General features: G+C 39.6%; 1 protein-coding gene and 1 pseudogene across 1 annotated transcript; both read left to right on the top strand.

The window, feature by feature from the left end:
• The first annotated feature begins 36,185 nt into the window (after window positions 1–36,185).
• On the top strand, window positions 36,186–45,518 carry LOC116521657 (annotated as a pseudogene).
• A 9,106-nt stretch (window positions 45,519–54,624) lies between these two features.
• Window positions 54,625–61,779, top strand: LOC116521656 (vomeronasal type-2 receptor 26-like). Its single transcript, XM_032236315.1, has 4 exons — window positions 54,625–54,855; window positions 58,156–58,383; window positions 60,190–60,316; window positions 60,857–61,779. Exons 1-4 carry the CDS (start codon window positions 54,625–54,627, stop codon window positions 61,777–61,779), a joined length of 1,509 nt encoding a protein of 502 aa, XP_032092206.1.
• Window positions 61,780–72,089: the final 10,310 nt, after the last annotated feature.

The following is a 72,089-nucleotide window of genomic DNA, read 5'->3' as shown; positions in this document are numbered from 1 at the left end:
GTGTTTTGCTCCTTTGGAATTTGCCCAAAATGAACAGTCAAATATAGTCCACCAGAATCTCCTCATGAAAGAAGAGGAGTTTGAAAACGTTATTCTCCCATGAAGAATTTCATGAAAACTGGTGCTGTTTTTGTGTGCAAAGCAAAGTATAAGGACCCATTGAAAGTTTGGGCTGGGAATCTCCCTGGTTTGAATACCATAAAAATGTAATCCCACTGAGAGGTCATGATCCATACTGTGATATATTTTGGTTTTCTTGGATCTTTCCGAAACATGTAGAATGTATTGAAAAGCTTCCATAGATTGGATGGTTCCAGAGGCAAGGAACACATTGATTTCCTTCACTAAGATAGTGCTTTGTATGTTGGATAGATGTGATAAAAAGAGCTCCCACAGCTAAATCTCCACCTTTGAAAGCTGGGATCAATTGCTTCCAAACAATACAAATATCATTCTGGAAGAGCTTTGGCTGGATACTTTGAAGAAAGGCTTCCCCATTCTCATCCTCTGATGCTAGGAGGCCAACCCAGTTCCATCCAAAATGTTACAGTAAATGAATAATGCCCTCATATTGGACATTATCATTGGGAACCATACTGAAGAAATAAGGGAACTGCTCTGGTTCAAACTGACCAAAACCGAGCTGTTTGGAAGAAAGAAGCATAGAAAATTAAATGGAGAAACTTTTTGGGATCTTGAAGAACATGGAGCTTTTCCATTCTACCTATAATTTTGGATTCTAGTGCATCAGCATGGCAGAATCAGAAACCCTCCAAGTTTCCCATCAAGATCTTCTTTGAGCACTTTTGCTAAAGAAGCTGCTCTGTGAAAAATGGCCATACCTGTGGAAACTTGTAGCTGTTCAAAATGTGGGCCATCTGGGGAGAGTTTTGAGAGTAGATGCCTCCAATGATGGGCAAGAAGTCTGTCTTCTTCCTTCCAGCACAGTTGAAATTGATAGGACTCCCTTGATCCAGAAACAGATGACCTAGAACATGTTTACTGGCCTGCCTGACACTAAAACTTTTTTCATATAATCTCAGAAGTACTGTAGTGTTGGGAACTTTCTGTTGATCTCATGAACAGCAAAAGACATAGAAAACCAGTGCTGGAAGTTTTTGAGTATTATGCTAGAATACAAGTGCATAAATTCATATAATTATGTCATCAAATGAATTACATGCAGTTGTAAACTATGTGCATCAGTTCATCAATTATTGCAGAGGCGATTAAATTTAGATTTCAGTGAAAAACACTTTCTCTTATTTTTTACATTATCCTCAAATCCACTAATATATAAGCCAAAGAATAGGAGCCATGCATTTCAGTCATTTGTAAGATAGTATGAATTATTTCTGTCCATATCAGCACATATTGAATTGTGTGCCTTTCCCTTTATGTGACTGAGTTGGAACTCTTAGAGCTAAGAAGCTCTACATGCCACATTTTTGACACATATGAAAAGCAATTGCCTTTCCCATTATGTGACTGAGTTGGAACTCTTAGAGCTAAGAAGCTCTACATGCCACATTTTTGACACATATGAAAAGCAATTGCTTTTTCATCCTGGAACAAAAGTTTGGGTGCATTTGTAAATTAATTTCTCTAAACTCTTTGATTAGTATTAATCTTACAATGTAAAAACTATTCAAACTTTTTAGGGAGAAACTTTCAGCAAGGCAAATGGTTTGGAGAGGATGATTGGAAGTCCTTTTCCATACAGATACAAAGATCACTTTGTACCTTTATCTACTTAAGAGATCCTGCCTAGGGACACCAGCATATAAAATCATTAATCAACGTTGGGTGGATCTACATTATTCTTGGTCCATAAATTATACTGCCAGTTATAAGAATTAAACATGTAGGTCACATTTTGCAGCTTCCTTTTCTGCATACTTGTGGAATAATCTTCCCCAGAACATTGTATGAAATGAATTAGTTTCTCTAGTTCTTTCTAGAATTGCTGTAAAAGTTAATTTGTAACTAGATACTTCAATCAATAATTTGATTATTATAATTTGTAATAATAAACAATTTATTGGGAATGATATGAGATCTTGGAATTGTGTTCCTTTAAAATTCTGGTGACTAGAAATAGTTGTGATTGCCTGAACTTCAGTTTGTGAATTCTGATCCTTATTAGATCAATGTTATAAATGTGCCCAGTATTTATTATACTGAAAAAGAAAGAGAATTAAATGACCAATTTTTTCATCAATTCTCTGGTACCTTTGTTGTTGAGATGAAGAGGAGAACAGCATTAGAGAATTGTTTCAAAATTCAATTTTTTTCACAGCTTATGTTAAAATGTATTTTCTTTATTTCTTGATCTGTAAGATGATCAATTTTAACATGCACAGAATCCCACTTTATGTTTTATAAGGGCCACCTCTCAGTTTAGCAGATAAAATGTTTAAGATCAATACATATGACAGTTGAGAGCATGATGCCACATTTGATGCAAAATTATCTACCTCCATCCTACATTCTATCACCTTTTTCTGAAGTTGTATTGCTCTTCATTTACAGATGAAAGAAGTACTTACTATCTATATCTAGAAGAGTATGGACCTTTTCTAAAATTCTCAATGACTTCATTAGTATATAGAAGGGAAATAAATCCCCCAAGTATAAGGTGACCAGATTTTAACATTGGTAAAGCAGGACATCATTGACTGTGGGGGGTGTCTTGATTAAAAATTCAGTCTATATGGTCCAATCCTTTAGGGAAAAAAACCCAGGGGTCTTCAAACCTGACAGCTTTAAGACTTGTGGACTTCAACTCCCAGAATTCCTCTTCCAGTCATGTTGTGGCGACGTCATCTGCATGGAACTGCTCCATCTTCGTTTTTTTCACTGGGGGCAGGGCTGCCGCTGAAGATGCCAACGGGCCCCCGCCACCACCAGAATAACTGCTGCCGCCTCCTCCTTCCCCTCCAACAGCACCACCACTTTTGCTGCCTGGCACTGCGGCTGAAGTGAAGCTGCCACTCATAGATAGATACACTCATGTGTATCTACCTCCCGCTGGTGCCCCTGCCCATGGCAGCAGTGGTGGTGCCTCCCCCTCCACTCGGAGCACCTGAGCTGGGCTCCGGGTTACGCTTGCCGCCTCTTCCTCCTCCTTTGCCATGCTTTTGAGAAGCCATGAGGCCTTTTTTTCCTGCTCCTACCCCCTCCGCCACCTTCCTACTGGCTCCTGTGGCCTCATGGATCCTCAAAAGCATGGTGGAGGAGGATGGAGGAGGGGTAATGTGGGGCCCAGCTTAGGTGCTCCACACGGAGGGGGAGGCACCACTGCCACAGGCGGGGGTGCCGGCGGGAGCTTTGGTGGCTTTACCTCAGCCCAGCATTGGGCGGCAAATCCGGCAGTGCTGTTGGAGGAGGAGGCGGCAGCAGATATTCCGGTGATGGCAGGGGCTTTGGGGTTCACTTCAGCCACAGCGCTTCGCACAAGTGGCTAGGATTAGTCGCCCACAAAGGACAAAAAAAAAGGCACTCATAGATAGATACACTCATGTAAGTGAATGAAACTCAAAGACCGGATATTATATTGCATGCATTTCCCAGCCAAAGCTCAGAAGAATAAAAATGATTTGATTGTATGGTTATAGCTGAATATATTGAATAATCAAATTGACCCTATGGACATTCTGGGTCATCAGGGTAATTTTGAAAAATAAAAATAGATTCAAATTAGATTTGACCATTAAATTATCTTCTGGCCAGATATTGTTTTGTGTTAAGATGTGGATTCAAGATTATGATGTAGCACTTGGGGAGAAATATGCAACCCAAAAGACCTGCAGTGGAAGCCAAGATGGAGAAGATCTCCACAGCCACCATATATTTCCCTTTTGTGCTCAGATAGGCTGGGATGAAGGACACCCAAATGCTGCAAAACACCAGAATGCTGAAGGTGATCAATTTAGCTTCATTGAATGTATCAGGCAACTTCCTTGCAAAGAATGCCACAGTAAAACTGATGGTGGCCAGCAGCCCCAAGTAGCCGAGGACAATATAGAAGAGCATATCTGAACCTTCATTACATTGCACAATAATTTCATTATTTTGTGAATTCATGTCCAACTCTGGGAAGGGAGGAGATATGATCATCCATACCACACAGATAACAACTTCTGTGAAGGAACCAAGGAGAATGGTTGAGCCTGCCAATCTTTTTCCTATCCACTTCCTCATTGTATATCCTGGCTTGGTGGCCAGAAATGCTAGAACAACTGTGATTGTTTTGGCCAAGATACAAGAAACTGAGATGGAGAAAATGATACTAAAGATGGTTTGCCTGAGAAGGCAAGTCACTTTCCCAGGCCAACCAATGAACAAAAAGGAGCAGAGAAAGCAAAGGAGGAGGGAGGAAAGAAGGACACCTGTGATGTCTCTATTATTGGCTTTGACAATGGGGGTATCCCAGTGCAGAAAGAAAGTCAAGGCCACCAAAATTAGAGTAGCTGAAAAGAAAATAATCAAGGAGGTCAGAATGATTCCTAAGGGTTCACTAAAAGATAAGTAGCTGAACGTTTTGGGAAGGCACTGGTCTCTTTCTGTATTTGAATACTGATCTTCTGGGCATTTCTCACATTGATCTGCATCTGAAATAAATGAAAAGGGTTTTGTCATTTCCAAATATAAGGAAAAGTAACAGAGGTAACATAGAGAAATCATACATGGTGAGTCCATTCACATAACCCTTTCCACTTACAGATAGTCCTCAACTTGCAACCACAATTGGGACTAGTTGCTAAACAAAGTGATTGTTAAGTCATTTTTACCAACTAATCCATTTTTACCAAGATTGTTGCTATGAAAATCAATTCACAAGGTTTTCCTTATCAAAAGCCAGCAGATAAGGTCTCAAACAGTGATCACACAACTCAGGAAATCTGCAACCACTGTAAATACATGCCATTGCCACATGCCCATCTTTTGATCAGAAGAACCTGGGTATGCTGGGACAACCTTAAGTGTGAGGCCCAGTCACAAGTCCATGTTTTCAGTATTATTTTTTACTTTGAATGGTTGCTAAACAAATGGTTGTTAAGTCAAAGACTATTTGTATAAAAATAAAGCTTTCGTAATTCTAAACATTTTTTTTGCCTTATCCAATGTACACAGTTTACTTTCCATGCTACTTTCTCTTCTCTGAAATCCACTGCATCTCTCAGCATAATGAAGGATAATATAAAAATGCATACAAGTATTTAAATAACCTCCTTTTAAAAGTAATAAAAAAGCTACATTACCACCCTTTGCCTTATTTCAGAGTAACTGAGAATAAATATATTCTTCTACATACAATAACACATTTGGAAAAAAAAATTGAAAATTTATAGGTTTGAAACAGAAGTGGGTTGCTGCCGGTTCACCCTTGATTGGGCAAACCGATGGTGGCAGTGGCAAGAGGCTCTGCCCCCCCCCGATGCTTCTGCACATGTATAGAAACATCACACGATTGCGTGATTGCATGTGCATACATGCACGAACTGATAGCAAAATAAATTGCAACCCACCCCTGATTTGAAAGTTTTTGAATTTCCACATATATCATTTATTTTTAACTTGCCTGTTTGGACTGAAATTCTTCCTTCAGCGCATTTTCTGCAATTGTAGCAACAAATAGGTTTCCCCTCCTCAACAATCCTGCTGTAGCCTTGATGGCAGCTCTCCACACATCTGGCCTTAGGAGGGACCTAAAAATAAGGGTCAGGAAAGTTTATGAATAGAATTCACCAACCACTTCTTCAAACACTTCACTTTTGGGGAGAAGTTAGGAAGGGAACTGGTTATAAATTTTCACTCTACAAAACCTTTTGAGATTGAGATGTCACAAGTTTCTCTTGGTTGTGAAGAGGGTTCCATATTTCCAGCATGATCATAATGTAATCACCTTGAAATGACTATTTTAAAAAACTGATTAATGTATTGAGAAATTGGTATTTCAATGTTTCCCTTTTCAGTAGTAATCAATGTATAGAACAAATGCAGATAAAGATCTCATAATATTTTGATTTGAATTCAGAAACATCAAGTGCCTGAATTTTTAAATGAGAAGCATACAAAGCACATATCCAAGGTAGATCTATTGCTTATCCATCATATAAAAACAAGATTCAAAATAAAAGGGATAATTGAAAGATGACAGAAACATTTATGCAACTCAGCATAGGAAAACAAATTCATGTAGATATTTCCATAAAGACCAATCTAAATATACAGCAAAACCACAAACTCCATAATATCATCCCTGTCCTTCACTTGTGCACTTTCAGGTCATCAGAGAAGACTGTCTTCTCCAAAAATAGTCTACTTATTTGTGTTATCTCTAAATGTCCCACCTGTTGAAACTTGTGATTCCACACAATGGCACTTTCATTGAGAGTGAACTTTTTCCCATCAGGAGCTCTTGAGTCCATCCTACCAACACGGACTCTTTGAAAAGATTGATTCCAAAAGACGACCAAATTGAAGATGTCATAGCCGGGATCAAAATCCCCCTTCTCATCAAAAAAGATTTCATCTCCTGCACTGTTATTAAAACGGACGTTTCTTAAAAAGTAGTGAAGCTGAATTGAAAGGAGAGATAAAGGAAGATCAAACCAGACCTATCTCAATCTTCCTCCAAATTTGGCAACATTCACAATCCCAACAGAGTTTCTGTAATGAAGCTTATCAGAGTTGTAACTGAAATCCATTCTGCATAGATTCAGATATCACTTCAACCCATATACTACAGCCCATTTGACAATTTGGAATATTTTAACATCCTTTGTAAAAGACAAAGGCTTCAAACTATTATCTCTTTTTCCAACTTTTGCCTAAATAAACAATAGGAAGAAAGAGGCCATCCCATATAAATATGGGAAAATACTGTATCTCTATTCCCCTATGGTAGTACTGTATCTCTATTCCCCTATGGTAAAGAAAAGGAAGCACGAGGGACTATATTTCTACAGCTCTCTTCTTCCTGAATTACAACCTTGCAGAATTTATTTCAACTTTAGTCGATAAGTTTCTTCAATAAATATTACTTAAATATTTTGATATCTCAAAAACTTAATTTAGCCTTTCTAATCCTTTTTATCCCATATGTTTGGACTGATACAATTGTATTCTGCACCTAATGCAAAGGAAGGACTCACTAGAGAAGAGCCTAATGCTGGGAAAGATTGAGGGGAAAAGAAGGAGATAGCAATAGCAATAGCAGTTAGACTTATATACTGCTTCATAGAGCTTTCAGCCCTCTCTAAGCGGTTTACAGAGTCAGCATATCGCCCCCACAGTCTGGGTCCTCATTTTACCCACCTCGGAAGGATGGAAGGCTGAGTCAACCCTGAGCCGGTGAGATTTGAACAGCCGAACTGCAGAACTGCAGTCAGCTGAAGTAGCCTGCAGTGCTGCATTTAACCACTGCGCCACCTCGGCTCATGACGGAGAATGAGGTGGCTGGATGGAGTCACTGAAGCAGTCAGCATGAACTTAAATGGACTCCAGGGGATGGTAGAGAAGAGCCTAATGCGGGGAAAGATTGAGGGGAAAAGAAGAAGGAGATGACGGAGAATGAGGTGGCTGGATGGAGTCACTGAAGCAGTCAGCATGACTCCAGGGGATGGTAGAGGACAGGAAGACCTAGAGGAACTTTGTCCATGGGGGTCACAATGGGTTGAACACGACTTCGCAACTAACAACAACAAAATTGTATCCAGAGTGAGAGGTCCTCTGAGCTGGGTTGTTTTCTTGCAAAGACAACTAAAGCCCTTCAAAGCATCCTAATCCAAGAATGCCAGGGGATTTCTAGAAGTCTTGCCACTCTGACAAATCAGCCTTCTATAGATACATAGACATTTACAATATCTATAGGCTATGCAAAAGAGATAGTCAAGCACCCAAAAGAGAAAAGGATTCCAGCACCTCTCCACCAGTAATCAACACAACCTTGAGTCCAAGGTTAATGTCAGACCACAATCAAGTAAGCAATACCCCAATCAAGAAATTACCAAAGAGCCATTAGTAAACAGCCAAACCAAAGGATCTCTAAGATCATCCCCACCCACACAGACAGACACCAGAATATAAACTGAAAGCAAACAGCACTCCTTACTAGCTCTGATGACGTTACCTAGTTAGGATAATGAAACATTGCCCCCCCCCAAAAAAAAAAACCCGAAACCAACAAGCTCAAAAAGCACCAAGAACCCATCATTTCAATCATGAGCTACAAATATTCTCCTTTATCGATATGCAGTGTGTTACAATGACATGAGATTCTCTCAACTGGGAGAGGAATTCTTGTTATGAAAGCACAATCCAGTTAGAATTATGTCCTGGAGATTTCAGAACCATGTAGGTTTCTTTTCAACAGGGAAGAAATGGCTTCTTAGTGCTTCATCTCAAGATTTATTTTTTTAAATTCCTAGGCACATGAAGAGAATGTGGTCTTAGTTCATGATCTGTCTTCAATTTATATTCCAGGTCGAAACCTGATTGATTTCTGAGCCCAGATAAACCTGACCAGGTGCTTATTTAGCTAAGAATAGGTAATTTAAAATTGGGGAAATTTCACTCTTAGAAAGGGGGAATGCATAAAATCATTTAAAATTAAATTGCACACCACCTCAATTAATCAATCACTGCAAACTCCCAGGACAACTACTAAAACACTTGCTGAATCAGAATTTTGTATACTGTGGTTCTTCAAAGTTTGTAAATGCATCTGAATTTTCAATATTTCTGCAAAAATGTGGTGGAATCGCCTGCTGAAGAAGAGGAGGCCTCCCAGTTTGGAGGAAATGACTCAAGTAGCAATAGCAATAGCAGTTAGACTTATATAGCAATAGCAATAGCAGTTAGACTTATATACCGCTTTATAGGGCTTTCAGCCCTCTCTAAGCGGTTTACAGAGTCAGCATATCGCCCCCAACAACAATCCGGGTCCTCATTTTACCCACCTCGGAAGGATGGAAGGCTGAGTCAACCCTGAGCTGGTGAGATTTGAACTGCTGAACTGCAGAACTGCAGTCAGCTGAAGTAGCCTGCAGTGCTGCATTTAACCACTGCGCCACCTTGGCTCTAAGTCAAAGCCTTAGCCCCATACCTTCCATTTTCCAAGGGAAAGCAGATAGTCTAGCAAGATTCTTATAATATTAACAATAAATATCCACTTTGGCCAAGTAGATAAAGACCTCCAAAAATTATTGTTGATGCTCAACAAGCTGGAAAATTTTAATGAAATATTTTCATAGAGATTTTATTCTGTCAATCCGTGGTCAGGCAATTGTGTACAAGTGGAGGTACAGTAACCCAACTCCATTGTTGCCATCCACAGAAGTGGCCAATTAGCCAAGATCTTAACAAGAGCAAGGTGTGTAATACTTAGATAAAGAAAATAGAACAACAATTACATTCAAGACTGAATTGCAAGGAGAAAGCCATTGCTATCTAGATGGGCACTGGTGCCCATCTACATTTTGTAAAAAAAAAAAAAAAACAATTAAAAACTAATCCCACCAGCAGTCAGTGAGAAAAATATTCCAAGAAAGAACTTCTTTATGAGCTGATTTGAATTGGAAGATGTCTCTCTGACTCTGTGACATGAGCTGCATTAGTAGCAGAATTGCAGACAATTCTTAACAGTTAATTAGTTGTTGCAGAGAAACAAATCCAAAAACTTGGATTCTCCTTATCTAGTTTTGGACTCCTGTGAAGAATAGATCATGTTTGAGATCATTTTTTTGTAGACATATTGAAAATTTATAAGGATTCACAAAGATTTAAGAATTCTTTGTAAGGATTTGCAAACATTTGAGAATTATTTGTAAGTGTTTGCAAACATTTAAGAAAAATTGTAAGGATCCGCAAACATTTAAGAATTATTTGTAAGGATTCTCAAACATTGAAGAAAAAATTGTAAGGATTTGCAAACATTTAATAATTATTTGTAAGGATTTGCAAACATTGAAGAAAAAATTGTAAGGATTCACAAACATTTAATAATTATTTGTAAGGATTCGTAAACATTTAAGAATTTAAACATTTAAAGTGTCTAAAACATATTTTGTCTTATGTCTAAAAGATATTCATAGACATGTTTGTATAAATAGACCCAGTGACAGTAACTGGGTAACAGGTGAATATAAATTGTTTATTAGAAAGAAATGCGGGGAACTCTTGTATTGAAGATTGTAGACGTAAATTACAATTTTAGTTTTATCGCTCAAAATTTTTAGAGGGAAGTGGGTATGAGTGTTTGCACAGTTAGGGATAATATGAAGATACAGCACTAAATCACGAGTCTCCAGAAAAGAGCTCCTTCTGGAGCTAGTTTCAATTATGGGATGACTCTTTGACATGAGCTTCATGACCAACTGAATTGCAGATGCATAATAACTAACAGTTCATTCATTTCTGCAGATGAACAAATCTAGAGCTTTTATATTCCTCATTCCCTTCCCATTCCGTTCCTTATATAAATATATTTGAGAAGAGTGATGACATACTTTCCATGGCTGAAAATTTGAAAGTTTTGCTAGTCTATTCTGATTCCTCAGGGAAGCTGGCTTTTCTCTGCTTGAATACATTGCTTGCAGAGCATGTGCTGCAGAATTAACTGCATTGTAGATATTGTAGCTCTCTCCAGACATGGTCATTTCAAACACAGAGTTGGGGACTCTCGCTAGTTCTTCCTTCCCAGTGCAATGTTTTGCTCCTTTGGGATATGGAGGGAAAGAACAGGAAAATACAGACTCCCAGAACCAATCGATGTAAAATGAGGAGTGTAAATAAGAGCTTATATTCCCAAGAAATTCCTGAAAATGTGGCACCGTATTAGTGTGGAGTGAGAAGTATAAAGAACCATTGAAAGTCTGGGTTGGAAAACTCTTGACTGGGATTGTCATAACAGTGAAATCCCATTGAGACGTCACGATCCACACTCTGTGGTATAATGACTTTTTATTGTGTTTTTCAGATAAATACAAAGCCCATTGTAAAGCCTCCATAGATTGGACAGTCCCAGAGGCAAGGAACACGCTGATTTTCTTTACTAATAAAGTGTCTTTTATATAAGATATACGTGCAGTAAGGACACCCGCATTTAAGGTTCGATCTCTGAAAAGTGGGATCAACAACATCCAAGCAATGCAAATATCATTCTGGAAGAGCTTTGGCTGGATACTTTGAAGAAAGGCTTCCCCACTCTCATCCTCTGATGCTAGGAGGCCAATCCAGTTCCATTCAAAATGTTTCAGTAAATGAATAATGCCCTCATATTGTATATTTTCATTAGGAACCATACTGAAGAAAAAAGGGAACTGCCTTTTATCACTTAGGATTGGGTCAAAGGACCCATAACCAATCTGTTTGGAGAAAAAATGCATAGAAAATTAAATAGAGTAGAATAACAGAGCTGGAAAGGACATTGGAGGTCTCTTAGTCCAACCCTCTGCTTAGGCAGGAAACCCTACACCACTTCGGACAAATGGTTATCTAACATCTTTAAAACTTCCAGCATTGGAGCATTCACAACTTCTGGAGGCAAGTTGTTCCACTGATTAATTGTTCTAACTGTCAGGGAATCTGTCCTTAGTTCTAAGTTGCTTCTCTCCTTGATTAGTTTCCACCCATTGCTTCTTGTCCTGCCTCAGGTGATTTGGAGAATAGTTTGACTCCCTCTTCTTTGTGGCAACCCCTGAGACATCGGAACACTGCTATCATCCATGAAGAGTCATTTTATGAACCCAAAGAGATTTTAGAAGTTTTCCATTCTCCCAGAATATTAGTTGCTACTGTGACACTGGGGTTGAAATAGAAAAACCCAAAGGTTCCAATCAAGATTTTCATGCAAGAAAAAAATCATAAATTTCTCAACAGAGAACTCCAAGAACTCAGAATTGGAAAATGTCCCTCACTGGCTAAAACAGATTGAAAACTAATGTTTACAAAAAAAAAAAAAAAAAATCCATCACTGGCTAAAACGGATGAAAACTAATGTTTACTAAAAAAAAAAAAACAAAAAAAAAACCCACCAACAACAGCAACAGAGATGTTCTTTGAACACTTTCGCTAAAGAAACTGAAAAATGGTCATACCTACGTAAACTTAGAGTTGTTCAATTACAAAAACCCCAAACTTACCATGAAAATTGTTATGGAAGAAGGAAATCATAAGCTTACAATGAGGGACTTGGAAAACTAAAAACTGGGAAATGTGGTAGATTTCATTGCCAATCTTTTCTCATCACTGGATACCGTAGCTGATACTGAGCATTGGCCTTGTTGCCCTTTTTGCTAAAGAAGCTGATCTGTGAAAAAGGCTCCTACCTGTGGAAACTTATAGGTATTCAAAATGTGGGCCATCTGGATAGAGTTTGGGGAAGGAAGGTCACCAATGACAGGCAAGAAGTCTGTTTTGCTCCTCTGGACACAATTGAAGTTGATAGGACTCCCTCGATTCTGAAAAAGAAGATCTAAGATATGCTTACTGGCCTCCCTGACACTGAAACTGTTCTCGTAAGTATCCAGGACTAGTGTGGTGTTAAGGAATGTCTTGATGTTCTTGTTGATCTCATAAATGGTAAAATACATAGAAAGAGCATGCTGGAAGATTTTGGGTATCAGGCTGAAATAAAAGTGCACAAGGACACATAATTATAACAAGAACTGCATCCAATTGTAAACCATATAGGCAATTTCAGCAATTTGTGTAGAGAGGAATAATTCTAGATTTCAGTGAAAGTGCTTTTTTATTTTATTTTAATTTATTTTTGAAAGACTAGGAACACCAGCTTATTAACTTTATCAGTCAACCTTGGCTGGATATATGTTAATCTTGGGAAGTACTGTAAATTTTATGATCAGGAATATAAAATAAACTTTTGGTTCACATTTTGCTGACATTTTCAAGTTCCTTCTTTCAATCACTGTTGTAGAAAGGTTTTCTTAAGGCTATTGCTTGAAAGTTATCACCTATCTTGCTTCTTCAGCAACTGCTGTAAAGATTTATATGCAACCACACACTTCAATCAATAAATGGTAAAATTTAAGATGAAAATAAATCTTCACATCGTTCTTTCAAATCTACAAATTTTACCTATTATTTTTTCATCCACTGGCATCAGAAAATAAACTAAGATGCTAAGAACTCCAATTTTTTCTTAGGGGAATCTCTTGGAATTGTAGTCCCTTTGAAATTCTTCTCTTATAGAGTTTCTAAACACAATTATACTTTCAGTTTGTGATAATCAGATAAATGCTTTGAAAGTCCCCAGTATTAGCTACAGCAGTACCTTGCTACTCAATTGCTTTGAAACTCATCAAAATTGGAACTCACTGCATTTTGATGGGAAACCTTTGTCCCAGTATTCATCATTTGTTTGGATGCACAAGCTAGAACTTGTGTGTATTTGGCTGCCTTGTGATTCACAACATTATCCTTATGATTTTCAAAGTATTCATTGTTTTTAGTATTCATTATGCTTCCTGGAATGAATTAATGATGAGGAACAAGGTACCACTGAATATAGAAAAAGATTAGTAGCTTAATGACCTACTAAATCATTTTCCATGATTTCTATGGTACTTCAATTCTTTACGTAGAGAGGGACGCTCTTGTTTTTCACACAAAAAAAATCAGTTTTCTGGAGATTTATGTTAAAATGCATTTTCAGATTATTTCATCCCTAAGGTAGTTCATTATAATACAGGAAGAACTAACATTTATGTTTTCATAAGGGCCACCTCTCAGTGAAAGAAATGCTCAAAATATCTAATATCCCTAAATGGAGCAGCAAAGGGACCGGTGCCACATTTAAACCAGAATAATCTATTCCTTTCCTTCATTCTGTCATCTTTCTCTGAAGATTGCCCTTCATTCAAAAATGAAGCAGGCACTTACTTTCCAGATGTAGATACTTTTGGCTGTTTGTTGAAAGTCTGTATCCGTTCATGAATATTTATAAAGGAAATAAGTCCCCCAAGTATCAATTCAGATCTGAAGTTGTGAAATTTCCCAGGAATATTGGAGGGCTGGATGCAGATGGATTTCAAACTCTCATGAACACTCTCAGGAAGGAAAAAGAAGAGCAGAATAATTTTAAAAGAGAGGAATCTTGGTTCACCATCCCATCTTTTTAAGTGCATGTTCAGCAAAATATAGCTGTCACCTTTGCAAGGAACTATTGCCTTGACTAGAACTAAACTGAAAGGCTGTTTTTTTAAAAAAAGCAAATATATATATATAAAAAAGTTGGATGGTAAAATCTCCCAGTTAGAACTCTTTATCTTATTCTGCTAGTCAGAATCTCAGATTTCAGTGGCAGAAAGTTGCCATATTGGCATTTTTTTCAAAAGATGGCACATCAGACCTGTTTTCACCTATCAGTTCTTGTGCAGTTATGATATACTGCCAAACAAACAGAACTGGAACACACTCAGACTGATAATTAGAAGGTAAGTAACAATCTTCTCCAAGTTCTCTATTCCCTAGTAAATGGCTAATGGAATCCCTGTGGATTTTATTCTGCTAGTAGTGCCGACTATAGAGAGTAGTGCTCAACTCCAATTCAAAGCCATTGAGCCACTGTCCAAAGACATTTCTGCAGCCATGTGGCCAGCCTGATGTCGCAGAGCTCTGTTAACCTTATTCCCTAGTGATTTAGAGAAACTTTGCTTATGTGTCTATGGAGACTCTCACATTCAGGTCATGGTTGTCCCAAAAGTACCTTGTCAAGAGGCAACTGGACTTTCTGGTTCTTCTTTGAAGATGTTTCACTTCTTTATCCAAGAAGTTTCTTCAGCTCTAACTGGATGGTGGGGAATGGAAGGTTTTATACTCCTTGCAGACAGCTAGTCATTTGCATTCCTTTGGAGGGTTGTTTGGGCCACTTGGAGGTTTATCTGTGTCCTCAGGGTCACCTGAGTACTGCAAATGGATGTGGAGCCTTCTTGGTTGCGTGATGTTTTCTGCCTTGTGTGTGTCTTCACTGTTGAAGATAGGTACAGGCTGTTGGGGATGAGTCTGTGTTGTCTGCATCTGGTGCAAATACCTGTATTTTTCAGAGTATAAGACGCACCTTCCCCCCAAAAAAGAGAGTGAAAATCTGGGTGCATCTTATACACTGAATACAGTATTTTTCTAGCCTTTAGCCAGTATTTTTTGCCCCCTTTTCAAAAATGGATGTGCAGAGGATTTGGGAGGCTTGCTTCTGGGAGCTGGAGAAGACAAAAACAAATGAAAAATGGGTTGGTTTTGCTCATTTTTGCCCCCCCCAGCCCCCAGAAGCACTTTGGAGGCTTCTCAAAGTCTCTGCATCTCATTTTTTCACAAAAAATGAGGTGTGCAGAGAGTTTGAGAGGCCTGCAAAATGCAGAAACTTCTTTTTAATTTACCTCTTCAAAAACTTGGTGCGTCTTATACTCTGGTGCGTTTTGTAGTCTGAAAAATACAGTAGTTCAAATGGCTCTTTTAAAGAAGAGAAATAAGTGCTATTTCTATTGCTATCTAAGGGTACTATCAGTGAATTAACTGGACATGTATCAACATGACAATGTGTATATTGGAAATGTGCTCTACACTTTCCAATATCAGGCAGGGGGTCAAAGTCTCTCCAAAATTCAAATATGGATGAAGGAGATTCTGCTATCATTCAATATGAAACTTAATACCGAGTGGTGTTACAACAGGCAACACAAGAAGAAACTTGGACTTTGTGATCCTGGGCAGCTGACAAAATGGAATAAAGAGTAAGAGGTTTTTTTATACTTTAGTTGGGCTTTATATTTGAGCTTCCTGTTCCTGTGTAAGAAAATGTCATTTAATATTCTATTGGCTGCTGTCAGATTCCGATGGGATCATGTAGGGGTTATGTAGGGGTCATAGCTGGCTCTATAGGCAAAAGAAAAAATGCAAATCCTAGATGTCTGCCTGAGCTAATTTTGTCAACTTTTGTTTGTGCCGTATCTGAGTTTCTGTCTTGACCCAATCTTTCTGAATGAACCAAATCTGCATTTCTAAAAGCTGGTCTCCTCAGTTTTTGCTTGTGCAGGGAAAGTTTCCAACTCTATTATTCTGTATATCTGATTCTGAGATACTTCCTGGGCTGTCTCTGTAGTTTTCTTGGTGAATTGTTTTTAAGAGAGGGTTGGAACTGGATCCTTCCTAGGGGTGAGATAAAGTGACTGGCTCAAGGCCATCCAGCTGATTTCTAGCCCTGTTTAACTGTTTAATAAATTTATAGGCTGCCCAATCCCGAAGGACTCTGGGAGCCCTGTGCCTTTGTGTGTGTGTGTGTGGCGGGGTATGTGTGATCAAAACATTTCTAGTCTAGTGTCCTAACCATGGCATGTTTGTGTGTCTGTCTGTCTGTCTGTCTGTCTGTCTGTCTGTCTGTCTCTCTCTCTCTCTCTCTCTCTCTCTCTGTGTGTGTGTGTAAAATCAAAACATGGAACTCAAGACACACATACTCTTTAATGCAATTATTTCCATGAAGAACATCAAGCCAAACCATGAAGCTGCAGAATATAATCACAGGGCATCATTTGCATCAAATAAAAAACTCAAACAAGAATTATTGCTACTCAAAAAATAAGGTTCTGCAAAAATTCCACCTCCTAACCTTGAAATTAAACACAATGCCAAATGTCTATGGAGATTCTCAGTCATCCAGGTCATGGTTGCTCAAAGGTGTTTTTTCAAGAGGCAATTGGACTTTCTGGCTTTTCTTTGAAAATGTTTCACCACTCATCCAAGAAGCTTCTTCAGCTCTGATTGGATGGTGGTGGTGGAGGAATACAATATCATCTATCTCAAGTCTACAACACAGTCCTTTCAATGGTTCCAAGAACCATTGAACTATCTGCATTACTCAGGTGACCCAGATGACACAGATAAACCTCAAGGTGGCCTTAACAACCTGCTAAAAGAATGCAAATGACCAACTGTCTTCAGGGAATATAAACCCTTCCATTCCCCACCATCCAGTTAGAGTTGAAGAAGCTTCTTGAATGAAAGATCAACCAACTTCAAAAAAAACCCTAGGAAGTCCAGGTACCTCTTGAAAAAGCACCTTTAGCACAAAACCCAATGCCACTTTCCTTGGGAGTGGACTTTTTTGCGTCAGGACCTTTAGAATTCATCCTTTCATTTTTGCTTTTGAGCAATTGGAAGCCAGTCAACAGAACACAATCTATCTGTCTGCATTGACACTGATAGCATAGTACCAATTATCACTCATAAATCAGAACCCCGGCACTGCAACACATAGGAAAATATCACAAAAGGGGAAAGTGTTTGAATTCAGGGTTATGACTGCATATCTCAAATATTCAGATTGATCACAGGGGCACAATAGGTTATCAGGAAAATACTGAAAAATAGAAAGGGGTTCAAATTGGATTCAACCAATAAATCATCTTCTAGTCAGATGTTGTTTTGTTTAAGATGTGGCTTCAGGATTATGATGTAGCACTTGGGGAGAAAGATACAACTCAAAAGACCTGCAGCAGAGCCCAAGATGGAGAAGACCTCCACAGCCACCATGTATTTCCTCTTGGTGCTCAGATAGGCTGGGACGAAGGATACCTAAATGCTGCAAAACACCAGCATGCTGAAGGTGATCAACTTGGCTTCATTGAAAGTATCTGGTAAGTTCCTTGCAAAAAATGCCACAATGAAACTGATGGTGGCCAGCAATCCCAAGTAGCCCAGGACAATATAGAAAATGTTATCTGAACCTTCATTACATTACACAATAATTTCATCACTTTGAGAACTCATGTCCAACTCTGGAAAGTGAGGAGATATGGCCAACCACACGATAAATATAACAGCTTGCATAAAGGAACTGAGGACAATAGTGATCCTGCCATTCTTTTCCCTATTCACTTCCCCATTGTGTTTCCTGGCTTGGTGGCCAGAAAGGCTAGAATTACTGTGATGGTTTTGGCCAAGACACAGGAAACTGAGATGGAGAAAATGGTACTAAAGATTATTTGCCTGAGTATGCAGGTCACTTCTCCAGGCCAACCAATGAACAAAAAAGAGCAGAGAAAGCAAAGGAGGAGAGAGGAGAGAAGGATGCATGTGATGTTTCTGTTGTTGGCTTTGACAATAGGAGTGTTCCTGTGCAGAAAGAAGATCAATGCCACCAAAATGAGGGTTGAAGAAAAGAAAAGAATCAAGGAAGTCAGAACTACTCCTAAGGGTTCACTAAATGATAAGTAGTTGAAAGTTTTCAGAAGACACTGTTCTCTTGCTGCATTTGAATACTGATCTTCTAGGCATCTCTCACATTGATCTGCATCTGAAATACATGAAGAAAGCCTTGTCTTTTTCAAATCAAGAAAAATATTGAAGTAACACTGAATGTAATGTAGAGATATCACACTAACTTACAGAATTAATGTAGAGCGAATGTTAAATCTGCCATGACCAATCTTACAGCCTTTTTTAAGTGAATCACAGCAGTTGTTAAGTGGTTATTAATATATCCCATTGATTTTGCTAGTCAGAAGCTGTCTGGGAAGGTTGCAAATGGTGATCAACTGACATCAGAATATTGTAACCACCATAAATACATGCCAGTTTCTGGCAAATTTAATTTCTATAAAATTTGAAAGCTGTTTTCCATTTTCTCCCCACTGAATATCATTGTATTTCTCGGGATAGTGATAGAAATGTCATATAAAGCTGCATACAAGTATTTAAATTAACTTTAAATTTTTTTAAAAAAAACTATTCTGGCATTAACTACCCCTATGCCAGATTAGACATTACTACATACTACAACATATCTGGAAATAATGAAAAAAAATATAAGCCTGAAAGCTTTTGAATTTTTATTGCTGCTATACTTCCCCCAAAATACGACTTACTCAGAAAGTAAATTCTAGCTTGATTTATACACATGGGCCCAATATAAGCCCTAACCCCAAAATGAGCCCTAATTAAGACGCTGTCCATCCCAAGATACACAGGTAAAAATTAAGCTAGAGTGGGGATGAGGGAAGTTGGAGCTGCCCTATTGCTTGCCATATTTTTCAGAGTATCACCTTTCCCCCTTTAAAAGAGCGTAGAAATGTTGGTGCATCTTATACACTGTATACGGCCATTGTTGGCCTCCTGAAGAGCCCACACACATCCCATTTTTGCAAAAAACAGACCATTTTTCACAAAAATTGAAGCATTTTAGCCTTTCACCAGCCCCCAGAAGTACCCTGCAGGCTTCAGCAAGGCTGGGAGAAGGCAGAAATGCCCACATTTGTTTGCAAAACACGGCCCATTTTCTGCCCATTTTTTACAAAAATGGGGGCGGTTTTGCCTTCCCCCAGCCCTGGGAGGACAAAAACTTTTTTTCCTTATCTCTTCAAAATCTTTGTGCGCCTTATATACCAGTGCATCTTATAGCCTGAAAAATATGGTACCATTAGACAATTGCAGTAAGGGCTCACACACCTCGGCCCATTTCTTCTGCAGCCAACAAGACTTTTGTGAAGGCATTTAGCCGATAACAGAGCTTGAGATTGACCCAGGGCTCTGTTATCAGCTGCAGAAGTCTTCGGGAAAGCCTTGCTGGCCGAAGAAGTTCCTGAAGGCCTCTGATAGTGAAAAAGAGGCCGGGCATGATGTGCGCAAGTGAGGTAAATCAGTGGATGACATCCCCTGGAAAGTAAGACCTGGTGCCTTTTTTGGAGGCAAAAAAAGGAATAAGACAGGGTCTTATTTTCAGGGAAATGTGTATAATTGTATTTTTTTTACTTGCCTGTTTGGATTGAAATTCTTCCTTCAGGGCATTTTTTGCAATTGTAGCAACAAGTATGTTTCCCCTCCTGAACAACTCTTCTATAGCCTTGATGGCAGCTCTCCACACATCTGTTACATGGAGGTACCTAGAAATAAGTGAAACGAACATTTATGAATAGAATTAACCAAATGGAGATAGAAAAGAGATATATTATAAATTCAAGGAGAGTGAATTTTATTTTCAAAATCAGGAAGGTTCAGGTTCCAAACATCTGTAGGTTGTGGAGAGTTTTCCACATTTTAAAAACAATTTAAAAATGTAACACATGGGAAAAAATATCCCTCACAGCCATATATAAATGTACCTACATGATTTCTGTTATGGAACTCAACAACCTCATATTGCCTTTTTGAATACGAAGCCTGTTATTTAATTTCTACTGTAAGAAGAGGGATGAAGTCACCATCCCTTTACGAAGTTTTCAAAATTCTTATTTCTCATTACTCATTTTTTTTCTTTTGGTATTCTTTTCCATCTCTTCAAAAATGTAACTTGTTTTTTTAAACAAATTATGCACATAATTAGGGTTTTTTTCTTCTTTTAAAGATAAATACTACAGTATATATACATCTTCCACCCAAAATAATAGTCTGCTTCAGAGATGGCTAACCTTTTTGCCATCGTGTGCCAAAACTGGGGGGAGCACAGGGGGGTTGTTCATGGGCATGCCCACACCTATAATTTTATGTATGCGAATCCCGTGCATGCACGTGTAACCCCCCCTGCACATGGGCGCATGACCGCTGCCCTCACCCCAGATTTTGGTATGCGATAGACCCATTTTTCACTCTTCCCAGACCCCAGAGGCTTTCTAGAAACCTGGGGAGGGTGAAAACAGCCTCCCACCTCCCCTGGAGGCCCTCCAGAGGCTTCAGAAGGCTTCCAACACCTTCCACTTGCACCCACAGCAGCAGTGTCTGCTGCTCCAGCCATCTTCGACTATGTTCATGCTGTCCTGGACCGAAGCCTCATGACACACACACACACTCATCCAAGCACGTCTCACCTGTGCCGGGAGGCACCTGATATTGCCAGCTTTCTCCCTGGCGGCAGGCAGACGTCTGTAGGTGCTCCACCAGCCCAGGCGCAGTTGGAGCCACTTGTACCATTCCGGGAGCTCCAAAGCCTTGGCTTGAAGGCATGAGCCCAGACTAGAGGAGTGCCCGCAACTGACCACCCATTGCCAGGGAGACCTAGGGAGGCCTCCCAGTGCAGGGTCATGAGGCTTCGGGCCAGGGCTACACGAGCACAACTACCCCACTAAGATGAGCAGTTGCTTCCATTGCATCTGTGGCATGCATGCCATAGGTTCCCCCATCATGTGTCTACTTAATTAGTGTATCCCAACATATCCCACCTGCTCAAATGCAGGGTTCCACACAATGGCTCTTCTATCAAGGGTGAACTTTTTTCCTTTAGGAGCTTTGGAGTCCAGCCTTCCAATCCAGATTCTCTGGAAAGATTCATTGTGGAAAGTGACCAAGTTGGAGATGTCATATCCAGGGTCAAAGTCTCCATTGTTGTCAAAAAATATTTCATCTCCCACACCGTTATTAAAACAGATGTTTCTCAGAAAGTAGTGAAGCTGGATTTGAGGGAGAGGAAACATAATTTCAGGCCAATATTATCCTAGTCTTCCCCTAAATTTATCTATTTCCAGAATCCCAACAGAGTTTCTCTAGTAAACACATCAGAGTTCTGAGGATCTTTAAATTTATGGAATTCATTCAGATCTTCAAACTATATAACACATTTATTTCCAATTTCAGTAATTATTGCATAGTTACCAGGGGTGGACCGCTATGGGTTCCGCCGGGTTCGGGAGAACCAGTAGCTAATGTTATGGCTGGTTTGGAGAACCTCCAAATCCCACTGCTGGTTGGCCCTGCCCACCCCACCCTGCCCCTCCAAGGAGTCTCCATGCGGTCTATTTTGAATGTGAGGTAAGTACAGGCCCACATGGAGGCTCAGGAAGAGGGAAAAAATGGGCTTCTTTGAAGTTCCAGAAGGCTGGAAACTAGCCCATTTCCCGCCTCTGGAGCCCATGGCAGCAGTTTTTGCCCTCCCAGAGGCTCAAGAAAGGCATCCAAAGCCTGGGGAAGGCAAAAAAATGTCTCTCCCCCCCACCATAGTTCAGGAGGCCGACTAGGCCATGGCCACCATTGCCAGGCCCACCCAACAACTGAGCAGAGAACCCATTGCTGAAATTTTTGAAACCTACCTCTGATAATTACCCTATACTTACCTGAAATATTCAAAAGATATATTCAGTTCTTGTTATAAACATTCTAACACTATCAACCATTTTTTCATCTATTGTAGAAATCAGAAATAGGAGAAAAAGGCCATCCTACATAAATAGGGAGTATATATTATATACTATGAGAAGGAAAAGGAAGCACAAAGGAGTGCATTTCTATACACAGCTCATATTCTTGAGTCACAGTAAGTATACAACTAGACTCCCAATTCTTGCTCAAAGAGTAGGTGGTATAGTAGGGCTTTTGCACAGCCATGCTGTGCACCAGTTATGCCCTTACTTGGATCCTGAGGTCCTGAACAGAGTCATTCATGCTCTAGTTAGCTCTCGGCTGGATTAATCTACATGGGGCTCTCCTTGAAGATATTCAGAAGCTGCAGCTAGAGTAGAATGCAGTGCTGTGGACAATCCAGGCAGCTCTTAGGGCTGCACTTATAACACCCTTATTGTGTGAGCTGCATTGGATACCAAGTCTTTGGTTGTTACATTAAAGCCCCACATGACATGTTCCTCCAATGGAACAAGCTGGCCCCAATCGTGCCAGCGGAAGAGGCCTACTATGGATCCCATCTGCTAAGGAATTGAAGCAGGCAGGGTCAAAGAGGAGAGTTATTTCTGTTGTGGCCCCATCCCTAAGGCATGATCTACCACCAGAGGTGATTTTTGCTTTCCAGAATGGTATCAAAGCCTCGTTTGTCAGCAGGCTTTGGGCTCCAAGGGATTGCTTAAACTGTAGCTGGTTGACAGGATAAGACCACCTCATCCCCATGCCATGTAGCTCAGTTTTAGTATAGTTCTTAGTAAAAAATTAATGCTGTGCTGTTTTATTCTTTTAATATTTTACCTATTTTTTCTTGTTTTATAACCAGTAAACCACCTAAAGTCAATTTCTAGGGGAAATGAGTGGCATAAAAATTTAATAAATAAACAATATAAATAAATAATATAAAAAGGGGAAGGAAGGAAGGAAGGAAGGAAGGAAGGAAGGAAGGAAGGAAGGAAGGAAGGAAGGAAGGAAGGGGTTTTCTAGAAAGAGATTGGGTGTGATCCCAGATTGAAGATTGTAGAAAAAACTACAAGCTTTTGTCTCAAACAGAATGTTTTTCACATGCTTTCCAAATTGAATATCATCTACCTTTTTGAGGTATTGATCTGCCATAAGTGGGATTAACAGCACCCAAGAAAAACAAATATCATTCTGGGAAAGCTTTGGTTGTAGATTTTGAACAAAATGGGCATACCTGTGGAAACCTATAGGTGTTCAAAATGTGCTCGAGTGATCATAAAGTCAGACGAGATGAGGTACCTTCATTCTCCTGCCGCCCCCTGTAGAGGGCACTTTTTTAGAGGCTTTTTTAAACAGTTAAGCACTAAGCAGAGTCATCCATGGTGACTCTGGCAGCAACTAGCTCAGCCTTTTTCCTTTTACATTTTTTTCTTTTCATGATGACATTGCTGAGGCTCTGCTTCCCCTGTCTCCCCTGACTACACGTCCCTGCAGTGATGCCAATCAATCAGCCATTTACTTATCTACATTGACCCCTAGAAAAACCCCTACCAGTGATGCCAATCAATCAGCCATTTTTTCTGTTGTCCATCCAGTTTTCTAATCTATCAAGAATGTTGGGACTTCCGGGGCGGGACCTTGCTGATGGCGGCAGCTTAACTTAGCTGTCCCCGGGTTTCTGGTCCCGTTATCTGCCTAAATACCTGGTAGATACCTCATTCTTCAGGCAAAGAAGAGTGAGAGAGAGATCCAGCTGGTAAGAGCTTTTTCTTTGAAGTTTGCAGCTTTTTTTTGCTGCGAATAGAAAGGGGGGGCCAACCGAGGCTGAATCATATCTCCGTGCCAGAAATCCCTGCTGTTTTTATTACAAAGTAAGGAACCTCCACTTAGGACAATATTTGAGATATTTATCTGAAATTAATACAATCAGAGTCCGTACCTGAGAACCTTATCTGCTTTTTTTTTTTAAAAAAAAATCCTAGCTTCATTTTTACAAGAGCTTCCTTCGTGCACTTGGTTTTTTTTTCCTTAAAAAATAAGCTCCTAAAATGGTGATTGTGCATTCTCTGTAACTGTAACAATGCCACATTCCTAACTCTTCGGCAAAGAACAGTGATAAAAAAGATCAAAGGAACAGCCAGCCAGCAGTTTCTTACTAATTAGTTTCACTTCTCTGAAGAGCTTACAAGACTTTTTTCTTATCAACTTTTAAAAGTTTTAAAAGACTCTTTGCTAATATAGAGACATTCCAAACAGAGGTGAATATGCTGAACAGTTTTGTTACAATGCTAATCTTTTGAAACCTTCTGCAAACTTTCTACAAAAAGGGAGGAACAGTTGGCTAGCAGTATCTTATTAATTAGTTTCACTTCTCTGAAGAGTTTACAAGACTTTCCTCTTATTAACTTTGCTAATGTATATTTTTGATATAGAGTCCAAAATGGCGCTGAATATGCCGAGCTGCTTTGTTACAATGCCCTTTTCTAAAACCTTTTGAAAAACCCCTAAGAACAAATAAAGGGGTGACCTAATACTTTTTTCTCGTAAGCTGCACAGCAGGCCAGTAGAGTTTGATTAATTGCTTGAAGAAAAGATATAATGGCATCAAAATTAAATCCTGGGAAACTTCCTCCTAGGAGCACATCCCCCATACCTGGCACAAAGTTGCAGCTTCCACCCTCTATGCCCCCTACTGGAGATTTGCTAACAAAAGAACTTTTTTTGGAAACTTTTAGAGAATTTAGAGAGCAGAATTTAGAAACTTTCAGAGAATTCAGAGAAGAGATAAAGAACAAGGTGAAAGAGTTTAAGGCAGACTTATATGATAAACTTGATACTAGGATTGCCAAACTAAATGATGATATGTTGGGACTTGTAACTGTATTGACAGAATATGTTTCTGGAATGGAAGATAAGCTAGAGGTTCTTAATGAAGCCAACACTAATTTGACATCCAAAACCGAAGTGGTGCAACAAAAAGTTGAAAACGCTGAAAAACAAATTATTATGATACAGTACAGACAGATGGAGCTTGCATTAAGAGTCAGGGGGCTGCGCGAAGACAAACAGAAGAACTTGATGCAGATTTTTTCAGAGGCTTTTGACCATCTGGTGGAAAGACCGGGGTCCATCTTTGACTGGCAGATCGATAAAATTTATCGCGTTAATTCTTGGGTGGCAAAACAGAAGCAACTCCCCCAAGATGTAGTTATATACTTTGCTACAAGAGAGTTCAGAAACATGATACTACAAGAGTGCTATAACACCAGGCTTCAAATTGGCGGACAGGATTTGATTGTCTTGAAAGAAATACCACCTCAAATGCTAAGAGCCAGGAGAGATTATGCTTTTCTAGTGGAAGAACTCAGAAACCGTCAGATACAGTATAGATGGGATGTGCCATTTGGTATTATAATTACATTTGACAAGCAAAAATATCGTCTCAACTCTGTATGGAAAGCCCGAGATTTCTATCACAATATTTTGAAGGTGGGACACCCTGCACTATCTGGATCTGGAGAAAGACCACAAGAAGGACAAGATAGACGGCAAACTACACAACTACCAGACAAAACGCACCATTTCCTCCTCCCAGAAGGACAAGGGGTCATGGAACAAAGACCTAGCCATATGACCACCAGACGAATGGAAAAACAAGCTACAATGCAACAACCTCAACAATCACTGACCATTGATCAAGGAGTTACAGCAACAAGCTCAGAAGCAATGGGAGGAGCTAGGCCAAAGGTTAAACAGGCCATGCAGGAGGCTCTAAAAAAGCTTCAGGCAACCAAAAATGACAACTAAGATTTTGACATGGAATGTCAATGGACTGAACTCTCTACAGAAGAGAAAGAAAATATTTCACTATCTCAAATAGTTCAAGAATGATATAATTTGTCTGCAAGAAACTCATATCAAATCAACTGATCAAAAATATTTGTTTAACCCCAAACTTGGTCAACATTTTGTGACCTCTGCTACGGAAAAGAAAAAGGTTCCTCAAATATCCTCAACCACTTTACTCAAATGACTAGGATTTCATCCCTACTCTTACAGATGGACCACAAAAAACTCTGACAAATTTTTAAAGAGATGGGAGTACCAGACCTGATTTAGCAACTGAACAACCAAAGGGCATCTTTCACATTGATTTGTATCTGAAATGTACAAGATCTTTTCATTTCCAAATATTTATAAAATTTTATTAATTTAGACAAATCATTCCTGTTGATAACATCCCCTTCAACTTATACAATAATGTTTTCTTAATCCTTAGCAAAGACATTTATTTTATGCATAAAATAAAAATATTTACACAAACAGTATCACTTTCTAAGAAGTGAAAAGAAGCAAAAGCCATGAACAGATGAAAAGGAATTTAACAAAAGATTTCAGTGAGCTGTTAGAAGAGACAAGAAGCAATGTGGCTTCTGAAAAGATATGAAAGATGGAAACAGGAATTAAAATTCTTTGCAAAGATTTTCAAAATGTTAAACAAAATTCCAACCTTGAACTGTTGAGCTAAATGACATAAATGGACAGATAGTAAATGGATTTAGGGAAGATATTGTTTTCATGGGAGGATATCTTATAAAACATATCAATGAACTTAACAAAGAATCTAGATAAAACTCAAGCAGTCTTAGATGAGAGAAAAAGAAAAGAAGAACAATTAAAGAAGGTTTTAGAGAAGAAATCACTTTTTTCAACAAATTAAGCTTCCACCACAACAATTATTTATAAATGTGAATTACACAAAACAAAACAAAATTTCAATTTTGCAAACATTGCAATGGCTGGCATACAAATTAGGGATGAGAGAAAAGATACAAGGGGAAGAAAAGAGGAAAAAATTGTAATAACAGATAATGTGAATAGGCAAAAAGTTTTCATTTTGCGAGCAATACTAGTAGATGCAACATTATTATTCAATGAATCCCTCAGTGAATAAATGGGATGTAATCTATACATACAGTACTCTATTGTTACGCATGATATGTTTCTGTAAATGTGAAGATATACTTAGTATTTACCTTGTCATTATTTAGTGAAAGACCATTATTTAGAGGAGGTGAGAGGTATCCAACTACCCTTCCCAAATGGGAGTTTGTTGAGGAAATAGAGGATGAAGATGGATAGTGCTTTTCTCTTCATATTTCCTCACCAACTGCCTGGTAAGTGGACTAGAATGTATGTATGAGAGGATTGGGAATACAGCCTGGTGCCTCCTCCACTGAGTGCTATTGCAGAAGTGGTAGGGGGCCCAGGCCTACCTCCCGCCCTAGAATGACCGATATAAATTGCCTGCCGGAAGGAGCGGAGGCTGTGAGAGGGGAAATGGGGTCTATGGGTACGGGAGTGGGCCGGAGCATTATGGTCACTATGGGGAGAGGCAGTACGATGGGAACTTCAGGGCTAGCCATTACTGGGGACGGAGGGTTCGCTACGTCACAGTGATCCCTCCTTCCGGCCCTGTTAGTTCCACTCCAGGGCCAGATGGCGAGAGTTGTCAGTGCCCTGGTCTCAGGCTTTTATTGCTAAATGCCAGGTCTGTGGTTCACAAATCTCCCTCATCCGGGACCTAATTTTAGACAAGGGGGCAGACCTGGCATATATTACTGAAACCTGGCTGGGCCTGGAGGGAGGAGTCCCCCTCACTGAAATGTGCCCAGAAGGGTTTCAGGTGCTTCATCAGCCGTGACCCCAGAGAAAGGGGTGGGGGAGTGGCTGTCATCATCCGAGGGTCATTAGTTCCTCGTAGGATCCCTGCTCCAGAGCTTGTCGGGTGTGAGTCCTGCTGGTGAAGTTGGACCTTGTGGGTCAAGTGGGCTTGTTGTTAATGTACCTACCTCCCAACAGCATTGCAACAGCCCTCCACTCGCTCCTCGAGTCAGTAGCTGAGCTGGCGGTAGAGTTCCCCAGGCTTATGGTGCTGGGGGATTTCAACCTGCCTTCGCTCGGCGAGCACGCTGATGGGGCGCAGGAGTTCATGGCTTCCATGACCCAAGTAATTCGATGTCCGACTCACTCAGCGGGTCACACTCTTGACCTCCTATTCCTCTCGGAGCAGTGGAGATGTGATCTAGATTTGAAGTGCATTGAGATCTTGCCCTTGTCATGGTCTGATCACTCCCTATTGAGGCTTGACTTTTGGAAACCAATCCTCCACTGTAGGGAGGGGGAACCAATTAGGTGGTTCCACCCCAGATGCCTGATATACCCTATGGGATTTCAGATGGCGCTTGGAGAAATACCTGACGCTCTCATCCACAGTCCGGCGGAGTCCTTAGTCGCTGCCTGGAATACAACGGCAGCGGGGGCTCTAAACTGGATTACGCCTTTGTGGCCTCTCCGAGGTTGCGGATCCAGGAGGGCTCCTTGGTTTACCGAGGAACTCCGGGAAATGAAGCGCCAAAAGAGTTGCCGAGAGCACCGCTGGAGGGCCAGTAACTCTGAGTCAGCCTGAGCACTGATGAGAGCCTATAACAGGACCTATCTCGTGGCAATATGGGCGGCGAAATTTGCAAATTTTGCTGCCCCTATTGCATCCGCTGAATCGTGCCCAGCCACCTTGTTTAGAATAACCCGTGCCCTCCTGAAAGGGAGGGAGGCGGGCGACCCTTTACAAGGTAGAGCTGAGGAATTTGTTCAGTTTCTAATGGATAAAGTTGCTCGGATTCGGACAGATCTGGACTCCAATTGCACAGTACCAGGCAAGGTACCGAGGGAAGGTCTTGAGCGGATTTTATAGAACAAGTTTCAACTTGTTGCTCCTGAGGAAGTGGACAAGGCCATGGGAGCGGTGAGTGCCTCCACATGTATACTGGACTCATGCCCCTCCTGGCTGGTCTCGACCATCAGGGAGGTGACACGTGGCTGGACCCAGAGGATAGTTAATACCTCTCTCCAGGAAGGATCCTTCCTGCTCCTCCTAAAGGATGCGGTGGTGAGACCCCTCCTGAAGAAGCCCTCTCTGGACCCAGCCATTTTAAGTAACTATCGTCCAGTCTCCAACCTCCCCTTCATAGGGAAGGTTGTTGAGAAAGTGGTGGCTTTTCAACTCCAGCGGTCCTTGGATGAAACCAATTAGCTGGATTCCTTTCAGTCCCGTTTCAGGCCTAGTTACAGCACTGAAACTGCTTTGGTCGCACTGATCGATGATCTCTGGTGAGCCAGGGATAGGGGTCACTCCTCTATCCTAGTGCTCCTTGACCTCTCAGCGGCCTTCGATACCATCGACCATGATATCCTTCTGTGATGGTTATGTGAGGTGGGAGTGGGAGGCACCATCCTAGGGTGGTTCTCCTACCTCTCGGACAGGTTGCAGTCGGTGTTGGTCGGAGGGCAAATGTCGACCCCTAGGCCCCTCAACTATGGGGTGCCGCAGGGTTCGCTCCTGTCCCCCCTCCTATTTAACATCTACATGAAGCCCCTGGGTGAGATCATATGACAGCATGGGATTAAATACCACCATTATGCAGACAACACACAGCTGTATCTGTCTGCCCCGTGCCAACTCAGTGAAGTGGTAGAAGTGATGTGCCAGTGCCTGGAGGCTGTTAGGGTCTGGATGGGAATGAACAAGCTCGCACTCAATCCCAACAAGACCGAGTGGCTATTGATGCTCCCTCCCAAAAATGGTCCAGCTATTTCATCCCTTAGTCTGGGGGGTGAAATCATACGACCCTCAGAGAGGGTCCGCCATTTGGGAGTCCTCCTGGATCCACAGCTGACGTTAGAACATCATTTGTCAGCTGTGACCAGGGGAAACTTTGCCCAGGTTCGCCTGGTGCACCAATTGCAACCCTACCTGGACCGGGAGGCCCTTTGGATAGTCATCCATGCCCTCATCACCTCAAGACTGGATTACTGTAACGTGCTCCACATGGGTCTGCTCTTGAAGAGTGTTCGAAGACTTCAGTTAGACCAGAATGCAGCCGCGTGAGCGATTGTGGGTGCACCTAGGTACACCCACGTTACACCTATCCTCCGCGAGCTTCACTTGCTGCCCATTGGTCTCTGGACACGCTTCAAGGTGCTAGTCGTTACTTTTAAAGCCCTGCATGGCATCGGACCTGGGCACATAAGAGACCGCCTCCTGCCAATTACCTCCCAAAGACTGATTCGATCGCACAGACTTGGCCTCCTCTGGATTCCATCTGCCAGCCAATGCTGGCTGGCGACCCCCCAGGGAAGGGCCTTCTCTATTGCAGCTCCAGCCCTCTGGAACGACCTCCCCGTTGAAATCCGGACCCTTACTATCCTTCCGGCCTTCCGTAAAGCTACTAAGTTCTGGCTGTTCCGGCAGGCCTGGGGCTGTTGAAGTATCCAGCCCCACTTTAATTGTGAATGTTGTTGTATTTTAAATTTTGTATTGTCTTATTTATTCCCCTTTCCCTTTTATTGTAAACCGCCCGGAGTCCTTAGGGAGTGGGCGGCATACAAAACCAATAAACTCAAACTCAACTCAACTAGAATGTCTACAATAATAGTCTAAACAAGTAAAACATGCAGTGGTGGGTTTCAAAAGGTTTCACTACCACTCCATTGGCTGGGTGGGGGGCAGATAACTGAGTGGGTATGGCGAACTTGACATTACTCACGCTCATGCCCACTCAGTCACAGGACACCCCCACTACCAAGCCATGCCCACAGGAAAAGGTAGAATTCTTTTTTTAAATTTCTACCTATCTTCCCTTCGACAGTCACCCTTGTTTCCCCTCCTTTAATGGCCCTGGCCCTAGCCCTACTTCCTCCTCTATCACTGCCTCTTTGTTTGGGCTGCTTACCTTCCGTGATGGCTGGTCCACAGCCACAAAGCAGCTCTCAAAGAGGCGATGGCTGGCCACAGGTCGCCAAGAAGTACCAGAGTTTGCTGAAAAAGCTGCTGCCATTGCTGCCATGTTCTTTGTGCACATGCATCTTATTGCCTTGGAAGTCTGGCTTGTGGTGCCTTAGCTAGGAATACAACATTTAGTGTTATAATAATAATTATAGGTATTACAATTGCCAACAAAAAAAACATTCCCAAGAAGTAGAAGAAGAGTAAAAGCCAATAAAAGAAGCAGAAACAATTTCCAGAGGTCAGATGGGAAAGTGTTATCTGTGTTAAGTTCTTCCAGGGGAAACAATATAATAATGGGTGTTGCCTACCCAAAAAAGCCTTTCTTTTTTTTCTTTTTTTCCCCCACATAATATTTTTATTTCCATTTCATTCTATACAATCACATGTTTACTGTGCATAACCGGAGCATATAACATTGAGTAATAAACACAGCCTTCACTTATATAAAAAATGCCCCCTACAATACAAACCCAATATACCACCTTGGCCCACCATACACCCTCTTTCAACCCCCTCCAACTTTCATTCTTCCTTCTTACATACCCCTCTACTATCTACTTCCCCTCCCCCTCTATCACTCCCTCTCTTCATCCATTCCCTCCCTTCCTTCTCCTCCTCCTCTCTCTCACCCTCTCCACCCTCCTTCTTCTTTCGCTCAACTCCTCCCTTCGGTTTACTTCTATTACCTTCCAATATATTCAGCTTGTTCTATTTTAACACTAACATTAAAAAGCCACAGTACACAAGTGCAATCATGTACTTTAGAATTTAACACATATTATATTTCCCCCCTCCCCGCTCCCCATAGAACCCCACCTCCTTTCCCTCCCCCCGACTTCCCAGAGCCCATACACGGTATAACTTTTTAACAATCACAGTCTAAAATGTCTCTACATTGAGCTCAGCTTCTTACTGATGCCCAAATTTTAAACAATTTCAGTTATTACTAATGTTAAGCATAAGCTATCTGGAGTTTCTTAGTCCCATATTTACTTTGTGTATAATCAATCCATTTTTTCCAGTCTCGTTTATATCTCTCGTTTGAATGTTCTTTGAGATATGCTGAAATTTTGCCATTTCGGCTAAGTTTATAACTTTCAGAGTCCATTCTTGAATTGTAGGCAAGTCTTTCTTCTTCCAGTATTGCGCCACCAAGAGTCTTGCTGCCGTTATTAAGTACAGAACCAAATTAATCTCTGCTGCTGTAAAGTCAGTACATATACCTAGTAAAAACAGCTGAGGGGTGAATTTTATCCTTCTTTTGAAGATATTTTGCAAGATCCACCATATTTTTATCCAAAATGCCTTAACATTACGACATGTCCACCATATATGAAAATATGTAGCATCAAGAGAACCACATCTCCAGCATTTAGGCTGAACATTCGGATACATAGAGGCAAGCTTTTTGGGATCTAAATGCCATCTATAAAACATCTTGTAAAATTTTTCTCTCAGATTTTGTGCTTGTGTAAATTTTATATTTCTTACCCAAATTCTTTCCCATGTGTCCAGCATTATTGGTTCCTCAATATTCTGAGCCCATTTTATCATACAGTCTTTAATCAATTCTGTTTCTGAATCCATCTGTATTAATACATTATATATCCTCTTTATGTGCATTAAGCTTTGATCTCTTATTTGTTTAAACAAATTATCCTCAGCTTTTACAAAGCCAGTTTTTTAATCTATTTTCCACCTAGCCTGTAATTGGCCATACTGAAACCACATTTGAACTACCTTCTCTTTTTTAAGTACCTCTAAAGATTTTAATTGCAATACCCCTCTTTCAGTGATAAGGAGTTGTCTATATGTGGTTCTATCGTGTTTTTGTTCTATATTCATATTTTCAATTGCATGTCTAGGAATTGCCCACATGGGCAATTTGTCACTTAGTTTATGTTGATATTTTTTCCAGACCCGCAATAAAGCATTTCTTAAAATATGATTTTTAAAATTCTTATCCAGTTTTTTGTTAAATAACAAGTAAGCATGCCAACCATATACCAAATCATGTCCCTCAATATTCAACATTCTGTCATTGGTTAAATGGATCCAATCACTAATTGCCGATAAGGCCACTGCATCATAATATAATTTTAAGTTAGGTAATTTCAATCCTCCTCTTTCACGTACATCTTGCATTATTTTCATCTTTACCCTCGGCTTCTTTCCTGCCCATACAAATTTGTTGATACCCTTCTGCCATTCTAAAAGATTCACATTTCTTTTGAGTATTGGTAACATTTGAAAAAGAAATAAAAATTTTGGTAAAATATTCATTTTCACTGCCGCTATCCTACCCAGCAAGGATAAATGCAGTTTCTCCCACTGTTTCATCTCCGTCTGTATACTATGCCAAAGTGGTTCATAATTATGCTTATATAATTTCCCATTTGAAGTTAAAATATTAACTCCAAGATATTTAACTTTTTTAACTACCTCACATCCTAACATCGCTCCCAGTTCTTCCTTCTGTTTGGTATTCATATTTATAGCTAATATTTTAGTTTTTCCTAAATTAATTTTAAATCCAGAGTCTTGACCATATTGATTAATCGTATTCATTAAGACCTTACTGGATTCCTGCGGTTGTTTCAAAATTATAACCAAGTCACCCGCAAAAGTGCGGACTCTGTATTCTTGCTGTCTGATCTTTTAGAGCATCCAATCCCCGTATCTTATTCAACAATACTTCCAAAGTTATAATAAACAATAGTGGGGACAAAGGACAGCCCTGTCTTGTACCTTTTTCTATTTGAAAGGAATCTGTTAAACTTCCATTGACTATGATTTGGGCTTTTTGCTGCTGATATATTGCACCAATTGACCGTAAAAAGCCATCTCCTATCTGCATTTTTTGCAATATCTTCAACAACAATTGCCAATTGACTCGATCAAAGGCTTTCTCAGCATCCAAAAATATGAATGCGGCAGGGATTTGATTGTTCTTTCCCAAGTATTCTAAAGCATTAATAATTAACCTAATATTGCTCTTCATCTGTCTGCCCTGTATAAAACCTGTTTGGTCGGTGTGTATCAGTTGTTGGATAACCACCATTAACCTATTTGCTAATATTTTAGTAAAAATTTTGTAATCTACATTAAGTAATGAAATAGGTCTATAATTTTTCGGCTGAGTAAGATCTTGATCTTCTTTGGGTATCAACGATATGAACGCTGTCTTCCATGAAGGGGGCACTTTACCTTCCGATTGAATTTTATTAAATAATTCTCTAAGAGGTTCTACCATTTCTAACTGTAATTTTTTATAATAAACAGCCTTTAAGCCATCTGTACCTGGTGCTTTCCCTAGCTTTAGTTGTTTGATTACCTGCAGGATTTCCCCAGAGGTTATTGGTTGGTTCAACCTATGCCTATGTTCTTCACTAACTAGGGGGATTTTCTCTTTATCTAAGTATTTATTTATGTCTAAATCCCTAATTTTATCCCCTTTGTACAACTCTGTGAAAAATTCTCGAAATGCCTTTTGGATCTCTTCCTGTTGAAATACCTCCTTCCCTCTGAAAGCCTTTCTTGTCTGCATTTTTGATTCTGAGTGAAGTATGAAATGGTGGTTCTTTCTATAATCTGTAATGATCTCCTTTGTTTCATTAACATTTAGAACCAGATTACTTTTATTGCACCAAACCACCAGAGTCTTCACCTCTTCCCTACAAGAATCTTCATTGTCATCCCAGATAAGACACACCATTTCCATGTCGTCCGCATACTTCACAATATGTTTTTTTATTAGATATGGCACACCAGACATAAAATAATCCCACGGCTGATAAAGGTGTGTTAAAACCTAATAGGCCGAGTTTGTTCACCAAATGCTGAGGAATGATTGTGTTGAGTGCTGAGATAAAACCAACAAACAGCATTCGCACATGAGTATTCTTCTCCTCCAGGTGCACCAAGCTAACATGAAGCGCATGCGAAAATGCATTGGCTATAGTGTGGTTCTTCTGATAGGCAGGCTGTAGTGAGTCAACTGTAGGGGGAAGGCATGAAACTATATACCATATTTTTCAGAGTATGACACACATTTCCCCCCCCCCCCCCAAAAAAAACTTTTTTTATTTGCCTTTTGAAAACCTTAGTGCCTCTTATATTCCGGTGTGTCTTATACTCCAAAAATACGGTAGTCCATTATCAAACTCTCAAATGTTTAATCATAAGAGAAGTGATTGTGACTGGATCTTAATCATGAAGGCATATGATTATAGTTTTGGAGGGGGGCACTGGTACAACATGTACCATGTCTTAAAACATGTCAGCAAAGAGGAGGGGCAAAAAAGATATGCATTTAACTGAATTAGGAGATTGTGAGATGAGAAGAGAGAATTTATCTGGCTACTAATCAGGGCTGGGTTTCGACCGGTTTGCACCGGTCCCTGCGATCCGGTTGGTCGCCGAACCTGGAAGTAAGTAACTTCCGGGAACGGCGAAGCCCCCCCCCGTGCCCGCGCGCGCCCGCACACCCGCGCCCGCTCCTTACCCGTTTTTTTCGAATTTCGCGCTTTCCACGCATGCGCAGAACGCCTGCGCAATCCTCCAGGAGCAGCTGGAGCATCGCGCAGACGCTAGTACGCATGCGCACATCACGTGCGTGCGCGAGGACGCCGCGTGCATGCACGCGCGTGCCGCGTGCATGCGTGAGGACGCCGCCGGCCTCGTTCCAACCGATCCGGTTGGAATGGGGTGAGAAACCCACCCCTGCTATTAATCAAACTCTTGTTCTTTTAATCAGCATTGCTTTCCTTGGATTGAGAAAGCAAGACTCAAAATCTGTTATGATCCAAGATCACTTCTTTCATCCTTGATGAGGAGCTGTCAAGAGATGGGTCACATAATTTCTTCAACTGGAAAAATATTTGAATAGCTTTGGGAAAGGGAATTGCCTACCTACCTAAAGTAAATAAACTTGTTTTTTGGGCATGCACAGAACCTAGGGGGATGGTGCAGTTCAAGTTTATCATTAGCAACAACTCCATGAGGCTCAGTAGGTGGCATTATGAATCACTCAGATGATAATTATTGTAATCTACAACTTTAGATATGCATAAAAACAATAGAGAGTCTATTTCATTGTCCCAGGCAAAGTGTGGTGAAAAAGATGTGGCTGCACTCTTATGAAAGGAGCCAAATTACTTTGGCATTCAAAGAGACTAACATACTTTGCCATGGGTTTCTATTCTCTTTTTTTCTCCTCCAAGCTTCTTTCAAAAAGACCTTTAACCCTATTTGCGGTATGAAACTTAGTTTTCGGCTTAGTTTCCCTGCTCACTTCAGTGATGTAGTCATTGGAGAATTTGTGTCTACTGTATATTCTGAATTGCCTTTACAGCACTTTATGGAATTTCCAGAAGGATCTTTGAGAGGAAGGCAAGTACTCCTTTCAAAGAAAATGTTGTGCCCTTCAAGGGTTGTTTTTTTAAAAGGGAATTGTATTCAAGATATAAGGGACACAGAGGCTCAGTTACTAAGACACTGAGCTTGTCAATCAGAAAGTTCAGCAGTTCTCCAGTTCAAATCCCTAATGCTGTGTAGCGGAGTGAGCTCCCATTACTTGTCCCAGCTTCTGCCAACCTAGCAGTTTGAAAACATGTAAAAGTGCAGGTAGAAATATAGGAACTACCTTTGGTAGGAAGGTAACAGCATTCTGTGTGCCATCGGCATTTAGTCATGCCGGCCACATGACCATGAAGACGTCTTCGGATTCCTTGGCTTAAAAATGGACATTAGCATCACCCAACTAGAGTCGGGAACGACTAACACATATGTACGAGGGGAAACTTTACTTTTACTATTCAAGATACTCTGATTACATTTCTTCTTCTTTAAATGAGAATTAAAGCTGGTTTAAACATGGTTTTTATTTATTCATTTGTCTTGGTTAATGATGTTTCAGGTGTTGTAATATAATTGTTGAATGTAGCCTTATAGACCTGGTTTTGCATGTGGCTGTTGTTATTCATGAATTAATCTCTTCGTGAGTAGATTTGGTTTTTTTTTTAATGAAAATTTTGAAAAAATTTGGTTTTAATTACACTGTTCCACTATTTTTTAAATTTATTATTCAAAAGAAAAAGAAACCACATCAAAGCTGTTCAGCGTGAATATTTAATAAAAGTTGTAAATCCTCTATATCTATGATTCTCATACTATATAATGACACTATTCGTATTTTTTCACTTATTCCTTATTTTCAAACAGTTCTATATACCAAGACTTTTATTTTATTTTATAAAAATTGTGGTTGCTTGAGTTTTCTACTTATCATGCAGTGAGTCTCGTTGGTACTTTAAGGCACACAAAGAAGGGACAGATTTAAATACATGAATGTGTAAAAATGATATATCTTAAGCAGGGATTGGTTGCTACTGGCATTGCTGCCAGTTCGCTTTGCACATGATTCGTACACTGTCAGCTGTAAATTGTTCTGCGCATGCACAGAACATGAAAACATGACTGAAAAACAAGCCGGCAGGGGCAACTGGGAACCGATTCAGGGGCATGGACAGCAAGCTGTCCCTACCAGTTTGGCAAGTATATCTTAAGTATTTGGATTGTCATTAATTGATGGCACAATTCATCAGTTTCTGCCCTCCAGTTGAATTGTTGCCCTACATACATGAAACAATCCTTGCAATTGCATTAAACCTCTGTTTTAAACTTCTCAAAATGTGATGCACAAATGCTGTCAGTTCCTCAAGTGAGATTCAGACCCTCCAAGTCAGTTCCTCACTCGATGCCTTCCTCACTTCTGGAATGTCTAAACTTCTGAATTTTAAGAATCAAAGCTTTTGTCCCCTTTTACTTTTCTTGCCACATTTGTTAAGTGAATCACTGCAGTTCTCAAATTAGTAAATTTTGTGAGGTGAATCTGGTTTCCGCCTTAACTTTGCTCGTCAAAAGGTCCCAAAATGTGATCCCAGAACACTGCAAATGCCATATATGTGAATCATTTGCCATGCATCCAAATATAAATCAGGTGACCAAGGGGATGCTGTAATGGTTCTAAGTGTGAGAAATGGTCATAAATCACTTTTTTCAGTGCCATTGTAATTTTGTATGGTCTGTTGTAAGCTGAGGACTTCCTGTACTCATTCAAGCAGACAAATGCATCATTTTAGGGATGAAGAAAAACATTAATATTGTAGAACTAAATGAAATTCTTCTTGCAGGTCATTGCCTAAAAACTTACAGCATGTCCTAGCCTTCAGTTTTGCCATTCAGGAGATCAACATGAATGAGGACTTCTTACCCAATATCACCTTGGTTTCCAAGATGCATGAGAATGGTTTTCAGGCAATGAAAGCCTCTCGAAACCTCTTGGATCTCTTCTTTCTTGAAAGCTGGTGTCCCTTCAATTACAGAAAGGGAAAGGACCAAAACATCATGGCTGTCATTGGTGATCTTCCTTCCCAGAACACCATCCAGATAGCCAACATCTTAAATGCCTACAAAATTCCACAGGTAAGGATCTCGGCTCACATAAATGCTCAAGCAGGAAGAGGAAAAGGTGGTAGTTAAAAAAAAACTATAGGAGGACCAAAATTGGGGGTAATATCTCAAAAGCAGATCAAGTTTTTATTTGTTTATTTTGTCAGAGAAATGCAATGCATCTATTACTATTGCAACAGGAGTAATTCTTAATAAGAGCCAAATTTTCATTTAGTATGTAAGAAATGGTGTAACTGTCCTTCTTGCTATCTTGATTCTCCTCCTCCTCCTCCTCCTCCTCCTCCTCCTCCTCCTCCTCCTCCTCAGTTTCAAGCTTAGCAATTATTAACTGATATGGTAGCAGTGTGTCTGATATTGTATCTCCATCTTCTGGGCATGCCTCTTGTTATTTGACTTTCTCCTCTTGTTCTTTATGCCATAACAATTTTAAATATATTGATCAGTAAAGGAATAGATATAAAACCTTTATAATATACAGAAAAAAAGTTATTTGAGTATCAAGATGGGAAATTAAAACTGTCCAATCCTTAAAGAATAAGCCTCCTCTTGTTTTACCTATTCCTATCTGCTGCCTATTTCTGATTAGCACAATCAAAAACTGAGAAGACTTGGTCTAAAAAATGATGAATGGAAAACAAATGAAGGTCTTATAGCAAAAGCTATAAGGAAAGACTCGTTGATCCCCAGATTTAATATTTATGTCTCCCATCAGGATTTTTTATTGAAAAAAGGTCCATAAGAAATGTACTTCCTTCCTTCTTGTTGACATATCTGCAAAAACAGTACATTGTCTAAAATCACATCATTATTATTCCCACTCTGCAGCTCAGTTTTGGCACTTTTGACCTGGCATTGAGTGATAAACAGCATTTTCCTTCTTTCTTTTGGATGACTCCAAATGAAAACCTCCAGTATGCTGGGATTATTCAGCTCTTGAAATGTTTTGGATGGAATTGGATTGATCTTCTCATTCCAGAAGACGCCACTGGAGAGAGATTTCTCAGAATTCTGAGACCGAAATTCATCCAGAGTGACATTTGCATTTCTTTAATTCAGTTTGTTCCAAGAGTGATCACTTTTAACCCCAGTTTCATACAGAAGAGTAATCTAAATAACATAGGACGTCTCCTGTGGTATAGTAAAACCAATGTAATACTTGTTTATGGGGACATGGAATCTATAGAAGGTTTACGAATAATTCTTGAAGCCTATGAAATTGGTAGCAGGTGCCCAATAGAGAGGGTTTGGATCATAAGTGCTCTCTGGGATGTCACATCTGTCTTTGAGTCAAAGAAATTCACCACATTGTCCTTCAATGGCAGCTTGTCTTTTGCCCTACACACAAAAAGGGTTCCAGGCTTTCAAGAGTACCTGGAGAACCTAAATCCATATCACTCTAAAGTCCCTTTGCTGCCTATGTTCTGGAGTGCCGCATTTCTCTGTTCACTTCCAAGAAACAGTATACCAGGAAAAAGAAAATGCACTGGGAAAGAGGATTTGGGGAGTCTCCCTGGAACTGTCTTTGAAATGGAGATGTCTGGCCAGAGCTACAGTATTTACAATGCTGTGTATGCTGTAGCACATGGTCTCCATGCTATATATTCATCCAGAGCCAAGCAGAAGACAAGAGGCAATGAAGAGAAGTGGAATTTTCTGAAAGTCCAACCTTGGCAGGTAAGTTATGTTGCCTTTCTATGATAACGTAGCCATAATAGCATAGCTATTTTAATGTTTACAAAATTCATTAAGTATACTTTTATGAATGAAGACAAATATACTTGTCCCAGGATAATGATGAGAGATTGAATCCAGGTCGGTCAATGGCACAAGAGATTTACTCATCCGAGCTTCCAGACTCATGCTGGAACCCATTTTCAGGATATTTCTCTCTACTGAAATACATGCTTTGGGCTGTTTGATTTACTTTTTTGTACATATTTTTTATTTTTTTTAACAATTTAAAACATAAAAATTCAATATCTATATAAAACAGGTGATTGCAGATTCATTCCTTGATTATCTTTTCCAGAATCTTTCCAGGTATTGAGGTCTGTGCTTTGCTGGATTTATCTTTCACCCTTTTCTGAAGATGGGAACTACATCAGCTATTTTCCAGTTCTCTGGTAGTTCCCCACTACTCCAGGACCTGCGAAAGATATAGTTCAGTGAGATCATGTCTGCCAGTTCCTTCAGAATCTTGGGATTTAATCCATCTGGTTCTGATGGTTTGAATTCATCTAGGGTGGACATGTGCTCTCTTACCATTTTCTTGTCTATTTTGAGTTCTATTCCTGATATGTTTCTCATGGTTCTGTTTTGATAGGTTGAAGTGTTTTTTTTTTTTCCTTTAGTGTAAAGCCAGATACAAAAAATGAATTAAGCGATTCTTCTTTCTCTCTGATGCTCATCATCCACTTGCTATTTTCTCCCACTGGTGGACCAGTTGTTTTCTTGACTTTTTTCTTGTTTTTTATATGTTAAAAGAAGGTTTTTTTCTCACAAGATTTTAAGCCTTAGCTTTCCTGATTTCATCTTTGCAGCAATAGCAGCAATAGCAATAGCAGTTAGACTTATATACCGCTTCATAGGGCTTTCAGCCCTCTCTAAGCGGTTTACAGAGTCAGCATATCGCCCCCACAGTCTGGGTCCTCATTTCACCCACCTCGGAAGGATGGAAGGCTGAGTCAACCGTGAGCCGGTGAGATTTGAACAGCCGAACTGCAGATAGCAGTTCAGCTGAAGTGGCTGCAGTACAGCACTCTAACCTCTGCGCCACCTCGGCAGCCTTGGGTTATTTGTTGATATTCTGCCTTAATTGGGTGCCCCGCTTTCCACTTTTTATATTTGTTCTTTTTGTCTTTCAAATTTATAATTTTAGTTGTATAGAGGCTTCATGATAATCTCTGAAAATGCTTATTCCTTGTGGAAATTTAGATCTTTATTTCAGATATTATGTTAGATATATGGAAGTTATCTTTTCCCAGAGGCGTTCTCCATCCTTTCCAATCTTCAATCCCAAAAAACTCTCAAATCCAATAATAGAGTACAATTTTGCAACATTTTGAAGTTAAATAGCAGAAGAAAAATTCACCAAAGTAGAAAGAAGGAAGAATTTTGCATAATAAAAATAATAATAACAATAATAATAATTGATGAAATGAAAGGCAAGGGTAGGATAGAATGACAAAAAGAGATTGGATAACTATTTTTACAAAAATATCTATTAGTAATACTTAAACATAAAAATATGACAAAAAGAGATTGGATAACTATTTTTACAAAAATATCTATTAGTAATACTTAAACATAAAAATATGACAAAAAGAGATTGGATAACTATTTTTACAAAAATATCTATTAGTAATACTTAAACATAAAAATATGAATATAGTCCTGCAAAACAGAATTATGCCATTGGAACATTAAAAAATACTTTCAACTCAAATGTTTGATTGTTCATTAAAAACTGGTTGAGCACCATTTGATGAATCCCATATTGTATTGCCTGCTATGGACACCAATTTCTCATTTGTCTCTCTTATCTTTTAGCTTCGTTTATTTCTGAAAAACCTCCATTTCAACAATAGTGTTGGGGAAGAAATAGCTTTCAATGAGAATGGAAACCTGGCAGCAGCATACGATATCATCAACTTGATTACTTTCCCCAATCGATCCTTTCAGAAGGTCCATGTTGGACATATTGAACCTCAGAGTTCTCAAAAGGAAGACTTCATCATAAATACAACTGTCATTGTATGGAACCCCATATTTAAGCAGGTGAGTTAAACAAACCAAATAAAACATGGGGATATTTTTTCAAATTTCTATAATTTTAAACAAGTAATCTTAGAGTAGTTCCAAGAATATTTGATATCTTCTTAATGTTGTTAGAACACTCTTGTATTCTGGAAAAATGTAGTTCTCAAATCTACATTACACTTTCAGATGGTAGAGAAAGGGAGCTCTGATTACTGGGGGTTTGGACCCTTTTTCAGAGGCTTCATGAGAGCTTAGTGAAGTGGAAGATTCATCTTTTGAAAGGTAACACTGAATGGACGATCTACCTTTCTCCTTCAAAACAAATATGAAAAATTACACTTACATTAATACAAACAAAAAGGGAAAGATTTTATATATATAGAGAGAAGGTTGGTTGGTAGGTAGTTAGATAGGTGGGTGGATGGAGAGATGGAGGGATGGAGAGATGGATGATTGATAGTTAGAAGTGTTAGATATTAGTTCAAACTGCAGTGGTTTCCACCAGGATCCTCTGATTTACCTTTCTCCTTTAAAAAATATATGAAAAATTACACTTACATTAATAGAAACAAAAAGGGATATACATATACATATATGTGTGTTTGTGTGTGTGTGTGTGAGAGAGAGTTATATTTGTGCTGGTAAATAAATAAAGGGAGACTAATATTGATCTATTTCAAGCTATTTAGCTCTCATCAGCTAGCCATACCCTTCCTGGGATTCTGGGATATATATGATAGATAAATACATGATTGATAGATGAATGACAGATAGACAGATAGACAGATAGATAGATGGATGGATGGATAGATGGGTGGATGGATAGATGGGTGGATGGATAGATGGATGGATATATGTAGGGATGGAGGGATGGATGATTGACATATAGAAGATGAATAGATAGACAGACCGACAGACAAAAAGACAGACTTTCCCACTGATGAGTTTATCTGACTTTGTAGTCAAAGTTTGAATCAGCTGAATCAATGAAAATTGGGATACCACCCTTGAGTGGCAACATAACACAGGAATAATTGGAAAAGGATACCAAATGCTAAACAGGAATATTTTTGCTGTCAACTCAGCAGTTTCAACACTCTTTCCCATACATCACAAATTTATTTTGGATTTTCTTATTACTATTCAAATTTAAAACAGCTCATTAATGTCATGAGAAACATACTCTTTCGTGATCCTCTTTAGGACATCTCAAGTTGCTTTATGTAATGTGAAGAGGTGCCCGGATTTGGATTTGTCTTCAAATTTTCAATAGCAGTTCAAAGACTTTTCAGATTTTAACTGCTCCTCTGACTGAGTCCAGCAATCGGTCCTAGGAATTCCATATTTTGCATTATTAGAAATTACAAGAATCTGAGTGTGGGGGAGGGTTGGATTTATTTAAAGAGAATGACTGCTGACTGATTGATTCAAAACCTGAACATAATCCATTTTAATGTCTTCCTCTGGCCATTCTCATTAGACACCACCTTCTGCCACCTGTGTAGAAAGCTGCCATCCTGGGTACCGGAAATTGATTGAGGAGGGAAACCAGGTTTGCTGCTATGACTGTGTCAAGTGTTCAGAGGGAAGCATTTCCACCATGATTGGTAAGGAAAAAAAGATATATGTTTCTTTAAAGATATATTTTGTTCTAACCAATTTTTTGTTCTGAAATATACCGGATTTTTCAGAGTATAAGACGCACCATTTCCCCCCTAAAAAGAGGGTGAAAATCTGAGTGTGTCTTATTCATTGAATACAGGGTTTTTGGCCCCAAGAAACCCCATGCCCCCTTCACAAAAATGGATGTGCAGAGGGTTTGGGAGGTTTGCAAAATGCTCCTGGGGACTGGCAAGGGCAAACACGAGTGAAAAATGGGCTGGTTTTTGCTCATATCCCCCTCCCCAGCCCCCAGGAGCACTCTACAAGTGCCCTCTAAAAGCTATGCATGGTCCTTTTTTTTGGCAAAAAAAGGGTCATTTTTTGCTTGTTTTTGCCCAAAACACCTCCCAAACCCCAGCCCCAGGAGTACTTTGCAGGCCTCTCAAACTCTCTGCTTTCCTTATTTTTACAAAAAATGAGGTGTGCAGAGGTTTAGGAGGTCTGCAGAGTGCAAAACTTTTTTTTAGTTTACTTGTTCAAAATCGTATACTCCCCAAAATACGGTGGTTTTAAAGAAAAGCATGGGATCTCTCACCAGCCTTGTTCTCTTTCTTGTTTTTTTTAAGTAAAAACATTTCTTTATTTAATTATGTAATCTCTTGTTCAGGAAATGTAGTTTATTGAATACAAAATAAACTTTAAAAGAATTTTCTTAAAGCAAAAAATGTAAGAGTTTTGTTCTCTCCCAAAGCAGCTTCAGGATGGAATAATTTTTAAGAACTTAATTCTATTCAATGTGTAGACTTTTTAGAGAGTTTATTTATGGTTCTCAGATTCCAACCAATGTGACAAGTGTCCCGCAGAGCAATATCCAAATGAGAAACATCATCAATGTATTCCCAAAATTATCGCCTACTTATCCTACAAAGAAGTCCTGGGAGAAGTCCTGACTGGCTTTGCTGTTTCTTTTGCTGTCATCACAATTGCGGTGATGGGGACATTCATCTTCCACCAGAACACTCCCATCGTCATAGCCAACAATTGGGATATCACCTGCACCCTGCTTGTCTCGCTCCTGCTGTGTTTTCTTTGCTCCTTCCTCTTCTTCGGATGTCCAGGGAAAGTCACATGTCTGCTCCGGCAAGCAGTCTTTGGAGTTGTCTTCTCCATTGCAGTGTCTTGTGTGTTAGCCAAAACCATCACTGTGGTTCTGGCCTTCATGGCCACAAAGCCAGGGAACCGCATGAGGTGGTGGGTGGGGAAAAGGCTGTCCGTCTCAGTCATTGTTTTTTGCTCCCTTATTCAAACAAGCATCTGTGCTGTCTGGTGGACCATTTCTCCTCCTTTCCCAGAGTTGGACATGCATTCCTAACTGGATGAGATCTTAGTGCAATGCAACGAAGGCTCGGAGATCATGTTTTACCTTGTGCTGGGCTACATGTGGCTTCTGGCCCTCATCAGCTTCACAGTGGCCTTCTTTGCCCGGAAGTTGCCCGACACTTTCAATGAAGCCAAGCTCATCACCTTCAGCATGCTGGTCTTCTGCAGTGTTTGGGTGTCCTTTGTGCCCACGTACTTGAGCACCAAGGGGAAATCCATGGTGGCTGTGGAAGTCTTCTCTATCTTGGCCTCAAGTGGTGGTTTACTAGGTTGCATTTTCCTGCCCAAGTGCTACATTATCATATTGAGGCCAGAGCTGAATACGAGAGAGCAGCTAGTTAGGAAAAAGAATGGTGTGATTTCAAGAGCAACATGAATGATGGCTGAATTCTATGATGCTATAAAAAGAACACGACAATTATTGGCCAAAGAATTTCATTCAGGAATAATTGTCTTCTCCAATTTTTTAATAGCAATAACATTTAGATATGTATACTGCTCCATAGTTCTAATATTTCAAAACCTCCTCCCAGAGGGGAGCAACAGAAACAGACCATAAAATGGGTGTGTGGGGTCTCTAACAATGCTTTAAGCACATAGCATTTATAAGGAGTATCCTGAAATAGCAATAGCAATAGCAGTAGACTTATATACCGCTTCATAGGGCTTTCAGCCCTCTCTAAGCGGTTTACAGAGAGTCAGCATATTGCCCCCAACAATCTGGGTCCTCATTTTACCCACCTTGGAAGGATGGAAGGCTGAGTCAACCCTGAGCCGGTGGGATTTGAACCGCTGAACTGCTGATCTAGCAGTAGCCTGCAGTGCTGCATTTAACCACTGCGCCTTCCTATAGCCTTCCTGGCTGTCCTTACAACTCTCTATATGGACTTTCTGACTGAGGCACTACCACCAAACCAAACATTGGTGAAGAGATTGTTTGTTAAAATAATCTCGAGACTTCCTGGGCGGGATCTTGCTGATGGCGGCAGCTTAATGGAGCTGCCCCGGGGTTTCTGGTTGTGTTATCTGCCTAGATATCTGGCAGGTACCTCACTCTTCAGGCAAAGAAGAGGGGGAGAGAAGATCCAGCTGGCAAGAGCTTTTCCTTTGAAGTTTGCAGCCTTTTCAGCTGTGAAGGGAAGGCGGGCCAGCCAAGGTTGAATCATTATCTCTGTGCCGGAAATACCTAGCCGTCGTCTTCATGGCTCAAAGTAAGATACCTCCACTTAGGACAATATTTGATCTATTTATCTGAATTTAATACAAGCAGAGTCCGTATGTGAGAACCTTATCTGTTTTTTTAAAAAATCCTAGCTTCATTTTTTACAAGAGCTTCCTTCGTGTACTTAGCTTTTTTTTTCTTAAAAGAAACTGGCTCCTAAAGTGGCGATTGTGAGTTCTTCGTAACAATGCCACATTCCTAATTCTTCTGCAAAAGCAGTGATAAAAGTTCAAAGGGAGGAACAGCCAGCCAGCAGTTTCTTATTAATTAGTTTCACTTCTCTGAAGAGTTTACAAGACTTTGTTCTTATCAACTTTGTTATTTCTGATACAGAGAAGTCAAAGACGGCACTGAATATGCCGAGCTGCTTCGTTACAATGCTTTTTCTTCTTTTTCTTCTTTTTTGAAATCCTTTGAAAAATCCTAAAGAGTTAAAAAAAGGGGTGACTTAACAGTCTTTTTTTTTTTCGTAAGCTGCACAGCGAGCCAGTAGAGCTTGATTAATTGCCCATAGATAAGACTTATAATGGCATCAAAATTACTTCCTGGGGGAAAACTTCCTCCTAGAGGCACATCTCCAATACCTGGCACAAAGTTGCCCCCTACTAGAGATGTGCTAATGAAAGAACTTTTTTTGGAAACCTTCAAAGAATTCAGAGAGGAGATTAAGGAGATAAAGGACGAATTAAAAGAGTTTAAGGCGGACTTATATGATAAACTTGATACTAGGATTGCCAAAATAAACGATGATATGCTGGGACTGGTAACCGTACTGACAGAACATGTTTCTGGAATTGAAGATAACTTAGAGGTTCTTAATGAAGCTAATACCAACTTGACATCCAAAACTGAGGTGGTGCAACAAAAAGTTGAAAACGCTGAAAAACAGATTATTATGATACAGTACAGGCAGATGGAGTTCGCATTAAGAGTCAGGGGGTTGTGTGAGAATAAACAGGAGAACTTGAAACAGATTTTTTCAGAGGCTTTTGACCATCTGGTGGGACGACCGGGGTCCAACTTTGACTGGCAGATCGATAAAATTTATCGCGTTAATTCATGGGCGGCAAAACAAAAGCAACTCCCCCGAGATGTAGTTATATACTTTGCCACAAGAGAGTTCAGAAACATGATATTACAAGAGTCCTATAACACCAGGCTTCAAGTCGGCGGCCAGGATTTGATTGTCTTGAAAGAAATACCACCTCAAATGCTAAGAGCCAGGAGAGATTATGCTTTTCTAGTGGAAGAACTCAGAAACCGTCAGATACAGTATAGATGGGATGTGCCATTTGGTATTATAATTACATTTGACAAGCAAAGATATCGTCTCAACTCTGTATGGAAAGCCCGAGATTTCTATCACAATATTTTGAAGGTGGGACACCCTGCACTATCTGGATCTGGAGAAAGACCACAAGAAGGACAAGATAGACGGCAAACTACACAACTACCAGACAAGACGCACCATCTTCCCCTCCCAGAAGGGCAAGCTGCCATGGAACAAAGACCTAGCCATATGACCACCAGACGAATGGAAAAACAAGCTACAATGCAACAACCTCAACAATCACCGGCCATTGATCAAGGAGTTACAGCAACAAGCTCAGAAGCCATGGGAGGAGCTAGGCCAAAGGTTAAACAGGCCATGCAGGAGGCTCTAAAAAAGCTTCAGGTAACCAAAGATGACAACTAAGATTTTGACATGGAATGTCAATGGACTGCACTCTCCACAGAAGAGAAAGAAAATATTCCACTATCTTAAACAGTTCAAGAATGATATAATTTATCTACAAGAAACTCATATCAAATCAACTGATCAAAAACATTTGTTTAACCCCAAACTTGGTCAACATTTTGTGACCTCTGCTATGGAAAAGAAAAATGGTATAGTTGTATACTTAAGAAAAGACATTAAGACTGAACTAATTGAAGCAGATCACTTTGGAAGATATATCGCGCTAGACCTAGTCTTAGAAGGGAAAAAAACATTACTTTTGGGAATTTATGCTCCTAATCAATAGCAAGACGGATTCTATAGAAATCTTCATGCTAAATTAGTACAGTGGGACTATAAGTCTTGTATACTATTGGGTGACTGGAACGGCGTGATTGACACTAAAAGAGATAAGAAGACCTCTTGCCCTAATACTAAAATGCGAGCTAAGCTACCCAAACCTTTTTTTGACATGATGGACGACTTTGAATTGAGAGATATTTGGCGAGAAAGAAACACAGAGGAATATGATTTCACCTTCTTTTCTGATAGACATCAATCCTTTTCAAGGATTGATTTTATACTAATCACTAACGATTTACTTTCTAGGGTGAAGAAGACAAAGATTGTGGCGAGAGTCCTTTCGGATCATAACCCAGTTTGGATAGAATTGGGAAGGATAGTGCAGGCAAGAAGGTCTTGGAGGCTGAATGAAAACTTATTTAGATATGAGAAGTACATTAATGATTGTAAAAAATTGTTATCTGAATACTTTGTTCTGAATATGAATAAGGGTACACCTATGGAATTTGTATGGGATGCAAGCAAAGCGTATATGAGAGGAGTACTGATGAATATAAACAAAATACATAGACATAAACAAGGGCTGAAACGAAAAGAATTGGAAGACGAAATTAAAGGGAAGGAGTTGGAGTTAACATTGAATCCAGGCGATACAAAGGTTAAGGAAGCAATTACTATATTAAAATCCCAATTTGATATGTTGATCTCTGATCAGGTAGCCACTAGTTTATTATATGAAAAACACAATACTTTTTGTAACGCAAATAAACCGGGCAGATGGTTAGCTTATCAGATTAGGAAAAAAACGAAAACTCGAAATGTAAACAGATTGATTTATAGAGGGAAGGAGGTGTTTCAACAGGAGGAGATTCAAAAGGCATTCCGGGAATTCTTTACAGAATTGTATAAAGGGGACAAAATTAAGGGTTTAGACATAGACAAATACTTAGATAAAGAGAAAATACCCCTAGTTAGAGAAGAGTACAGGCAAAAGTTGAACCAACCAATAACTTCAGGGGAAATCTTGCAGGTAATTAAACAACTAAAGTTAGGGAAAGCGCCAGGCACAGATGGCTTGACAGCGGTTTACTATAAAAACTTACAGTTAGAAATGGTAGAACCTCTTAGAGAACTATTTAATAAAATTCAAACGGAAGGTAAAATGCCCCCATCTTGGAAGACAGCGTTTATATCATTGATACCCAAAGAAGATCAAGATATTATCCAACCAAAAAATTATAGACCTATCTCATTACTTAATGATTATAAAATTATAATGGAGTTATGCCTGATATTCTTGCCCGCAGCTCGGTGGAGACCTTAGTCACTACTTTGAACTCGGTGGCAGCTGAGGCTCTCCACCGGATTGCGCCTTTACGGCCAATCCGCAGCAGTGGATCCAGGAGGGCCCCTTGGTTTACTGAGGACCTCCGGGAGATGAAGCGCCAAAAGAGATGCCTAGAGCGCCGCTGGAGGTCCAGTAAATCCGAGTCAGACCGAGCACTATTAATAGCAATAGCAATAGCAGTAGACTTATATACCGCTTCATAGGGCTTTCAGCCCTCTCTAAGCGGTTTACAGAGAGTCAGCATATTGCCCCCAACAATCTGGGTCCTCATTTTACCCACCTCGGAAGGATGGAAGGCTGAGTCAACCCTGAGCCGGTGAGATTTGAACCGCTGAACTGCTGATCTAGCAGTAGCCTGCAGTGCTGCATTTAACCACTGCGCCACCATTAAAAGCTTGCATCGGAGCATACCTCTCAGCAATAAGGACAACCAAGAACAACTATATTGCTGCTCTGATAGCATCCGCAGAGTCCCGCCCTGCCACCCTGTTTAGGGTGACCCACTCCCTCCTAACACCGAGGGTTGTGGATAACCCTTTACAGGGTAGAGCAGAGGAATATGTCCAGTTCCTCGCGGACAAAGTTGCTCGGCTTCAGAAGGACCTGGACTCCAATTGCACAGAGCCAGCCGGGGTACCGGGGGAAGGTCTTCAACGACATCTCTGGACTGACTTTCAACCTGTTGCCCCTGATGAAGTGGACAAGGCCATGGGAGCAGTGAGTGCTGCCACATGTATACTGGACCCATGCCCCTCCTGGCTGGTTGTGAACAGCAAGGAGGTGACACGGAGCTGGATCCAGGCGATGGTGAATGCCTCTCTTCGGGAGGGCTTCTTCCCACCGGCATTAAAGATTGAGGTGGTGAGACCCCTCCTGAAGAAGCCATTGCTGGATCCAGCCATTTTGAACAACTATCGACCAGTCTCCAACCTCCCCTTTATTGAGAAGGTTGTTGAGAAAGTGGTGGCCTCTCAACTCCGACGGTCCTTGGATGAAGCTGATTATCTGGACTCCTTTCAGTCTGGATTCAGGCCTGGCTACAGCACAAAAACCGCTTTGGTTGCACTGACCGATGATCTCTGGAGAGCCAGGGATGGAGGTAATCCCCCCATCCTAGTGCTCCTTGACCTCTCAGCGGTATTCGATACCATCGACCATGGTATCCTTCTGTGATGGTTGCGAGAGGTGGGGGTGGGAGGCACCATTTTTCGGTGGTTATCCTCCTACCTCTCGGACAGGTCACAGTCGGTGTTGGTCGGGGGCAGAGGTCAACCCCTAGGCCCCTGAAATATGGGGTTCCTCAGGGTTCAGTCCTGTCCCCCCTCCTGTTTAACATTTACATGAAGCCACTGGGTGAGATCATTCGACAGCACGGGATAAAATACCATCAATACGCGGACAATACTCAGTTGTATCTGTCCGCCCCATGCCAACTCAGTGAAGCAGTTGACATGATGTGCCAGTGCCTGGAGGCTGTCAGGGTCTGGATGGGGGTTAACAAGCTTGTGCTCAATCCAGACAGGACCGAATGGCTGTTGTGTTTCCCTCCCAAAAATCTGGTTAGCATTCCATCACTCAGGCTGGGGGGTTAAATTTTACGCCCCTCAGACAGGGTTCGCAATTTGGGAGTCCTCCTGGACCCACAGCTGACTTTAGAACATCATTTGTCGGCTGTGACCATGGGGGCATTTGCCCAGGTTCGCCTGGTGCACCAGTTGCGTCCCTACCTGAACCGGGAGGCACTCGCAACAATCACTCACACCCTCGTGACCTCAAGACTGGACTTCTGCAATGCGCTCTACATGGCGCAGCTCTTGAAGAGCATTCGGAGACTTCAACTTGTCCATTATGCAGCCGCGCAAGCGATTGTGGGTGTACCTCGATACACCCACATTACACCTATCCTCCGCGAGCTGCAATGGCTTCCAATCGGTCTCCGGATATGCTTCAAGGTGCTAGTTATTACTTATAAAGCCCTTCATGGTATTGGACCTGGGTACTTGAGAGACCACCTGCTGCCAATTACCTCCCAAAGACCCATTAGATCGCACAGGGTCGGCCTCCTCTGGGTTCCATCCACCAGCCAATGCCATCTAGCTATGACCCGGGGGAGGGCTTTCTCTGTTGCAGCTCCGGCCCTTTGGAATGAACTCCCCGCGGACCCTCACCTCTCTCCTGGCTTTCCGAAAAGCTGTTAAGACCTGGCTGTGCCGGCAGGCCTCCTTTCCCCTCTCAACAGGTGTGGTTGTTGGTTATTTTAAATGCCTGTTTTGTATTTGTATGTTCCCTTTTCCCGTTTGAGTTGTTCGCCACCCTGAGTCCCTACAGAGAATAGGGCGGCATATAAGTAAAATAAAACTTCAAACTTCAAACTCCAAAAAATATGGTAGTCGATTACCAAACACTCAAATGTTTAATCATAAGAGAAGTGAGTGCGACTGGATGGTAATCATGACAGCATGCGATTATAGTTTTAGAGGGGGCACTGGTACAGCATGTACCATATCTTAAAACATGTCAGCAAAGTGGAGGGGCAGAAGAGATATGCATTTAACTAAATTGGGAGACTGGGAGTTGAGAAGGGAGAATTTATCTGCCTACTAATCAATATCTTGCTCTATTAATCAGCATTGCTTTCCTTGGATTGAGAAAGCAGGACTCAAAATCTGTTATGATCCCAAGATCAGTTAATTCTCCCCTGATGAGGAGCTGTCAAGAGATGGGTCACAAAATTTCTTCAATTGGAAAAATATTTGAATAGCTTTGGGAAAGGGAATTGCCTACCTACCTAAAGTAAATAAACTTGTTTTTTTGGGCATGCACAGAACCTAGGGGGACGGAGCAGTTTAAGTTTACCATTAGCAACAACTCCATGAGGCTCAATACGTGGCATTATGAATCACTCAGATGATAATTATTGTAATCTACAACATTAGATATGCATAAAACCAATAGAGAGTCTATTTCATTGTCCCAGGCAAAGTGTTGTGAAAAAGATGTGGCTGCACTCCTATGAATGGAGCCAAATTACTTTGGCATTCAACATACTTTGCCATGGGTTTCTACTCTCTCCTTTTGTCCTCCAAGCTTCTTTCAACAAGACCTTGAACCCCATTTGCAGTAAGAAACTACGTTTTCGGCTTAGTTTCCCTGCTCACTTCAGAGATGTAGTCATTGGAGAATTTGGGTCAACTGTATATTCTGAATTGTCTTTACTGAACTTTATGGAATTTCCAGAAGGATCTTTGAGAGGAAGGCAAGTACTCCTTTGAAAGAAAATGATGTGCCCTTCAAGGGTTGGTTTTTTTTAAAAGAAGATTGTATTCATCATATAAGGAACACGGAGGCTCAGTGACTAAGACACTGGGCTTGTCAATCAGAAAGTTCAACAGTTGGGCAGTTCAAATCCCTAAAGCTGTGTAGCGGAGTGAGCTCCCATTACTTGTCCCAGCTTCTGCCAACCTAGCAGTTTGAAAGCATGTAAAAGTACAGGTAGAAAAATAGAAACTACCTTTTGTAGGAAGGTAACAGCATTGTGTGCGCCATCGGCATTTAGTCATGCCGGGCACATGACCACGGAGACATCTTCAGATTCTTTGGCTTAGAAACAGAGATGTGCATCACCCACTAGATTCAGGAACAACTAGCACATATGTACGAAGGGCACCTTTAACCTTACCATTCAAGATATTCTGGGTACATTTTTTCCACTTTAGATGAGAATTAAAGCTGGTTTAAACATGGTATTTATTTATTCATTTGTCTTGGTTAATGATGTTTCAGGTGCTGGAATATAGCGGTTGAATGTAGCCTTATAGACATGGTTCTGCATGTGTCTGTTGTTATTCATGAATTAATCTGTTCGTGAGAAGATTTGGTTTTAATTACATTGTTCCTCTATTTTTTTATTTAGTATACAAAAAGAAAAAGAAACCACATCAAAACTATTCTGCGTGAATATTTTAATAAAAGTTGTGAGTCCTCTACATCTATGATTCCCATACTATATAATGAAACTGTTTGGATTTTTTCACTTATTCCTTAATTGCAAACACTTCTATATACCAAGAGTTTTATTTTATAAAGAATGTGGTTGCTTGAGTTTTCTACTTATCATGCAGTGAGTCTCCTTGGTACTTTATGGCACACAAAGAAGGGACAGATTTAAATATATAAATGTGTAAAAATGATATATCTTAAGCAGGGATTGATTGCTGCTGGCATTGCTGCCAGTTCCCATTGCACATGCTTCATACACTGTCGGCTATAAATTGTTCTGCGCATGCACAGAACATGAAAAAATGACTGAAAAACAAGCTGACAGCAGCAACCTGGAACCAATTTAGGGGCATGGCCAGCAAGCTGTCCCTACCAGTTTGGCAAGTATATCTTAAGTATTTGGATTGTCATTAATAGATGGCACAATCCATCAGCTTCTGTCCTCCAGTTGCATTGTTGCCCTACATACATGAAACAATTCTTGCAATTGCATTAAACTTTTGTTTTAAACTTCTCAAAATATGATGCAGAAATGCTATCAGATCCTCAAGTGAGATTCACACCCTCCAATTCAGTTCCTCATTCCAATGCAACTGCAATAAATATGAATCAGTTACCAGGCACCCAAATATAAATCACATGACCAAGGGGATGTGGTAATGGTTCTAAGTGTGATGGATCGTCATAAATCACTTTTTTCAGTGCCGTTGTAACTTTGAATGGTCTGTTGTAAGCTGAGGACTTCCTGTACTCATTCAAGCAGACAAATACATCATTTTAGGTGTGGAGAAAAACATTAATATTGTAGAACTAAATGAAATTCTTATTACAGGCCATTGCCGAAAAACTTACAACATGTCCTAGCCTTCAATTTTGCCATTCAGGAGATCAACATGAATGAGGACTTGTTACCCAACATCACCTTGGTCTCCAAGATACATGAGAATGGTTTTCAGGCAATGAAAGCCTCTGAGAACCTTTTGGATTTCCTCTTTCTTGGAAGCTGGTGTCCCTTCAATTACAGAAAGGGAAAGGACCAAAATATCATGGCTGTCATTGGTGATGTTCCTTCCCAGAACACCATCCAGATAGCCAACATCTTAAATGCCTACAAAATTCCACAGGTAAGGATCTGGGCTCACATAAATGCTCAAGCAGGAAGAGGAAAAGGTGATAGTTTAAAAAAAAACTATGGTAGGACCAAAATTGGGGGCAATCTCTCAAAGGGCAGATCAAGTTTTTATGTGCTTATTTTGTCAGAGAAATGCAATGCATCAATTACTATTGCAACAGGAGTAATTCTTAATAAGCGCAAACATTTCATTTGGTATATAAGAAATGGTGTAACTGTCCTTCTTGCTATCTTGATATTTCTCCTTCTCCTCCTCCTCCTCCTCCTCCTCCTCCTCCTCCTCCTCCTCCTCCTCCTCAGTTTCAAGCGTAGCAATTATTAACTGATATGGTAGCAGTGTGTCTGATATTGTATCTCCATCTTCTGGGCATGCCTCTTGTTATTTGACTTTCTCCTCTTGTTCTTTATGCCATAACAATTTTAAATATATTGATCAGTAAAGTAATAGATATAAAACCTTTATAATATACAGAAAAAGAGATATTTGAGTATCAAGATGGGAAATTAATATTGTCCAATCCTTAAAGAATAAGCCTCCTCTTGTTTTACCTATTCCTATCTGCTGCCTATTTCTGCTTAGCACAATGAAAAACTAAGATGACTTTGTCTAAAAAGTGATGAATGGAAAACAAATGAATGTCTTATAGCAAAAGCTATAAGGAAAGACTTGTTGATCCCCAGATTTAATATTTATATCTCCCATCAAGATTTTTTTATTGAAATAAAATGCAAAAGAAATGTACTTCCTTCCTTCTTGTTGACATATCTGCAAAAACAGTACATTGTCTAAAAGCATCATTATTATTCCCACTCTGCAGCTCAGTTTTGGCACTTTTGACCTGGCATTGAGTGATAAACAGCATTTTCCTTCTTTCTTTTGGATGACTCCAAATGAAAACCTCCAGTATGCTGGGATTATTCAGCTCTTGAAATATTTTGGATGGAATTGGATTGACCTTCTCATTCCAGAAGACGCCACTGGAGAGAGATTTCTCAGAATTCTGAGACCAAAATTCATCCAGAGTGACATTTGCATTTCTTTAATTCAGTTTGTTCCAAGAATGATGACTTATAACCCCAGTGTCATACGGAAGAGTAATCTAAATAACATAGGACGTCTCCTGTGGTATAGTAAAACCAATGTAAAACTTGTTTATGGGGACATGGAATCTATAGAAGGTTTACGAATACTTCTTGAAGGCTATGAAATTGGTAGCAGGTGCCCAATAGAGAGGGTTTGGATCATAAGTGCTCTCTGGGATGTCACATCTGTCTTTGAGTCAAAGAAATTCACCACATTGTCCTTCAATGGCAGCTTGTCTTTTGCCCTACACACAAATAGGGTTCCAGGCTTTCAAGAGTACCTGGAGAACCTAAATCCATATCACTCTAAAGTGCCTTTGCTACCTGTGTTCTGGAGTGCCGCATTTATCTGTTCATTTCCAATAAGCAGTATACTTGTACCAGGCCAAAGAAAATGCACTGGGAAAGAGGATTTGGGGAGTCTCCCTGGAACTGTCTTTGAAATGGAGATGTCTGGCCAGAGCTACAGTATTTACAATGCTGTGTATGCTGTAGCACATGGTCTCCATGCTATATATTCATCCAGAGCCAAGCAGAAGACAAGAGGCAATGAAGAGAAGTGGAATTTTCTGAAAGTCCAACCTTGGCAGGTGAGTTACATTGCCTTTCAATTGGAAAGTAGCCATAATAGCAGAGTTATTTTAATGTTTACACAATTCACTAAGTATACTTTTATGAATGAAGACAAATATACATGTCCCAGGATAATGATGAGAGATTGAATCTGGGTTGTTCAATGGGACCAGAGATTTACTCATCCGAGCTTCCAGGCTCATGCTGGAGCCCATCTTCAGAATACTTCCCTCTACTGAAATATATGCTTGGGCTGTTTATTTTATTTTTTGTATATTTTTTAATATTTTTTAAGAATTCAAAACATAAAAAGTCAATATCTCAATTTTAAGTTATGATATGTTTTTCATAGTTCTGTTTTTGATAGGTTGGATTGCTTTTTTCTTTTGTGTAAAGCCAGATGCAAAAAATGAATTAAACAGTTCTTCTTTCTCTCTGATGCTCATCATCTTCTTGCCATTTTCTCCCACTGGTGGACCAATTGTTTTTTTTGACTTTTTTCTTGTTTTTTATATGTTGAAAGAACGGTTTTTTTGTCACAAGATTTTGAGCCTTAGCTTTCCTGATTTCATCTTTGCAGCCTTGGGTTATTTGTTGATATTCTGCCTTATTTGGATGCCCAATTTTTCACTTTTTATACTTGTTCTTATTGTCTTTCAAATTTATACTTTTAGTTTTGTAGAGGCTTCATAGTTATCTCTAAAAATCCTTATTCCTTGTTGAAATTTAGATTTTTATTTACATATATTGTTAGATATATGAAAGTAATCTTTTCCAAGAGGAGTTCTGCTTCCTTTCCAATCTTCAATTCCAAAAACTCTCAAATCCAATAAAAGACTAGAATTTTGCAACATTTTGAAGTTGAGTAGCAGAAGAAAAATTCACCAAAGTAGACAGAAGGAAGAATTTTGCAAGATAATAATAATGATTGATGAAATAAAGGGCAAGGGTAGGTTAGAATGACAATACCTGTCTTTCTCTAAGATATTTTTGGTGTAGGCATTTTCTGTCCCATGCCTGAAGAAAAGTTGATTTAATATATCAAGGAAATTATTGAACTTCTCAACCGTGTTTTCTAGAATAGAACACCAATAAGTATGTTTTCTTGTAATATCCATTATATAGCGGGTTTGCCACAAAGAAGAGGGAGTGAAGATATTCTTCAAAGCACTTGGAGGCAGGACAAGAAGCAATGGTTGGAAAATAATCAAGGAGAAAACCAACCTAGAACTAAGAAGAAATTTCTTCATAGTTAGAACAATTAATCAGTGGACTGACTTGCTTCCAGAAGTTGTGGGTTCGCTAACACTGGAGGTTTTTAAGAAGAGATTGGATAACTATTTTTCTGAAATGGTACAAGGTTTCCTGCTTGAGCAGGGAGTTGGACAAGAAGAGTAGAAAATATCCAAAGTCACTTCCAACTCTTTTATTCTATTATTCTGTTATATTTCTGAGCAACTGTTTTTATCCCTCATGAAGTACTGCAGAACAGAATTATGCCGTTGGAACATTAAAAAATACTATCAATTCAAATTTTGATTGTTCATTAAAAACTGCTTGAGCACATTTTGATAAATCCCATATTCTATTGCCTGCTATGGACACCAATTTCTCACTTGCCTCTCTTATCTTTTAGCTTTGTTTATTTCTGAAAAACCTCAATTTCAACAATAGTGTTGGGGAAGAAATAGCTTTCAATGAGAATGGAAACCTGGCAGCAGCATACGATATCATCAACTTGATTACTTTCCCCAATCGATCCTTTCAGAAGGTCCAAGTTGGACATATTGAACCTCAGAGGTCTCAAAAGGAAGACTTCTCCATAAATACAACTGTCATTGTATGGAACCCCAAATTTAAGCAGGTGAGTTAAACAAACCAAATAAAACATGGGGATATTTTCTCAAATTAGTAGAATTTTAAACTAGTAATCTTAGAATAGTTCCAAGAATATTTGATATCTTCCTAATGTTGTTAGAACACTCTTTTATTGTGGAAAAATGAAGTTCTCAAATCTACATTACACTTTCAGATTGTAGGGAAAGGGAGCTCAGATCACTGGGGTTATGGGCTCAGGGGCTTTCTGAGAGCTTAGTGAAGTGGAAGATTCATCTTTTGAAAGGACGATTTACCTTTCTCCTTCAAAACAAATATGAAAAATTACACTTACATTAATACAAACAAAAAGGGAAAGATTTTATATATATAGAGAGAGAAGGTAGATAGGTAGCTAGATAGGTAGGTGGGTGGATGAAGGGATGGAAGGAAGGATGATTGATAGATAGAAGTGTTAGATATTAGTTCTAACTACAGTGGTTTCCACCAGGGTCCTCTGTTCCAGTGGGAACAGAGAGTTAATCCTATTTGTCAAAGGGTCTGACAGCTCGCTATAAAAGGACTGTTGTCAGACTCAAACTTCGCTGGGTTGTTGTCACTTGTTGTACTTAATAAACAGCTGTTGTTACTGTTAAGCATGTGTGTGCCTAGCCATTACCCAATCGAACAAGAAGATAGATAGATAGATAGATAGATAGATAGATAGATAGATAGATAGATAGATAGATAGATAGATAGATAGGCAGGCAGGCAGGCAGGCAGGCAGGCAGGCAGGCAGGCAGGCAGGCAGGCAGGCAGGCAGGCAGGCAGGCAGGCAGGCAGGCAGGCAGGCAGGCAGGCAGGCAGACTTCCCAATGATGAGTTTATCTGACTTTGTAGTCAATGTTTGAATCATCTGAGGCACAAAGTTATCACACCTATTTTCCACTTCAGTCTAACATAAACATCCCATTTCCCTGGAGCTTCACAGGCAATATTTTTCTTGCCACTATTTCCTTTTGCTTCCCATAGCCAATTCAAAAATCTGGGGCAGCTTCTAGCCATTTAGAGATTCAGTGGATTTTTTCTCTTATTTTTCTCATAAAACTAAATAACTTTTCAGCAGGCACTAGTGCTTATGTGTTTTGAAATGCAGGCAAGATTGGATAATTGTGTTATCCCATTTTATTGTTTGTCACAGAATAGTATAGATGGACTGTGGACATATACCAAAGTTGGCCATCACCCAAGTCCTGTGCTCACCACACTTGAAACACTCTAAATTGTCAGGTAGTTTTTTCATAATTGAGTATGTTCAAAAAAAGGGGGGCAACTAAAGCTGGACAATCTCTTTGCCTTGCTTGACCCATCCTGTGCAATGAAAATTGGGATACCACCCTTGAGTGGCAACATAACACAGGAATAATTGGAAAAGGATACCAAATGCTAAACAGGAATATTTTTGCTGTCAACTCAGCAGTTTCAACACTCTTTCCCATACATCACAAATTTATTTTCTTATTACCATTGAAATTTAAAACAGCTCATTAAGGTCATGAGAAACATACTCTTTCATGATCCTTTTTAGAACATCTCAAGTTCCATTATGTAATGTGAAGATGTGTCCAGATTTGGATTTGTCTTCAAATTTTCAATAGCAGTTCAAAGACTTTTCAGATTTTAACTGCTCCTCTGATTAATTCAAGGAATCAGTCCTGGGAATTCCAAATTTTGTATTATTAGAAATTACAAGAAACTGTGGTGGGCAGGGTTAGATTCATTTAAAGAGAATAACTGCTGAATCAAAACCTGATTATAATCCATTTTATTGTCTTCCTCTGGCCATTCTCATTAGACACCACCTTCTGCCACCTGTGTAGAAAGCTGCCATCCTGGGTACCGGAAATTGATTGAGGAGGGAAAACAGGTTTGCTGCTATGACTGTGTCATGTGTTCAGAGGGAAGCATTTCCACCCTGATTGGTAAGAAAAAAAGATCTATGTTTCTTTAAAAATACATTTTGTTCTAACCAAGTTTGGGTTCTTGAATATGCCATATTTTTCAGAGCATAAGACGCACCATTTCCTCCCCCAAAAGAGGGTGAAAATCTGAGTTTGTCTTATACATTGAATACAGGGGGGGGGGGTTGCCTCCAGAAACCCCACCCCTCTTCACAAAAATGGATGTGCAGAGGGTTTGGGAGGCTTGCAAAATGCTCCTGGGGACTGGAGAGGGCAAACACGAGTGGAAAATGGGCTGGTTTTTGCTCATTCCCCCCCCCAGCCCTCAGGACCACTCTACAAGCCTCCTAAAAGCTATGCAGGCTCCTTTTTTTCGCAAAAAAACCCGGGTCATTTTTTGCTTGTTTTTGCCAAAAAAACCCAGCCCCAGGAGGATTTTCTTAAAGCAAAACATTTAAGAGGTTTATTCTCTCCCAAAACAGCTTCAGGATGGAATAATTTTTAAGAACTTAATTCTATTCAATGTGTAGACTTTTTAGAGATTTTATTTATGGTTTTCAGATTCCAACCAATGTGAGAGGTGTCCCGTAGAGCAATATCCAAATGAGAAACACCATAAATGTATTCCCAAAATTATCACCTACTTATCCTACAAAGAAGCCCTGGGAGAAGTCCTGACTGGCTTTGCTCTTTCTTTTGCTGTCATCACAATTGTGGTGATGGGGACATTCATCTTCCACCAGAACACTCCCATCGTCAAAGCCAACAATTGGGATATCACCTGCACCCTGCTTGTCTCGCTCGTGCTATGTTTTCTTTGCTCCTTCCTCTTCCTTGGATGTCCAGGGAAAGTCACATGTCTGCTCCGGCAAGCAGTTTTTGGAGTTGTCTTCTCCATTGCAGTGTCTTGTGTGTTAGCCAAAACCATCACTGTGGTTCTGGCCTTCATGGCCACAAAGCCAGGGAACCGCATGAGGTGGTGGGTGGGGAAAAGGCTGTCCGTCTCAGTCATTGTTTTTTGCTCCCTTATTCAAACAAGCATCTGTGCTGCCTGGTGGACCATTTCTCCTCCTTTCCCAGAGTTGGACATGCATTCCCAGCTGGATGAGATCTTAGTGCAGTGCAACGAAGGTTCGGAGATCATGTTTTACCTTGTGCTGGGCTACATGTGGTTTCTGGCCCTCATCAGCTTCACAGTGGCCTTCTTTGCCCGGAAGTTGCCCGACTCGTTCAATGAAGCCAAGCTCATCACCTTCAGCATGCTGGTCTTCTGCAGTGTTTGGGTGTCCTTTGTGCCCACGTATTTGAGCACCAAGGGGAAATCCATGGTGGCTGTGGAAGTCTTCTCTATTTTGGCCTCAAGTGGTGGTTTACTAGGTTGCATTTTCCTGCCCAAGTGCTACATTATCATATTGAGGCCAGAGCTGAATACGAGAGAGCAGCTAGTTAGGAAAAAGAATGGTGTGATTTCAAGAGCAACATGAATGATGGCTGAATTCTATGATGCTATAAAAAGAACACGACAATTATTGGCCAAAGAATTTCATTCAGGAATAATTGTCTTCTCCCATTTTTTAATAGCAATAAAATTTAGATGTGTATACTGCCCCATAGTGCTTTATAGCATTGTCTGGGTGGTTTACTATGAAAGTATTATTTTCATACTGCACCCAAAATCTGGGTCCATCCTTCCATTCTTGGAGGTATGGAAGGCTGAGTCAACTTTGAGTGCCCTCAGGATTGAAGTCAAGGTTTTGGGCAAAGTTTAAAGGCAAATTTGCTCTTACTGTGCCCTCTGGGTTCTTAATGTAAGAAACTTCACAAATACACAATATCAAGGAGAAAAAAAGGTACACAACTTTTTTTTAATAAAGTTTTTTAATTTTTAATTTAAAACAAATACAACATCCTTCTTTACATGCTATAAAAAGTGTATCAGTTGGTTACAAATAGACTTTTGTGCATCTCTTCCACAGTCAAGAAACATAGTTCATGTTAACTCGAGCATTTTAACTCAAATATTCATACATGTCACCATCATCATATATCCATTTTCATTTGACAATAATAATAATAATAATAATAATAATAATAATAATAATAATAATAATAATACAAACAGACAAAATACTGGTGCATAATACACCAGACATCACACTGGTTGAGAAAAATATTGTCACAATCATAGACATCGCAATATTACGAAAATACGTTACGACATCCTAGGCCCCTGGGTGGGGCCCGACTAGTAACCAATGCCAAATCCGGCGAAACAACTGGCCGCTGTGATACAATTGTATAATAATAATAATAATAATAATAATAATAATAATAATAATAATAATAATAATAATAATAATAAGTTGAATTCTGGAAAGAATTGTGGGAAAATGCAAAGGACTACAACAAGGAAGCAAAGTGGATACATGACTTTGAGAAGAGCATTGGCAACAAACAAATGCAAGTATTAGAAATAACAACTGAGATGGTCAAAAATCGAGTTAAAAAGGTAAAGAATTGGACATCACCTGGAAAGGACCAATTACATGGTTTCTGGCTCAAATATCTGACCAGTTTACATGCAATATTGGTCAGGCAACTGAATGAAATTTTACAAAAGGGCCAAATTGATGAATGGTTGACAACTGGAAAAACATACTTGATTGAGAAAGATGCAACTAAAGGAACAACACCTGAAAACTACAGACCAATAACATGCTTGCCAACAACCTTCAAATTACTCACAGGCATTATTGCGGATAACATGATGGATTATTTGGAAACAAACAACATCTTGCCAGTAGAGCAAAAAGGCAACAAAAGAAGGAGCAGGGGCACAAAAGATCAGCTTCTAATTGATAAAATGATATTAGAAAATTGTAAGAACAGAAAAGCGAACTTGAATATGGTCTGGATTGATTACAAAAAGGCATTTGACTCACTGCCACATAGTTGGATCATAAAATGCTTAGAAACAACTGGCATTAGCAAAAATATTACATCCTTTACTGAAAAGGTGATGAAACAATGGAGAACTGAGTTGGCAGTAGGGAATGAGATCTATGGAATGGTTAATATCAAGTGAGGAATTTTCCAGGGTGATTCACTTTCACCTCTTCTCTTCATCATCGCAATGATCCCACTATCAGTAATCTTAAAAAAAATGAAATTAGGCTACCAAACAGCCAAAGAAGCAGAAAAAATTTCGCATTTACTATATATGGATGATTTGAAACTCTATGGAAAGTCAGAAATAGAAATCCAATCATTGACAAACACAGTCCGAGTATTCAGCACCGATATTTCAATGCAGTTTGGCATGGAAAAATGCGCCACTGTATCCATAAAAAGGGGCAAAATCACTGCATGTGAGGGAATTGAAATGCCCAATGGCCAATTAATTAAATGCAAAGAAAATGAAGCCTACAAATACTTAGGCATTCTGCAGTTGGATAACATCAAGCATGGAGAAGTAAAAACTATTGTCAGGCGAGAGTACACCAACAGAGTTAGGAAAATTTTAAAATCTAAATTGAATGGTGGAAATACAATCAAGGCCATAAATACCTGGGCAATACCAGTTATAAGATACACAGCTGGTATAGTTAACTGGACACAAGCTGATTTGGACCTTTTGGACCGAAAAACCAGGAAACTAATGACAATGCACTACAGTTTACATCCACGTGGTGATACTGATAGACTATATCTGCCCCGAAAATCAGGTGGCAGAGGATTATTACAAGTGAAGCAAACAGTTGAAGAAGAAAAACATGCACTGGCTGATTATTTAAAAGAAAGTCAAGAACATCTATTAATCGAAGTAAAGAACAAAAATCTACTGAAGGCCCAACAGACGAAACAAGAATACAGAAAAGATGTGATAAAATCAAGAATGGAGAGTTGGCAGAACAAAGCACTGCATGGCCAATTTCTGGAAAAAATAAAAGATAAAGTGGACAGTGAACAAACTTGGTTATGGTTAACAACAGGTACATTAAAGAAAGAAACAGAGTCACTAATCCTGGCTGCGCAAGAACAAGCTATCCGCACAAATGCCATTAAGGCCAAAATCAAAAAATCCTCTGATGATGCCAAATGCAGACTTTGCAAAGAAGCTGATGAAACTGTTGATCACATACTCAGCTGCTGTAAAAAAATCGCGCAGACTGATTATAAATTGTGGCACAATTCAATAGCACAAATGATCCATTGGAATTTGTGCAAAAATTATAATATTAAAACAGCAACAAACTGGTGGGAACATCAGCCTGAAAAAGTCACCGAAAATCAGATGGTCAAGATCTTGTGGGATTTCTGTATACAAACCGACAAAATACTGGCGCATAATACACCAGACATCACACTGGTTGAGAAAAATAAGGTTGCAATCATAGACATCGCAATACCAGGTGATAGCAGGGTCGCTAAGAAGGAACATGAAAAAATCGCAAGATACCAGGACTTAAAAATTGAAATTCAACGACTATGGCACAAACCAGCAGTGATAATTCCAGTGGTAATTGGCACACTGGGTGCTATACCAAAAGCACTGGAATTACATTTAAAACAGTTAAAAATTGACAAAATCACCATCAGTCAAATGCAAAAAGCCGCACTGCTTGGATCTGCACGCATATTACGAAAATACATTACGATGTCCTAGGCCCCTGGGTGGGGCCCGACTAGTAACCAATGCCAAATCCGGTGAAACACTGGCCGCTGTGATACAATTGTATAATAATAATAATAATAATAATAATAATAATAATAATAATAATAATAATAAAAAAACCGCCGTTGCCGGTCCCAAACTCCGCCGTTGCCGGTCCCAAACTCCGCCGTTGCCGGTCCCAAGCCCGGATGAGAAAGGAGGAAGGTTGGGATCAGGTTGGCATCTGGTCCCGTAAAAAAACCCCCGCCAACCCATACAATATGGTGAAAAAAACGAATAAGAATTCCATACCGCATCGGTCGTCGCGCGGGTTAACAAGGGCCGCGGCGGATGTTGGGGTCCCTGGACATCCGTCGACAAGTGGGCTACAAGTGGACCAGCCAACAAAACGACAAAAATATAGTGCAGATGAAAACCGTGCCATAATGGCCTGTTACTACAACTCAGAGCCAGAAAAAAGAGGATATTTAAAGCGAATGTATGAATTATGGAAACAACAATATCCAGATTCAAATGTTAGTGAACAACGACTAGCAGATCAAAGGCGATTTATTATACGGAATAAAGTGTTTAGTGAAGTTGAACATGAGGAAATTCAGGCAAATTGCAAAACCCAAAAAACAATATCACAAGCGGAAATAACTGATATTCAAGACACAACTAAAGACACTATAGTAGAACTCCCAGAAGAAGCTCTCAGGGAGGAAATAACATCACCACCACTAGAACCAGTTATCACTGAACCAACTGATGAACTAACTCAAAAACAAAAAGAATTGAAGGATAAGATCATGGAGCATTTTCTGCTTAATGAGGAAAGGCAACGTTTACCATCACTAAAAACTGTGCCTAAGAAAATTTTGGCCCCTATCATGAAAATGGTTAATGCAGTGTTTTCAACAATTGAACCGGGATCCATCTTGGAAACAAACCAGTTAATGTACAGTGCAGCTGTAATAGTCACTAACGAACTAGGCATTAAAATTAAAGTACCTAGTCACACAACAGAAAAAGCATCAAAGCCAAAGTGGAAAATCCGTCTAGAACAAAAAATCAAAAAATTAAGGGCAGATGCTAGTAACTTAAAGAACATGCATGAGCAACGGCTTAAAAACAACAAAATCATAGATCGGCTAATCAGAAGATATAGATTGGATACAAGAAACATCAATGAAGCTGTAGAGATTGTAAAACAGCAGATAACAGCAACAGCTAGAAAAATTGAAAGATATGAGGCACGAATCATCCAATATAAACAAAATCAGCAATTTCGATCAGACCAACGGCGTTTTTATCAAAGTCTTAATGTGAATGGTGACACCAAAAGTGAAAAACCAGAAAAGCAGGCCACAGTTGAATTCTGGAAAGAATTGTGGGAAAATGCAAAGGACTACAACAAGGAAGCAAAGTGGATACATGACTTTGAGAAAAGCATTGGCAACAAACAAATGCAAGTATTAGAAATAACAACTGAGATGATCAAAAATCGAGTTAAAAAGGTAAAGAATTGGACATCACCTGGAAAGGACCAATTACATGGTTTCTGGCTCAAATATCTGACCAGTTTACATGCAATATTGGCCAGGCAACTGAATGAAATTTTACAAAAGGGCCAAATTGATGAATGGTTGACAACTGGAAAAACATACTTGATTCAGAAAGATCCAACTAAAGGAACAACACCTGAAAACTATAGACCAATAACATGCTTACCAACAACCTTCAAATTACTCACAGGCATTATTGCAGATAACATGATGGATTATTTGGAAACAAACAACATCTTGCCAGTAGAGCAAAAAGGCAACAAAAGAAGGAGCAGGGGCACAAAAGATCAGCTTCTAATTGATAAAATGATATTAGAAAATTGTAAGAACAGAAAAACGAACTTGAATATGGTCTGGATTGATTACAAAAAGGCATTTGACTCACTGCCACATAGTTGGATCATAAAATGCTTAGAAACAACTGGCATTAGCAAAAATATTACATCCTTTACTGAAAAGGCAATGAAACAATGGAGAACTGAGTTGGCAGTAGGGAATGAGAGCTACGGAATGGTTAATATCAAGCGAGGAATTTTCCAGGGTGATTCACTTTCACCTCTTCTCTTCATCATCGCAATGATCCCACTATCAGTAATCTTAAAAAAAAATGAAATTAGGCTACCAAACAGCCAAAAAAGCTGAAAAAATTTCGCATTTACTATATATGGATGATTTGAAACTCTATGGAAAGTCAGAAATAGAAATCCAATCATTGACAAATACAGTCCGAGTATTCAGCACCGATATTTCAATGCAGTTTGGCATGAAAAATGCGCCACTGTATCCATAAAAAGGGGCAAAATCACTGCATGTGAGGGAATTGAAATGCCCAATGGCCAACTAATTAAATGCAAAGAAAATGAAGCCTACAAATACTTAGGCATTCTGCAGTTGGATAACATCAAGCATGGAGAAGTAAAAACTATTGTCAGGCGAGAGTACACCAACAGAGTTAGGAAAATTTTAAAATCTAAATTGAATGGTGGAAATACAATCAAGGCCATAAATACCTGGGCAATACCAGTTATAAGATACACAGCTGGCATAGTTAACTGGACACAAGCTGATTTGGACCTTTTGGACCGAAAAACCAGGAAACTAATGACAATACACTACAGTTTACATCCACGTGGTGATACTGATAGACTATATCTGCCCCGAAAATCAGGTGGCAGAGGATTATTACAAGTGAAGCAAACAGTTGAAGAAGAAAAACATGCACTGGCTGATTATTTAAAAGACACTCAAGAACATCTATTAATCGAAGTAAAGAACAAAAATCTACTGAAGGCCCAACAGACAAAACAAGAATACAGAAAAGATGTGATAAAATCAAGAATGGAGAGTTGGCAGAACAAAGCACTGCATGGTCAATTTCTGGAAAAAATAAAAGATAAAGTGGACAGTGAACAAACTTGGTTATGGTTAAAAACAGGTACATTAAAGAAAGAAACAGAGTCACTAATCCTGGCTGCGCAAGAACAAGCTATCCGCACAAATGCCATTAAGGCCAAAATCGAAAAATCCTCTGATGATGCCAAATGCAGACTTTGCAAAGAAGCTGATGAAACTGTTGATCACATACTCAGCTGCTGTAAAAAAATCGCGCAGACTGATTATAAATTGCGGCACAATTCAGTAGCACAAATGATCCATTGGAATTTGTGCAAAAATTATAATATTAAAACAGCAACAAACTGGTGGGGACATCAGCCTGAAAAAGTCACCGAAAATCAGATGGTCAAGATCTTGTGGGATTTCCGTATACAAACCGACAAAATACTGGCGCATAATACACCAGACATCACACTGGTTGAGAAAAATAAGGTCACAATCATAGACATCGCAATACCAGGTGATAGCAGGGTCGCCGAGAAGGAACATGAAAAAATCGCAAGATACCAGGACTTAAAAATCGAAATTCAACGACTATGGCACAAACCAGCAGTGGTAATTCCAGTGGTAATTGGCACACTGGGTGCTATTCCAAAAGCACTGGAATTACATTTAAAACAGTTAAAAATTGACAAAATCACCATCAGTCAAATGCAAAAAGCCGCACTGCTTGGATCTGCACGCATATTACGAAAATACGTTACGACGTCCTAGGCCCCTGGGTGGGGCCCGACTAGTAACCAATGCCAAATCCGGCGAAACAACTGGCCGCTGTGATACAATTGTACAATAATAATAATTTTTGTTTCTTAAACAATACATGCCCACACCAGTGGGAAAAGAAAAAATCGGAAAAAAAATGAAAAAACAAACAAACAAAGAAGACAAAAAGAACAAAAAAAAGAACAAAAGAAAAACCAAAAAAAAGTAACACAGGTATATATTATATAAAAAAAGTATATCAGCTGGTTACAACATGTTTTGGTGCATCTCTTCCATTAATTCATATTATAATTAATTCATATCATAATTCATATTAATTCAAATATCTTAACTCAAATGTTTACCATATTGACATCATTATACCTCCACTTTTAGTTAACTACAGTTATTTAAACATCCTTCATCCTTAACTATGCCAAAGATTTAGTCCATAACCACATGCTGACATTTATTTACTTGTTTGTAAAATCCTCCATTAACATCAAATCCTCATATCCTGTTTTAGCTGAGCATCCATAATATTTAATACCAAAAATTCCATCTTCCATGCAATGTAGTTTATTATCATTCTCCCTTCTTTATGTAATTATATCGTATATCGTAACATTTTCCCATTATTAGTTAACATTTAACTGTATATATTTTATTTTATTTTTTAATAGTGACAATTATTGTGATTAATAACCTTTGTATATGGTCCAAAAATATTTCCAACCTTCCCTTCTGATATCCAATTATTTATCATATCAACTCCACATTATATACATTACTATCAATATCAATTATTATTCAGCCATATCTATTACAAATAAGAGTAATTAGATTTAGCTAATTTTAAATTGTATTCTTCCATCTATCAGCCTATGTCTCTCCAATAACAAAACCTTCTTAATCCTATTGCCATTCGTGGAACAGATTTACCAAATGTTTTTATAAGCAAGTTCAAACAGGGATATCTTCACACCTTTTTACTCAGGATGCCTCTGATAAAATAATAACGTTGTCCCAGGCTTGTTACACTTTTCAATTTGTCTTTAATTCTCAAGGGTGGAATTAAAAATTCTGCAATTGATTTCTCATAAAGTGTAGATTCTTTAATGCTTCTCATTCCTCCTGCACTCTGTCTTTTCAAATAAATCTTCTGTATGGCTGCCCCCCCTTTCCAGCGTTGCATCTCTTTCTCCCTCCAAAATAAACCAGACACCCTGCGTGTCAGCAAGTTGAGAGACTTCATTTCTCACATTCTTCATTTGTATTTCAGGAACATTCAAACATTCAACATTCTTGCTTTTTTCTTCATATTTTAATGTCAAATAGTCCAATTTTTTTTCAAATCTTTCATATGAGTCAAACAACTTTTGAAATGCAGAGAAAAACATTTGAAACAAACTTTTGGGAGTATGTATCGACGCCATGTTGTGACGCAGTTAGAAGCTCTAAAATATTTGCAAGTAAAAACATGCTGGGAGCTGTGCGATCTTATCTGATCTTAGACCAACACAGCCAAGCAATAAAAGTGTCAGATCGTAAAAAGCCAATTTATAGTAAATTAATTTACAGCCCACTTAAATAGAGTCAGAGGGAATGTTGAAGTAGATCTTTAAAACATTTAAGAAATAGGGTAACCACCGGCCATAAATCCATTAAAGAAAAACCAATTCGCCGCTAGATTTTTCTGTTCTTTGGTTTCAATTAGCTTAAATTTTAGTGCAGACCATCTCTTTTTGAGTAATAAAATCAGCTTACCAGTTGAAATCACTTCCACCATTCTTAGGGGCAACCTGCAGTTTCGGTTAGCATACAGCTAATCCAGAAGGAGCTGGCAAAAGGGGTTGAATTTCAAGCCCCCCAAGAGACCTGCGAACGTCTCTGAGGTCACTGGATCTCCCCAAACCTTTTAAAAAAACGGAAAAAACAATACAGCGACATAAATACAACGACATAAGCAAGACAAATCATACATAACAATATAAAGTAGAACATACAGATACAAATGCCGTTTTAAACATACAACCCCCCCTCCCCCCCCCACGGTGACAGTCATTCACAGCCCGGTTTTTCTTTCTTTCCTCATTATTAGGTCTCTAAGCCACATCTTCTCATTGCAAGATTCAGGGATCTATTACAGTACCTATGTTAACTTTCCCCATTTTAAGTCCCTGCTGTTCTCCTAGTCGCCCACATATACCATAGGTTCCAGCTAAGATAATGTTCTGTTTCTCCTTTGTCCCTCAGCCAACCCGTCATTCTGTCCATTTCTGCACATTCGTAGATCTTTTTAATTAAAGCATCTTCCGGCGGTATAGTGGTGGATTTCCAAAGTTGTGCATAGGTTATTCTTGCGGCCACAATTATATGCAGGCTCAAATGCCATATTGAACTGCTTATGTTATCTGGTTTGATGCTTAGTAACAGGTTCTCAGGTCTCCATTCAATGTTTGCCCCGGTAACCTCTTTTAACCATTTTTTAATCCTTTTCCAATATTTCGTGGCCTCAGTACAGGACCACCAAATATGGTAGAATGTGCCATCCTTTCTTCCACATTTCCAACACAATGGAGATAACCCAGGAAACATCTTAGCTAATCTCGTTGGGGGGAAGTGCCACCTATAAACCATCTTGTATATGTTTTCTTTGAATGCAGTAGAAGTTGTAAGTTTAATGGTCTTACTCCATAGATCCCACCATTTGCCCATTTCAATTTCATAACCTAGGTTTCTCTCCCATACTGTTAGAAGGCTTTTGTCCATCTCTTCATTAGTATCTTGGCAGGTCAAAAATTGGTAGATCTTCGATAACATTTTTTTGTCTCCACCAAACAACAAGATCTTATCTAGCCCCTGAGGGTTTGGGTAGATCCCGAAACGTGCCTTATCACTTTTAAACCTGTTTCTAACCTGTAAATATTCCCACCATTCCAAATTCCTGCCCTGTTGCTCTAATTCCATCTTTGTTTTTATGTTGCCCTCTTCTGTCATGATATCTTTATATGTTATGTTTCTTGTCCAATTAAATAAACTCGGATGCGTTAAGGCCTCTAATGGTGCCAACCAACACGGAACCCTAAGATAATATTTTTTCCTCATTTTTTCCCAGACCCCCATCAAAATCTTCCGAATATAATATCCCATGAAGTACCTATGGGGGGTGTCTCTTTCTTGCCAGAGGGAGGCATGCCATCCCTGGGGGAGGTCATGTCCCTCTATAGCCAATAGGCGCCTTCTATTCAACATCACCCAATCTTTCACCCATGTCATGATTGCTGCGTTATAGTATGCTTCCCAGTTGGGTACTCCGAAGCCTCCCAGTTCTCTGCGTTTTTGTAAAGTTTGGGCTTTGATTCGTGCTTTCTTGCCTTGCCATATAAACTGTGTCACTATTGTCTCCAAGGATTAAAAAAAAAATTTGTCCAATTTAGTTGGTGCCGTTTGAAACAAAAACAAAAATTTTGGT

The sequence above is a fragment of the Thamnophis elegans genome, chromosome Z (genome assembly GCF_009769535.1).
Source record: "Thamnophis elegans isolate rThaEle1 chromosome Z, rThaEle1.pri, whole genome shotgun sequence".
NCBI lineage: Eukaryota > Metazoa > Chordata > Lepidosauria > Squamata > Colubridae > Thamnophis > Thamnophis elegans.
This window is presented reverse-complemented; position numbering and strand designations above follow the sequence as displayed.

Excerpts from the sequence above, each read along its gene's own strand:
- LOC116521656 (XM_032236315.1), top strand. The coding sequence starts at position 54,625 with ATGAATGAGGACTTGTTACCCAACATCACCTTGGTCTCCAAGATACAT. Across the intron at positions 54,856-58,155 it reads ATGCCTACAAAATTCCACAG|CTTTGTTTATTTCTGAAAAA; the intron begins GTAAGGATCTGG and ends CTTATCTTTTAG. Across the intron at positions 60,317-60,856 it reads AAGCATTTCCACCCTGATTG|ATTCCAACCAATGTGAGAGG; the intron begins GTAAGAAAAAAA and ends TATGGTTTTCAG.